The sequence below is a fragment of the Callospermophilus lateralis genome, chromosome 3, assembly GCF_048772815.1.
Source record: "Callospermophilus lateralis isolate mCalLat2 chromosome 3, mCalLat2.hap1, whole genome shotgun sequence".
In the NCBI taxonomy this organism is placed as follows: Eukaryota; Metazoa; Chordata; class Mammalia; order Rodentia; family Sciuridae; genus Callospermophilus; species Callospermophilus lateralis.
The window spans coordinates 13,880,406-13,941,353 of NC_135307.1; the positions used below are offsets into that span (position 1 = coordinate 13,880,406).

The window sequence follows — 60,948 nt, forward strand, 5'->3', positions numbered from 1 at the left end:
GGCTAGCTTCCACCCTCCAGGCAGTTTGAGCTAGTGACATGCCATGGGTCCCAGCCTTGTCTTGTTGTCCTTAAGCCAAGTGGCTTACCTCCTGTGCCTTCCAGCCTCTGGGAAATAGGCTAAGGCCGGCCTGGGAGATTATTTGCAGGGAATTAGCGCAGGGGAGAGCAGGATTAGGGCAACCTTCCAGCCTGAGGCTCGGCAGCTACCATCTGCAAAGAATGGGTGCCACCTTTAGCCCGGAAGGAGCGCTTGCTGCTTCAGGTAAACTTTTGAGCCCAGGTACTCACTCACCTTGCCTCTCTCTCCCATCCTAGGTCCTCTCACGAGTGCGGTGATAACCAGTGTGCACCAGTTCTGCAGTGAAAGGCTGCTATCTCCGGGAAGGAGACCTACATGGGTCCCTTTACTGATGCTCATCTGGGACCCTTTCTAGGCCTCTCTTTCCTCATGTGGAAAATGAGAGCGTTGGACCAAATTACCTGCCAGGCCCGCCGTTCTCATGCATGTCCTATGCTGGGAGTGGACTGAGGGAACCTCAGCTTGCTGGCTTTGTGCTCAGTCACTCAGGCTGGCCCCCTCCCTCTCTGACTCCTCTTTAGCTTTCTTCAAGGTTGTCTTCACCCTCGGGCAGGCTGTCCCCTGAGAAGTGGCAAAAAGGCCAATGATCACCATTCCCAGGGTTAGGTCCAGTGGAAGCAGGGTGCTTTTCCACCATTGCACTAAAGAGAGTCTGAGCTGGGGCTGGGGTAGCTCAGTGGTGGAGCAGCTGCCTAGCATGACGAGGCCCTGGGTTCAGTCCCCAATACGGAGAGGGAGTGGCAAAGAGAGAGTCTGGTCTAGAATGAGGACTCTGTGGCTTGGCCTGAGCCAGGTTCTCAACCCTGTACCAATCACTGTGGCTCTTCCTTGTGTCACACATGCAGCCCTTGAGCTGAGGCTGTCGCCCTTCCCCTTCTGAGCTGGGAAGGGATAGTTCTTCCAGAGGAAACCAGGTGTTATTTTCAGCAGAAGAGGGGATGATGCTGGGTAGGCAAAGGCTGCCAAGTTCATTCACATTCACCATTCTCCATAGTCAGGTGAAGCACAGAGGCTCCGTCCTGAGTCCCACAAGGGAGCTGCTTCCAGAACTGATTCCATCACTTCCACAGGGATGGACAGAAACTCACTGACATGCCCTAAGGTGAATCCAGGGTCCGTCTGCTCTCCAGCTTTAAACTCGCGTCCGTTGTCCAAAATCCCAGCTTATCTCCCATTCCTAGCTAACCTCCCACCACCTCGCCTGTCAAGAACACCTTTCATTTAGAAAGAATATGCTCCCAGTACAAGGTAAACAATGGTCCAGCCTCTTCCTCACCTTACTTTCTTCTTTAGATTTGCCGAGAGGCAGTGAAAAAACCATAGGCCTAGCGTCCATCTCTCTCCTAGATTACCCTTGTTGTACCCCTTGTTGTACCACTGTAGGGTGTCACGTTTTTAATAACCAGTAGGAGGCGCTCACTGGTCCTCCCTGTTTCCCTCTTTCTCTCCAACACCCTGCTCTTGGGCATCCACCTACCTGACTGCTATTTCCATGCTTTTAAGCATATAACTAGTCAGTGTTAGTTATATGCTTTTCTTTTTCCTCCCCCAGAGTGACCAGCCTAGCTTGCTGCACACAGTTTTCAAGAAGTGTTTCTGACTGGTTGCTTGAGGGTTAACTTTCAGTCAGAGTAGGCACGATGGATGAAAGGTATTACTCATTTCTGTTTCTAAACTTTCTGATCACAGATTGTTCCAGAAGCTACAGATTGTTCGGGGTGGATGGGAACAATTCCATAAGCATTATTACATAGTATATGAATCTGTCTTAGGGTTATTTTGTTAATCAAAGCATCATTTGGTTGCTTTGTGGTATATGCTTTTAAAAATAATTTCCTCAAATGGTGTCCTTTCTTAGTTCCTCACTACAAAAGAGTTCCTCTTTTGCATTCCCACATTCTTTCTGAAGATAGATAGCTATAAATGAATTAATGTATTTTGTTTCTCTCAAATTTTTATGCGTCTTCTTTGGATTCTACCCCCTTCTTCAGGCTGAGAATAGGGAGTTAGATTATCCAGAGCATTAAAGATTTATCACCTCTACCACTCTTTGTAGAATTTCTCTTATTTCTAGGGAATGTCCCATTTGCTTGGGTTATTTTGCGAAACAAAGAGTTTAAAGGGGAATTAATGTTTTCTGAAGCCCTGCATGACTTAAAAAAAAACTGTAGGGTGTCACATTTTTAATAACTCCAACTAATTTCCCTTTTTAAGATTAGATGTTGGTTGAAGTCTTTAGATTTACCACCATTGAAAACTACCAATAAAACCAATTTATTATGACCCAAATGTGGTTTCAGTATGAAAACACCTCCAGGGCACAGTCATTTGTTCAAGAAAAATTTCAGTTCAGATTTGAGGTGGCCTAGTGTAAATCTATCCAACAAAGGCATGTCATGCTAAAATAATGTGAGCCACTTTCCCTACGCTGATAGCAGTGAGCTCAATGAATGTCGTGTTTGTTTTCTACCCACTGAGTGGTGACGGTGCTGAGGGAGGCAGGGCTCAGTGGATGACAGGATGACCGCTATTGGACCCTGTGAGGATTCATAGCCAGGTCTTATATTTATTATCTATTCCCCACGGTGTCTTGGATCTAAAAAATAGAATGGCATACCCTTCAGCAGCACATGGTTGACTTGGACAATGGAATCATAATGTAGAGAAGGACCTTGTGAATTCTCCAGCCTAACCTCCATTCCAGGTCCACTTTACAGATGAATCAACTGAGGCTCAGAGCTGATGGACTCAGCCAAGATCCCTTAGAAAGTGCAGCATCAAAGCTTCCAAATCTCCAGTGTTCTTTCTGCATGTACCTGTCTGTTCTCCCTCATCAGGCTTGTCATCTGTTTGGGTGGCCTCGCAGGACAAGGCCCCAAATGCTGCTGCCAAACCAAGCATCCATGTTCTTCAAGCATCTCACCTGGAAGCCTACTTAACATCAGAACTCGTCCTGACTTTTAAAAGGAGAAGAAATTACATATTGGAAATGAGATGCGCATGGATTAGATGTCCTCAAAGAAAGGGGTCCACTCATTGACAGGGTAAGCAGCGGAGACCAACGCGGGCTCAGGGCAGTGACCCTTGGCGGGGCAGTGCCTCCCTGCAGCCCCCTCTGCTGCCTGCTCTCCCCTGCCCCTCCCCTCTCCCCATCACTTCCGTCTCTCTCCAACTCCACTGCACACCGGCAGGTAAGATTTTCATGATTTCAAGATTTTCATTTTCATCCCTGTCAGATTAATCAGAAAGGTTTCCTCTTGGATTCACGGAGGCAAAAGAAAAGAATCATGAAAACCATAAACTGAACACTTGAAAAAGCTCATATTTAACTCAGGTCCAGGTTAGAATCTTCCCTCAGCCATTTGCACGTCCAGTTTTTAAAATGGCCCTAAATACTACTCTGCCGCTTACTGTCATTTTAATATAACCCAAACATCTTTCCAGATCACTATGCAGTATCAACCTATCCATCTCAATTATTTTTTAAAATAAGGGTTAAATATTCTGCAGTGTGGATCTACTGTATTCCACGCAACCTCTGCCCTGTTTGTGGGTGGCCAGAGGTAATCAGGTTTGCTATTGTAGTAACCACAGGCCTCACCCCATGTCTGCGAGGAAATGAGTCCCAATGTCAGGTTCCCTATTTCCCTTAGCTTCACAGTCAGACAGAGAATGAAGTCCAGGTTAACAACTCCAAAGACCTCCTGTTAATCATTTTGTGCATCTCTCCTCACTGAGTTCTTGATTTCTGAATTTGCATTTGATACTAGTTCTTCCTCTCCTTTATTTCCAAGGTAAAGATTCCAAAACGTTAAATCTCTCTAAAGCAGCTCTACCAGCCACAGGGGGGAAAAAAGGCCCCAAAACTGGGACAGGTGAGCGGTGTCATGCTGTGAAAGCATTTGGAACAGAGGAAATATCATGTGGCTCTGGATTAAACCCCAGCTTTAACTAAGATGACCATTGTTTGATTTTGAAGTGGTGGCAAGGAAAGCAAAGCCCAGGAAATAAAGAGATCCCAGAGTTTCAATCCATGGGCAGAGAGACACGAGGGTTTCCTTTTCTGCAGGGCAGGGAACACGCTTGTCTTCTTTTACGAACGTCCTCACACCCTGCCTCTCATCCACACCACGGACGTCTTCCTTTTCCTGAGTCACCTGCTGCTGTCCTTTGGGACAGGTCCACAGTCCCAGTCACTCCTTTGAATCTATTCTAATCAAGTGTGCATTTGGGGATATTTAGAAATCCGGATTTGTGTCCTGGCTGTGGTTCTTAATTAGTAATGATAAACGCCCAGAGAAAGCCTGAGTCCTCTCCTCGCCATCATAACATGGGGACCACTCGTTGGATCTGGCCTGAGCTGCTGGGAGCATCAAGTCAAAGTCACGTATGAGAAGGGGGTGAAACACGCTAGAGTTCACCCATAGCCCTCTTCATTCTAGGCCAGCCACTAAATGGAAACCCTGGGCCTCACATATTGACTGGTGGACAACGCGCCCTATCATGATGGCTTACAAATTTGCTTCTTGCCCTTCGTCGAAGTACAAAGAATTGCCAAAAGGAGTTCATCCTCTCGGAGCCAGAAGCACCGGTGCTTCCTGGGATGGCTGCTTGAGGCCCACGGGTGGCTCTGGACTTTCCCCAGTTGTCCCGCTTTTCCCCACTGTGAAAGGCCTTTAATAATTACTAGGAAAAAGGGAAATGAGGAGAGGGACAGTTGGAACAATTTTTCTAAAAAATTTGTTCTGGCTCTTCCAGGAGGGCCAGGGTCAAATATGGGCTCCCAAGTTTTGAGAGACCTTTTAAAAAATTTCTTTTTATAGCAGCCAGAGAAGAAAAAGCAACTGTAGGTAATTCACACATAAGATGCTGGCACTGGAAGTCAATTCTGAGAACAGTGATGTCTCGAGAGAAGTGGTGCCAAGATTACCAATGGTCTCATTTACTTCTTTTTTTTCTTTTTTAGTGTGGTGCTGGGGAAGGACCCCAGGGCCTCCTGCATGCTAGGCGGGTGTTCCAGCCCTGAGCTCCAGCACCATGTAGTTGTGAAATGTTGAAGTCTTACCTCTTCCTCCCCAAACAGAGAGGTCACTACACTCTGAGCACAGTCAGGCCACTATTAGGAAGGAAGGAACTCTGCACCTTATGTGATGACCAGCTTCTTGGAGGCTTTTCATTATCCTTAGCTCACTTCTTTGAAAGGTCCTCTCTTTCCAAAACAAATTTTTAAAAATTAAGAGCTACCCCAGTGCAAACCTAAATATCCTTAGTTCCCATTCACTATGGCTTCCAGGACCTTGAACAAGCTTCTTTCTCTCTTCTGGCTCTAAGTCGGTTAATAGTATTCTTTAAAAAGTGATACAGAGGCTGAGGATGCTTGCAATTTTTTGCTAGTATTAAAATCACCATGAGACCTGACATTACAAATGTTAGCATTTCAGATGACAGAGAAAAAAAATGGAAACCGTCCAACAACTGCAAAGAGCTGAATAATGACGTTTGGACATATTTGTAAGCATTAAAAGATGTTTATAAACAAGTGAAGTTTTTCTTTAAGGACAAATACAAATTGTATCCACATCAAGGATAACATTTCATTAAAAAGAGATGGATGCCAGGTTGGGGTTGTGGCTCAGTGGCTGAGCGCTTGCCTGGTATGTGTGAGCCACCGGATTCAATTCTCAGCACTGTATATAAATAAAATAAAATAAAGGTCCATCCACAACTAAAAAAATATTTTTAAAAAAAGTTGGATGAAGGCCAAAATGATAATTAGGATAGGGTTTTTTTTTTCTGTTTGTGTTTTCCTATGCCTTGTAAATTTTCTATAATGTGAATTTATTATTTATTGGGAGGGGGAAGGAAAAAAGGGAAGAGAATGTCTTCTGAGTAGGCTCTGAGTGGAGTCTTACCAAAAATAAAGCAAGACCACCACCATCCTTATTTTAAGGTCTATTAGTAATTGCAGAGCACTACTAGTGCATTAATAATGGGGCCCTATGTTTATCACCATTTTTGGTAGCCATTTCAACTTTAGTCCAGTAAAATGCTTCTTTTTAAAACCTAAAATTCTAACTTTCATCTCTCCATTATAGATTTGTGCCATTAATTCAGAAAGACAGGTGGCATTTCACATTCTTAGATTTAGCGTACCGTCCAAAGTTGTACAAGAGCTACTTCTTCCGGTGGCAGGTCATTTGCCAAATTTCTTAAACTGCCACATAATATCCTCAGCCAGGAAACACAAAAATATCAAGTAAAGCAAGATAGCCAGGTGTGGTGACCACACCTGTAATCCCAGCAGCCCAGGAGGCTGAAGCAGGAGGATTGCAAGTTCAAGGCCTGTCTCAGCAACTAAGTGAGGCCCTAAGCAACTTAGCAAGACCCTGCCACAAAATTTAAAAAGATAAAAAGGGCTACAGATGTGGCTCAGTAGTTAAAGTGCCCCTGGGTTTAATCCCCAGTACCAAAAAATAACAGATAAATGAAATGTCAAGTAAAGAAAGATGAAGACAGAACCCGCAAGTTCAGAATAGCATGTATCTGCCAATGAGCAGCATTTAAAATGGTTTTGAAAGGGTGGGAACTCAGCTGGTTGAATCCTAGTCCAACCCCCACCTGTCCTTCTTGTCCATAAAGATCTTGAGAAACTGTCAGATGGTTTTTTAGAACCCACATATAAGCAATTCTGGATGTTTGAATGTTTCAAGGTCCTCAAGCAGTCTGGATTTTCTTATTTTTGACCAAGAGGTGCCTGTTTGTTATTCTATGGAGAATAGCATAGAACCAGCACGAAATATGAGAAAAGATTCAGTATCTTTATATATATATATATATATAAGTTGTTGATAGACCTTTATTTTATTTATTTATATGCAGTGCTGAAAATCAAACCCAGTGCCTCACATATGACAGTCAAGTGCGCTACCATTGAGCCCCAGCCCCAAGATTCAGTATCTTAAGATTAACTGCATCATCACATTGACTAAACCAGAAAGGTTGCTGCGTTTGAGTTGTCAGAGAATGTCTCAGACCTGTGTTAGGTAGCGTGGCGTAAATTCCACTGTTATTTCAGGAGATGGTGATACAGAGGCAGTGACTTTAATTTCTGGAAGCTAAAAAGATAAATATCAGAGTGCTTTTCTGTAGATGGAATGGCATGGGAAAAGCACCAGTTCACCAGCAATCAGCTGCGTGACTTTGAAAAAGCCACCTAGACCTCTCAGAGCAATTGTACAAATGGGGGTGACAACCTAGCCGCCAGGATCATCGGGTCATATAATGAGGCAGTGTACGGGAGTGTGGCATTGAATCATGACCTTGTGTTGAGATGCTTACCCTGCAGCACGCACGCTAGAGCTGTGAGTGGTCCCCACGCCAGTCACTGACCCTGCTAATGGCGCAACTGCTGCCCCCATATGTTCGACATGCTACCAAATAAAGTGGCCCAAGCATGTGATGATGGCCTTGGCGTCTGAAGCCCCTCGCCCCAGAGCCTTCACGCTTAACTACAGCATCTCGAGTGGATATCTGTAGTTTCACCTTCCAGCTTCCATTCTTCATTTGGATAACAGCCCATCATGTCTTCTGGAGAGCTCTCCCTATCTGTGTCCAGCTGTGCCGAGGCTGGTGACTAACGCACCCGTTACTAGCCATTGAGATGGGCACCGAGTGAAACCCCAGGTGATGCTAGATTTTCCTCAGGACATTGTTTGTTGAGGGACCCAAATGGTAGCTGGTTCACTCTCAGTAGAGGGACTGTGGGGTCTGCTGCCTGGGTCCCTGGCGACACCTGGGGATACTGTCTCATCAAACAGCCATTTTCCCCCAGTGGCCAGGGAACAGTTTCTTTTGCTTGGAACTGAAGAGCCCTTACTACATGGAAGCCACTATACGTGGTAATGCCCATTGTGTGTGACCACAGCACGACCAGGCAGACTAGAAGGTGCAGCTTCCTCATCTCTGAGTGGGAGGACGAGTGTCCGTACTGCCAGTCGTGATGGTTGACACAGTGCTTGTGAAGTCCTTAGTTCAGCACTTGGTACACAGGAACTGCTCAGTGAGAGCCACCATTGCTTAGGAGCTTGGCTATTTTTATTTTATTTTTGAGGAAAAGGGCACCTGAGCATTTATTCCCATTAGGTGAACTAAATCTCCAAACTGGTAATAATCATGGTCATAGAATCCATTTTCCACAGGTAGAAATAAGCTCTAATAATTGCTATCCAGGTTGCCCACACTGGTTACATAATTGGACTCCATCCTGAGCTTCCTGAGGAATCATTTGTCCAGGGGCAGGATATTATTCCTCCCACTCCAAATGGTTAAAGACTGAAGAATAACTGACTGTTTAATAAAAGAACCTCACCACTCAATACAGTGAACTTGGTCCTGACACTCCTAAAACTTAAGAGTTAAGGGGGTGGATGATCCGAATGATGAACTGACAGCAGCTCTCTTGCAAGGACAGTTATAAAATAATGTGAACACATGATTTAAGATCTTTAACTGCTCCGTGTTCTCGCTGGGAGAGCATTTTGGGTTGAGATCACGGCTGTATCGCCTTCATTTTCATACTTCCTCCAGTAACCCCATCCACAGCAGTCATTATTCCGTCTGCTGCTTGCTTGAACCTTATGTGCAAGACTTAATTACAGAGTAGAAAGGAGGAAAACATTTTAACAAAATGACCAAAACAAAACTCGAGACTGCACAGTCCCAAAGTGGAAACCTTCAGAACCTGCACATAGCTGATCATTGCTAGAGCACCAGGTAAGATGGAATGCCTGTTTTGGCCCCAGCTGAGCCAAAGGTGCCAGCTTTAAAATACCCTCGATGGCCTTCAATTGGCAGGTGTTGCCATGGATCGGGGAAAGGGAGGAAGCAGTTCCTGAAGCAGTTGGGAGCAAAGGAGCCAGCCCATGGTCAGGAGATTGGTTAATCCCCGAGTGAAAAAATAAGCCAATACATTACGAACTCTGAGAGTCCGGTTTTTAAACACAGGGTAAAGGAGTTACAAATGTGGAAAGGGGGGAAACTAGACTAAACCCTGGGAAGTAAGAGTGGAACTGGAGATCGGAGGAACTGGTGGTTTGTAATATGTGCAGATGGATGGATGAGGAAACAAGCATACATGCATGTATTTCCCAGTCTGTCCGCTAAGAGCACCTAGTAGAAGTGATAGCACAGTGACATGGAACAAGGCCTAGCACCCAGACCCTGATTCTAAATGCCATTCTCCACTTAAATGAACCAGGACTCCTTGGTGAAACAGCTGTCCTAGCACTGGGTAGGAAAATGCAGATGAGCCAGGGACATCTTGTGGTGCCAGAAACATAAGGAAGTGCTCAAAGAACCATGAAGACATGTCCAAAGGACAGCAGAACCAGCTTGAAAGTGCTCCGCCAGTCAAAGCCAGGGCAACTGGAGCATCAAAATAGATCATAACACACAGAAACAAAACAGGAGTCCACACTCCATACTGATATAGAATAAATAAATGGGGAAGAAGATGAAGTTCTATCTTACAGTAGAATGTCACATGTCGAAGGAATGGTAGAACTGGGAAAATCACCATTGTGCAATAAGTGATTCAGATAAAAATCAGCAATGATGTTAAAGGCTTTGGTTTGGATATGAGGTGTCCTCCAAAACTCATGTGTGGGACAATGCAAGAATGTTTGGAGGTGAAATGATTAGATTAGGAACTGTATCCAAATGAGTGGATTACGTGGATTAACAAGGTGGTAACTAAGGTAGGTAGGGTGTGGCTGGAGGAAGTAATCATTGAAGGTGTGACTTTGGGGTTTATACTTTGTCCCTGGTGAGCAGAGCTCTCTGCTCTCATGTCACTGTGCCCTGAGCTGCTTTCTTATACTGTATCTTCTGCCATGCCCTATGGAGTCAGCCAACCAGAGAATGAACTTCTGAAATGTTAAGCCAAAATAAACTTTTCCTCCTCTAAATTGTTCTTGGCAGATATTTTAATTTTTTTTAAATTGTAAATGGATGCCATACTTTTATTTATTTATTTTTTATGTGGTGCTGAGGATCGAAACCAGTGCCTCACACATGCTAGGCAAGCACTCTACCACTGAGCCACAACCCCAGCCCCTCTTGTAAGATATTTTGGTCACAGCAATGAAAAGCTAATTAAAACATAAAACTAGATTGAATTTTGAGAAAGAACAGAATATTGCCACAGTCTCAGAGTAGCTCCTCACAAATACCTAGTCCTCGTTAATTAGTAAGTACTGCAGTAAGCATTTCACTGTAAATGTGTATATCAAAATCATGTTTTACATTTCAACTTAATACCCCCCACAAAAAAGGAAGAAGAAAAACATGGGGAAAATACTTATTAACTTCATAATGGAGAAACCAAACCTTGAAGATATCATAACCAGGGCCAGGCACGATGGTGCATGCCTATAATCCCGGCAGCTTAGGAGGCTGAGACAGGAGGATCGCGAGTTTAAAGTCAGCCTCAACAACTTAGCAAGGCACTAAGCAACTCAGCGAGACCCTGTTTCTAAATATAAAATAAGAAATAGGGCTGGGGATATGTGGCTCAGTGGTTGAGTTCAATTGCCAGTATCAAAAAAGAAAAAAAAAATTAAACCAGGGGGTGGAAATGTGACTCAGTGGTACAGCACTTGCCTAGTATGCATGAGGTCCTGGCTTTAATCCCCACTGTACACACACATACCCACATTCATAAATTCACCAAAAAATTGACTCTATGTGCCTCCTGATATAATGCAGAGAAGAACACAGCATCACTTCTCTGATATTCCTAACCAAAATTCAAAAACTGAATTGAATCATTAGAAAGCACCATACAAATCCAAAAGGAAGAACATCTATGGACTAACTGGTCTGCACTCTTCAAAAATGCCTATGTCATGCTGGGCAAAGTGGTGTATGCTTGTAATTCCAGTGTCTCCAGAGGCTGAGACAGGAGGATCCTGAAGTTCAAGGCCAATGTGGACAACTTGGCAAGAACTTGTCTTAAAATAAAAAGAACAGGGATTCAGCTTAGTGGTAAAATGCCTTCTGGGTTCTCTCCCCCAAAACAAGGAAAAACATCTAGGTCATATAAAAGTGCAAGCAGAGAAACCACTCCAGATTAAGGAAGACTAGAGAGAAAACATAACTAAATGCACACTTCACCCTGGATTGTATCCAGGTCAAAGAGGAGTTGTGACTTTTTTTTATAAATTGGTAACAAATGAATTGGGTTTATGGGTTAAACAGTAGAATTTCATCTGTTAGTTTCCTGGTTTTGATGAACGTACTGTGGTTATGCAGGACAATGTCCTTATTTTTAAAAACACTAAGTATTGAGGACTTATGTGATAACTGTAACATAGTATCCAATTATTCAAGAAATGATATGTAATAGAATAGTAAAAGTAAAATGGCAAAATATTAACAGAAGACCTAGGGAAGGATATTATTCTTGTAACTCTGCTGTAAGTTTAAAGATATTTCAAAATAAAAAGGTTTTTAAAAATCAGTATATATGTGGTCCTTCAGCTACTAGAAATTTATTACATCAGTTTTTATACTAATAGAAAAATCACTACTTAATGGTTTCATTATCTTAAAGTATTCAAAAGAATAGTTAAAATAAATGTGAAAGAAGCTTTCCTTAAGGAGTAATAATGTAGTTATAAAATTCTGCTTAAGAGTTAAAAATGCAATGTTCTAAATCTTCATTAAACATTCTTTCTCCAAAGGAAAAGAGAAACCACAGAAAAGAAATATTCAAAGGGGCTGGGGATGTTGTTCATGTTGTAGTGCGCTCGCCTGGCATGCGTGCAGCCCGGGTTCGATCCTCAGCACCACATACAAAAATGTTATGTCTGCCGAAAACTAAAAAAAATAAATTAAAAAAAAACCAACAAATATTTAAAAACCTTGAGAAGTTGCATTCTGCATGTTGAGAAGTTATTTCTCTTATACTCAAAGTATTTATACAATCTCAGGTCTTTGTGTTCTTTGATATTAATATAAAAATTCACCTATATCACAGCCTATGAGTAAAGTTGGAAAATACCTTTATAACTTTTGGTATATATTCCACTATGTTTAGTGAATTTGGTATTAATTTTTAATATAAAAAACTGCTTGAGCCAGGTGTGTTAGCATATGCCTGTTAATCCTAGCTACTCTGAAGGCTGAGGCAGGAGAATGGAATGATCAAGGCCACCCTAAGCAATATAGCAAAACCCTGTTTCATTCACCTAGCTTGTGAGAGGCTCTGGGTTCAATCCCCAATACCATCTCCCCTGCAAAAAAAAAAAAAAAAAGTATAGCCTTAGAGGAAGGGTTTTCAATTTTTTTCCCCCCATCATTTAGAATCAAGTGATAATGCTCAATTGGGCCAAGACCACAGTGTATTTCTAAAACAATTTACAACATTTCTAATAAGCCTGGGAAATAAACTGGAAGTAAAGCAACAATTTCAAAAACATTAAAAACAAGGGTGGTGGCAGCACCCTTGGAACAGATTCCCATAATTTTATCTGAAGGACTTCACTAGTTTTGAATGTCCACTTAGTAGTTCCTTTTTTAAAAAACATAATTGTCAAGAAAAAATACCTGACAAATTGGATATTAAACACTGACACAAACTTAGCCTCAGAAAGTGATTAAGTCCCTGTAAATCCTCTGCATATTCTATACTTATATAGTTATAAAATTCTGCTTAATAATCAACAATGCAATGTTCTAAATCTTCATTAAACATTCATTCTCCAAAGGTTGGGGGGGGACACAGACAAAAGATATTAAAAACCTTGAGAAGTTGAATTCTCCACAATTGAGAAGTTATTTCTCTTATACTGAAAGTATTTATACAATCACTCAGCATTAAAAATTTGAGTAGGGGCTGAGCCTAAGGCTAGCATGCATGAAGCCCTGGGTTCGATCCTCAGCACCACATAAAGTAAAATATTGTGTCCACCTACAACTAATAAATATATTAAAAAAAAAATTGAGTAGGGGGCCGAGATGTGGCTCAGTGGTACAGCACTTACCAAAGTATGTGTGTAGCCCTGGGTTAAACTCTTATTAGCTCCTTTAGAATCATATTTGGACTTCTAGAATAAAAATGAAAGGGACCAAGTAATGAATTTTGAAAAGCTCCACCAAAAGGCGAAGCCATGTGTGCACATGTGTGGGGAAGATCAGAAGCAAGAAAAATGAGATGCCACTTGTTCCAGCAATCTTCTGGTTTTTAAATTAATTTTGGTAGTTTTGGGCATCTTCCCACAAACACAACTGAAATGGTTAAAGAAAGAAAAAAAATGAAAAAGGAGGGCAAATCTTATCTTGGAACCTGCCCAAGTGGGCAGATCTGAATGTTCCTTCTCTAGATCCCGGTGCGTCTTCACGTGTTCATTTTATAGTTACCACTAAAACAATCTGTGACAATCACTGCCTATGAACCACTATTTACATCCTTTGACTTAAGTAATCATCAGTTCATTGATATTTTTGTAAAGGACAATAACTTGTGATAAAACTGTAGAAGCTTACAACCAAAGAGAAGTGCAGAATGTGACATTTACTCTTTCTGCCTGTTACTGGCCATGATACAGAATGGAAATCAATCTCCTCCTCAGCATCCTAGTGTCCTAAATAATAGTTGCCATTCTTAGAGCACATGAACTGAACATGTCACTCCTAAGAAAAGTGAATATACACTAGTGGACTGAACAAGCAATTCGGCAGCATAGAAGGTGACCGAATTCTGTAAGGCTGGGTCCCGGTCCCAGCTCTCTTTAACCAGCTATGTGGATCTCAAATTCTTTTCGCTTCACAGGCTCATTCATTCAACACTAAAATAAGTGGGTTGAACTAGATGTGTTCTGCAGTCCCTTTTAGCCATTGCATTCAAGGTTTTAAATTGTAAACCTCAACTGCTGTTTTTCCCTATTAAAAATGAGTGGGCTTTTTTGGCAGAAATTGATTAAACTAATACTCTCATGGAAATACAAGGAACCTAGCACAGACAAAACAAACTTGAAAAAGAACAAGGTGGAGAATTCACACTTCCTGAATTCAAAACAGTGTGGTGTTGGCATACAGGTAGATACATAGATTACTGACATAGAATTGGGAGTCTATTAACATTTATGGGCAATTAATGTTCAAAAAGGATGGCAAAACACTTCAATGGGCAAAGTTTTTCAACAAAAGATGCCAGGCCAACTGGATCTCTACATGCAAAAAAATAAAATTAGGGCCCTGGCAGAAGGCGGTGACCTTCAGCTGTCTGCTGCTGGTCCTGCCCCTAGCCATGCAGCTCTTCAGGATACAGGTGTCCCCACAGGGTAGGTGGTTACACACACTGCACAGCAGCTGGGTAACAGGTGCACTGCTGGGGACTGAGCACTGCCGGGGAATGCATGATGGGCTGCTGGGCTCTGGAAACAGGCAGCCAGAGAGCACCGCCAGGGCCAGAGCAGGGGGGAGGAAGGGCAGGGCGGTCCTCTCCCCGCACCCACTGCACTCTGCTCAGCTCTGGCGGCTCAGTCCTCCTGGAAACAGCCTTGCAGCCATCCAGGGCTTGCCTTCAAGTGCAGCCCAAGGGGCAGCTCTCTACTATTCACTTACTTCCCGAGTCTGTAACCACCAGTTCTTTGGGTCAGATTTTTTAATGTAATATGAAATCATAAATTTTGATTTAAAAAATGATATTAGATCCCCCACCTCACACCTTAAACAAAAATCAATTCAAAATGGGTGAAAGAACTAACTTCAAAAACCAAAACTCTTAGAAAAAATAGGTCTCTATCTTTGGATGAGGCAATGGTTTCTAAGAAATGACACGCAGAGCACAGGAACCAAATATCGTACAAGGAACCAAAGGGAAAAAATTGGACTGCACCCAAATTATAAACTGTGTGTGCTTTAAAGTATCTACCAAGGGAAGAAAAGCCAAAGAATGAAATAAAGTAATTACAAAACTTATCATAACTCAACAAAAAGATAAACCAATTTAAAAATGGACAAAGAATTTGAACAGTCATTATTGCAAAGATGACATACAGGTAGCCAATAAGCACAGAGATGCTCAACACCATTATTCCTTAGGGAAATGCAAATCAAAACTTCAAAAACTAGGCTGGCTAAAATAAAAAGATGGGGAATAATAAAGATTGGCAGGGATGCAGAGAAAACGCCATCCTCAAGCACATGTAGGCGGGACATGAAACAGTGTGGTCATTTTGGAGAGTACTCTGGCAGTTTCTCAAATGGTTAGAGTTGTCATATGATCCGGCCATTCTATTCTTAAGTATATAACTCAAAATTACTGAAAATCTATGCTCATACAAAAAAACATACATGGGTGTTCAAAAGAGCATTCCTCATAACAGCCCCAAATTGGGAACAACTCAAAATGTTCAGCAACTGGTAATAAACAATGTGTACAGTATACGATAGAATATAATTCAGCCCTAAAAAGGATACTGATACATGCTGCATTGATGAAACCTGAAAACATCATGCTAAGTGAAAGAAGTCAGACACAAAAGGCCACGTGTCACATGATTCCATTTTTATGAAATGTCCAGAAGAGATAAATCCACAGATATAGAATGGTTACTGATTAACAATGTGTTAGGGAGAAGGGAAAATGGGCATAACTGCTAATGGGTAAGGGGTTTCTTTCTGGAATGATGAAATATTCTGGAATTACAGAGTAGTAGTGGTTGCACAACTCTAAATACACCAAAAACAAATGAAATATACACTTTAAAAGAATGAGTATTTTATAGTATGTAAATTGTACCTCAATTTTTTAAAAAAAGGTAATAAGCCTTCCTTACATAATTGATTCCCTCCACTTCTGTTTCAGGTCTCTTACTGGTTCATGAAAACAGAAATAATTGGAATGATACCTGACATGTACAATCCCACTGCAATACAAGAAAATTTCTTAACAAAAATATGTGTAGATATCTGATAGTCCACATGTTATTTTTTTATTCTAAACAATAAAAATCTGAGTTTCTCTGAGTTCATGATTTATATCATCGTTTCTAAAACTTCTATTTTTCCTAAGTAACTGAGACTAAAAGTCTTCATTTTAGTAATACTGTCATCCAGAAATGGGCAGAAGTATTACTCTTCCAATGACACTATAAAGCACAGCCACCTTAAAGCACTACTGTAAAATTTAATTCCTGTTCATAAAACCATAGAAGGGCTGGGCAAGAAATAATCTTTTCAATATTAGTATTATGATGTAATATGCATAACCAGATGCTTTAAACCATGAAACAACTGCAGACTTTCTTTCCCAAGGAATATAAATAGAACTATAGACTTTATATGGTAAGAGACAAAAAAAATGTTTAAAAGATTTTTTTTTGAAGTGCTAAAAAGAAAAGAAAATATACTCTTTATCACCATCTGAAACACTGGTTTGTACATCTGCTCTTCAGTATCAGAAGGCTCTAAACCTGTCTTTCCTTTTTTTTTTTTTTTGGAGGTACTGGGGATTGAACTCAGGATCTGAGTCATGCTAGGCAAGCATCTACCACTGAGCTACATCCTCATGTCTTTTTAAAAATGTTTATTTTGAGACAGGGTGCACTAAGTTGTCCAGGCTGGCCTCAAACTTGTGATCCTTCTGCCTCAGACTTCCAAACAGCTGGGATCACAGGTGAGTGCCATTAGCATGATAATCCACAGTAAAGTTTTGGAAGCATTTGAAACAAATATCAATTCTGATATCACTGGGTTGAATTATACATAGTTTCAGATAAGTTAAATGAAACTGATGCTCCTAAAAATGCTAAGTGTAAAGAAGAGGGTTTAGGTACTTAAGAAGAAATAAGTGTCAAGGTCTGCCATGATTAAGCTACTTTCTAAAAAATCATCAACGGATTACAGGAGGGCAACATGGTTTTCACTGCTTAAGTTCAGTGAAAATTGCATATATTCAACTTTTACTCTCAAACACATGTGGTTTACACTATATCGGGACAGCAAAGAATCTCTTATCCAATTTTAGTACTTTTGCAGTAATGTGTATAAAATCCAACCACAATTTAGGTAATCTTAGGAGAGAGCAAACCTAAGAGATTAAAACATTTACATCTTTTAATTAAATTGTACTATTATCTTATAAAAATGTGAGGTTTAACTTTGTTTTCTTAAAAATAGAGCACTAACCAGTTTCAAATACAGCAGTAACCTAGGTGACAGCTAAGATGTGTCTAACCTGTATGCAGAACTCTTTAAGACGATAACACATCCAGGAGTTCCTTTAAATGACATACATTTAAATGATGCTATCATGATTCAAACTGAACAACAGAATCTTGATAAAACAAGAAATGGGAGAAATGAAAAAATAATTTCTGAACAAAATGTGTACTACATCACACGAAAGTGAGTCACTGGGCAATATAGGCATGAAGCAGATATGCTCCATGCAAAAACAGATTGCATATTAGAATTCAAGAGTCATAGCACACATGCTGTTTTTGTTTTTTAAATCCCTAAGCTCAAAAAACTGTTTTATCAATTTTGCTTCTCTTTTGTAACACATCTTTTTTAAATAACTCTCACTTTTCATTCCAGAAAATATAAGAAACAGTTTGCAAGACTGCCTGCAAACCATGTTTCTCTAAGGCCATAAACTGGTTTGCTAAGTTGTATTGTATTCAAGTAAAAAGTCCTTCTAAAATAAGGGGTCTGTAAAAGAAACCAATTACCTCCAATTCTCAGGCCTGTACACTTGTTAGGACCTCTAACACAGTGAAAGCCAAAGGTAGGGAGCTCATTTGGACATTAGCAAAATGGTCTCTATCTCCTTTTTTTTTTTTTTTTTTTAGCACTGGGGATTGAACCCAGAGTCTTAAGCATGCTAGGTAAACGCTCTACCATTGAGCTACACTCTTAGCCCACTATTTACACATTTTAAAAATGTAATACATGTTCAGTTTTTCTGGCAGATTTCTTTCATATGTTACAAAACAAAACAGCAAAAGCTTAAAATAAGATAAGAATCCTTTTTCTTAGAAAGGTCAAGCAGATACTTCTTGACATCCTGTCTTTTACACAATAGCATACTGTTCATATAAAAGGTCTCTTATCCTATAAAAATCTTGACAAAGGCAGCCTTCTAATCCGATGCGTCCAGTTTCCGTCTAGAAATCAAGTTTAAAAAAAAAAAAGAAAAAGCTCTTTAGTACATTTTCTGATCATTAATATGCAGACATAATAACCAAACTATATTAAATAGATTACTTTATGATTGGTCTGGAAATGGGTTGCTGTTAATCACAGAATATGGATATAATATTCAAATAGTGAATTTAAGACACAAAAATGTCAGAGGATTCAAATAATATAAATTAACCATAAAATTATCATTTTTATAAGCCTCAAGCTCATCATTATAAATATAAATTACTGATCTTTCGTTTTATGAAATTACTAATAAAGTATTTCATAATTCAAAGTGACAAAAACATCAGACGCATCTTGTTCGATTCGGTCCTTATTAAAAGCATACTTACTCTACGAACTGCTACTTGATTGTTGCAAACAAGTACACCTCCTACAAATTCAGCTTGAATCCCCTCCCGTAAAAGAACTTGCTTGAAGTCTGATAGTCTTGGTTCATTCATAAAAACTGACTGATGTCCAGGAACCTTGGATGAGGTGAAAGGGAAAAGAATAACTTCAAGTAAAATACCAAACACAAGGTTGTACTTACTGTATAAAAACTCTACATGATCTCTAAAATATTTTCCAGTATTCCCTGAAGTCCTTCAACAGATTGTTTCAAGACTGTAAATCACATTCCAAATTTGTTATTCTGAATTTTGCTTCATTATTTAACATTACAAAGCCCTTCACATCTTCTGATGTTTCACAATTTTATTAGTCATGCCTCCTAATAAAGGAGAAGTGTGATGTTATACTCTTCACTCACACACTTGCCCAGAGAGGGTCAACTAGAGGCCAAGAAGCAGTAATGAACCAAAAAATTCCTTTTTCACATCTTAGTTTCCTTTATTTTTAGTGTGGAAGATAATTCTTCCTAAATCCCATTTCCACTTTCCCTCCTCCCTCAGAGTGAATGCAATGGATGCCACGGGTTCAGAATCAGAATGTCAAGTGGATCTTGACTAATGCTTCAATTCCTTGAAATTATTCTGAAAAACACTAGCTTTAGCACAGAGAGAAAAAAAAGATTCTCTTCATTCCTCCTCCTAATTTCAAGAGTAGTACTAGAAGGGACTCCAATGACAGGCTATTTCTCTGGTCTCAGCCCTATAGCAGGGCTGCAGACTTCACCTGACAAGCCATGTGGGACTCTTACAGTTTTTAATACTGTTCTAAGTTTCATTACCTAAAATCTTTGCTAATGAACTAAATACCTCCTCCTGAGAACATGTAAATACTAGCCTAGAATTATAATCAAACCTAATAAAAGATTTCTAACTGTACCAAAACCAAAAGTGAATTAAAATGAACTGAAAATGCACAAAAATGGAATGCAAGAGAATGACATTCTCAGGTGATCCCCACAATCAAACTTGACATTTAAAAATCCATACTGAAGGCTGGGGATATAGCGCAGTTGGTAGTGTTTGCCTCGCTTGCACAAGGCCCTGGGTTCAATCCCCAGCATCACAGAAGAAAAAAAAAAAAAAAAAAAAAAAAACACCACACACTCACATCATGAAACAGAAGATTTGCTAACGGTTTCCTTTAAATTGTTACTAGCCATAGAGTGCTGACACACATACAGAAACACGCCTTGATTCATCTTTTTTAAGAACTCCAAAATTAGCCTATATAAGGTATACTTTAAATAGTTAAAAACATACAAGGAAAATTAGGAGAAGGAAAAATTAAGGAAGCGACAGAAAAGGCATGGGCTCTTACCTCATGTGGTGGCAAAGGCTCCAAGGTGGGGATGATCTCACTTTCTTCACCCGTTTCTTTCTCATCATCTCCAAACAGACTTTTCATGGCCTTTTGCTGAGCTATTACACTGGCATCGGAAGGAGCATCCACCTGCATCTCTGAGTCTTCACCATCATCCTTTAGTTCTCCTTCTTCTAAAATAACTCCTGTGTCTACTTTGGAAACTCTCATGTCTAAGACACCATCTATCCATGCTAATTCAGCATCTTTTGCCTTACAAAACTGAAGGGAGCTGACAAGTGAATCTTTTAATCTCACCTGAATATGCAAGTGGGAGGGGGGGAAATAACACCCAGAGTATAAATTAACAAATAAAATATAACTGCTTAGTGTCATTTTCTAACTCTAAATATATGCTTAAAATCTGAAAATCTTTCATTCATCTGATCTTCACAATGAATGACCTATAAAAACCTAATTTTTTGGAAGATCATCAGGGTTCTTATCTACTTTCCAAACTGCAGGTTTTCTTAATCCTGACTACACATCAGAATTACATGGCAATCTGTTTGTTTTCAATATTAACACCAGGGCCTCACCTCCAGTGGTACTAATATAACTAGTGAGATTGAGACTAGATCACTTAGATGGCTCTCATATGATTCCAAGGCTGAGAACCACTGAGCGGTCTCCCGCCTGGTGCTTGGTGTACTTTAGTTATGAGCTGTTTGTGCTTTCCTGAACATACCATGCAGTTTCACACCTCCATGTTCTTGGAATGCTGCTTCCTCTTGCTCTGCTCAGAATAACTTTTCTGCCTGGGAAGTTCTAACCCTTATTTTCTTCCCCCTGATACAGACCTCACCCCTACTTTAAACTGTCACTTTGTCCCACAACCAGATTAAAGTTCATCTCTCCTCTATATTAATCCTGTTTTCTATGCCTGACTCCATTTCTCCATTTGTTTCAATTAGAAGAACCCTGATATCTGTGGGGTTTGTTTTGTTTTTTTTACTTTTCATTCTTGAACACTCATCATTCTCTTTATTTCTATACTTTTATAAATACTGTTCCCTCTGCGTAGAACACTCTTTGCTCCTCTTTCCTACTCCATCTGTCCCAACAACCCAGCTGCATCCTAGCAGATGTTCAGATTAGTTATTTTCCAGGAAACCTTTCCTACACCTCCAAATATGGGTGGGGTCCTCCTCTTTCCATTCTCATGGCATTCTGCACTTCCGCTAGTGGAGATATAAGTGTGTGTGAAACACTACTGACTTGTAAACCCACAGACTATAGGATCTGCTAAGGCAGGAGCCACATAGACCTCAGCCCCCTCCCCTGGTACTCCAAATGTATCTGTCCTAATATGCAACAAAAGTACTTATTTCTAAGAGGCTCAACTGTCAGCATATTTACCTGGTAGATGTGTGTTTCACTGGTGGCATCGACTGTTTCGTGTAGCTTTGGCATGTACACTTTAATATCCTTCCCACCAAACGCACGGCAGCACTCTGCCAGATCTTGACTGGCCTCTGGTGGGCCATGGACAATGATCAACTGTCGTGGTTTCATCTGATTAATGATTTTCTTAATGGAATCCCCATCTGAGCGTCCTTCATAGTCTATATAAGTAACCCTGGCTCTGTAATTAAACATGATTATTCAAGCTTACTTTTCCGATAAAAACTAGGCTTTCTAAAATGAATTTCATCATTAGTAAAGAAACATACAATATATAAAATGATGATTTGAGAAATACATGTTATATTGTTAATAGCATTAGTTACATCTTGGCTATACAAAGTATATACAAAAGATATCCCTGCAACAAATAAACCAATTTGCTCACTGAAGACTCAAAAAAAAAAATTTCCAAAATAATCACTTATTGATATTATTAACATATACTAAGTAAAAGGGAAAAAAGGCTTACCTACTTCAGATCATATTAAATTTTCTAGACATTAGCACATTGGAGATGTTTGAGTCAAGGAATACATTTTGTGAAATGAGCTGTTACTAAGAAAAATTAAATTTTGAGCTGTATTCCTTTCTTCCACCTGTTTTTGCACTTACTAAAAGGCTAGAAAAAATGTTTCTCCAAGTAAATGTAAAATTTCCTGTTCAATTCATCCCCTTCCAGCCACTAAATCAATTATTTTGGTATTCAAATATTGTTAATGAAGAGAAAATACCACCATTCTTCACAAGTCTTTTCATTGAAAAATAAATTATTATTACCATTTTTCTGGCACTGGTTATTGTGCATGCAAGTCAGTGCTCTACCACTGATATTAAAATTTTAAAGCATAAACTTACCAGAGGACATTTGGAAATTTCATTTTTGAAACAAGGTAAAAAGACTTACTTTATTTCAATAGACTCTGTTGTAGAAATACACTTGGTAGGAACATCAGATAAATCTTGATCCATGGGTTCATCTCCATTTGTCAAGCCAGATTCTAATTTGCTTTTTTCTTCTTCAGTAGCTTGAAGTTCTGGCACTAAGAAATCCTCTGGTCTAAATAATAAGTCTCTAATTAGAAGTAGTAAAAAGCAAGCTAATATTATATAATACATATAACTAACTAGTAGGTGGCATAATTTTTAGACTCCTCACATTATTTTAAGATTTAAATATGCATTTGATCCAAAGCCAGGACAATTTCATAATATCAATTATCAGATGACTATATATGTTATGTTTCTCCTAACACTAAAAAATGCTCTTTAAGCACATCACATGGACTAGTGAAAGGCCTCTGACAGGTCTTTAGAAGACCTCAGTGGCTATTCCAAGTGCTGTCATAAGCTGGTCCTGCATTTTTTTTTTTAAAAAACACTTTATTTTTTAGTTTTGGGTGGACACAATACCTTTATTTTATTTTCATGTGGTGCTAGGGATCGAACCCAGTGCCTCGCACATGGTAGGCAAGCATGGTAGAGCCACAACCCAGCCCTCATACATTCTTATCAATCATTACTTTTGGCCAATGTTTGTGGTTTCCTTCATCAAATCCCAATACCTATAAATCTCAGAACTCCTTTAACATACTTAAGACCCCCAGTTACTTCCTTTCTGCCCAAAGAAAGCAGAAGACTATTTGCACAACACTGAAAAGGTTGGCATACAAAATTGTTAGCTCCCTCATAACCTTCATCTTAATTTCAATGTATTATTAACACATTGCTCTTTCCATTTTTACTTCCAATATCAGAATCCTAACCAAAAGTAAAACCAAAATCATCTTTTAACATTCTCTCTAACCTCCTATAACGTCTATGCTTTACTCCCAAATCCATTCCCACTCCTCTCTGAGAATCCAGATCTCCTCGCAAAACCCAGGTAGTCCGTATCTCCAACAACAATCTAAAGAGTAACAACAGCAGTAGCAACCACTTAAAGCACATTTATTATGAGCCAAATTCTATACTAAGTGCCTGAGAAACACAACCTTATGCTGGGGAGTATAGCCTGAGTCTAATCCTCAGCATCCAAAATAAAACCACCACCAACAAAAAGCAACCTCGTTTAATTCCTATCACCTTTTTTCAGATAAGGACGTTGAAGCTGAAGAGCACAGTCCATATGTTAAACACACAGGCCACTCATCAAGTGGAATAGTAAGCAAACTCGCTAGAGTGAAGTTATGTTTCCTCATTATTTTAGACAGCCAAGTAGAAATGGTATTTTCCCAATTATACCCAAGAATGACCTAAGTCATTCTACATGCAGAAGACAGCATTATGGAAGAAAGAAAGAAAGAACAAGAAATACAGAGAAACAAAGCCAAGTGGAGGTGCATGCCGGTGGTCCCAGCTACTGGAGAGGCTGAGGCAGGAAGCCTGCTTGAGCCCAGTATTTTGACACAAGCGAGGGCAACAGAGGGAAACCTGGTCTCAAAAATCAGGGAGGGTTGGGGGGGCCCTAAGCAATTTAGTGAGATCCTGTCTCAAAATACAAAATGAAAAGGGCAGGGATGGGGCTGGGGATGTGGCTCAAGTGGTAGCGTGCTCACATGGCATGTGTGAGGAGCTGGGTTCAATCCTCAGCACCACATAAAAATAAAATAAAGATGCTGTGTCCACCGAAAACTAAAAAAAAAATTTTAAATATTAAAAAAAAAAAAAAAAAAGAGCAGGGGATGTGGATCTGTGGTAGAGCACCTCAGGGTTCAATCTCTGGTGTGTGTGTGTGTGTGTGTGTGAGAGAGAGAGAGAGAGAGAGAGAGAATAGAAAAGTAGGAAAAAAATAGATTGTGAAAGACACTGTGATTATGTTGAGGCACCTGACATCAAGGAGGGAAACAACAGAAACTGCACCCTGAGGATTTCTAAACAGGTTAGTGGTATATTCAAATCTGCAAACAGAACATAATTTCAGTAGTTTTTCTAGTAGTGGGTGTAGATTTCCCATGGTTCACCTCATATTCCTCTTGTAACTAAATCCATTTCCTAAACTACAATTATCACTGCAAGTCCTTTTTATCCTATGTCCTTCACCCAAGCATGGCCATTACTTCTCTTCTTAAGTGGGGGAAAGTCTAGGTCACCTTTTTAAACTTTCCCTACAACTAAGTAATAAAACTATCACTTCTCCCTTAATATTAATTCTCCAATGTTCCTCAACATTTCTATGTTTCAAACTATAAATCTACATCCTTTAAGCCAAGATGCTCAGAACTTAAAGTACATGGTGACCAAAAAGACTAAATCACTGTGTTTAATTAAACACTGGATCCTTAAACAAATAAGGTTTTGTTGTGCTCACATACTTGATGATCTCTCCATACTCGTCCCATTTAATCCTTTCTTCTGGGGCAGGAAACATGGGATAAGATTTCTTTGCCTGTTTGAAGAAGCTTCCTTTTCTACTACCTTCACCTTTCATCATCAGGTCGTGCTTTGTCTTATGAGCCGACGGCTGGTCAATATCTTCCTCCACATCACTCTCATCGCTGGAATCAATATCTGCCCTAGGAGGAATTTGGAATAGATCAAGGTCACAAACATCCAAACAGATTTTGAGTTAATATTTATAAAATAGTCACTGAATTAACATTCAATATTATTAATTCAATATTATTAATTCAATATTAATTTGAGTGATATCATAAGAATACTTAATATGATTGGATCAATATTTTGTAAAACATTAACTGCCAGTTCATAAATATGTTTAATATTAACACCAAAAGGATTTGTTACTTTAACCATTTGAAAGATGTAACAAAAGTAATGAAGTCCTAAGAAAGTTGAAATATTTTCAACTGAATGTTTAAGTCTTAGAAATACATTTCACATTACATACATAAAATTGTACTATTTATGAAAATAACTCACTCTTTTGATTGTTCAAGTTTTTTAGCAGCTTCCTTCTTTAGCTTCTCTTTTTCCAAGTATTCTTCAAGTTCTTTCCCTTCAAGCTTCACACGTTTCCTCAACTAATGAAAAACAACAGACAAAATATCAGTATTGGGGATTAAGGCAGTGGGGTGTGAGATACATCATAGTTCTAAACTGATTCGTCATCTTTAAACTTTTCTCTGAAATTAAACAAATTTCCATTAATGTAATTATAAATCCTATTTAGATTAGTACCAAAATTGAGTTGCTTTACATCTAAGGTGGGTTTAATTGAAACCGGTTAAAAAGCAGCAGGCAATCTGAAAAAGAAAATACAGGTTAAGTATTTTTATGATTTGGAGTAGATGAGGCAAATAAAACCCTTATATGACATAAAGCTCAAAAGACAGAACTGGGCATGGTTGTGCACACCTGTTATGCCATCTGCTCAGGAGGCTAAGACAGGATTGTGAGTTCAAAGCCAGCCTCAACAACTTAGCAAAGCCTTAAGCAACTTAGCAAGACTGCATCTCAAAATAAAAAATAAAAAAAGGCTGGGGATGTCAATCAGTGGTTAAGTGCCCCTGGGCTCAATTCCTGGTACCAAAAAATTAAAAATACACCAACAACAAAAAAAAACCCTTTAAGTCTCACCAAATTAAAAGAAACAGAAAAAACAGTGGCATATCAGAAGCTACTTTTTCCTAAGAGCTCTTTCAAATCAAGAAAAAGGGGGCTGGGTGGTGGCTCAGTGGTAGAGTGCTTGCCTGGCATGTGTGAGGCACTGGGTTCAATTCTCAGCACCACATATAAATAAATGTTCATCGACAAGTAAATATATTAAAAAAAGAAAAAGGTAACACATCATAAAGGACAAATATATATAAAGCAAATCCAGTAAAAACATTGAAAACTGAGGAATCTGGGCATACTATTTTTGTGACTTTCCTGTTAAGTTTGAAATTAGTTCAAAATACAAAGGAAAAAAAAGTTAAACCAAATTCAGGGACTTCTAATATAAGTGAATTACATGTTTACATAGGTATCCCACATCTGTCTAGTAATTTACCTGAAAACAAGTTTCATTACAGTGTCTTTTTTTCATTACAGTTAGTAACTCACATAGATACTTTATTCATAAATAAGTTTATTTTGTTTTTGTGGTGCTAGGGATTGAACCTAAGGCCTTGTGTATGCAAGGCAAGCACTCTACCAACTGATCTACATCCCTAACCCCCATAAATAAATTTTAATAAAACCTTTACCTTCATGATTTATTATGCCACTGCTATCATAAACTTTGGTCTCCATCTGTCATTTATAAAAATTTTTTTAAAAATGCATGTGGGGGGCTGGGTTTCAATCCTGAGCACCACATAAAAATAAACAGTTTTTGTCCATCTACAACTAAAAAGAAAAAAAAAAGGGAATGATATACTTTCTCTGAATCCTTAGGGTTCATAGAAAATGGGGTTAGGGATGTAGCTCAAAGGTAGAGCACTTGCTCAGCATGCACAAAGCCTTGGGTTCAATCATCAGCACCATTAAAAACTAACACTACTGGGGCAGGGATTGTGGCTCAGTGGTAGAGCACTTGCCTAGCAGTGAGGCACTGGGTTCTATCCCCAGCACCACATAAAAATAAAACTAATAAAATAAGGTATTGTGTCCATTTACAATTAAAAAATTATTTTAAAAAAATCTTAAAAAAACTAACACTACTGTAATGTACACTTAAACATGGTTAAGATAGCAAATTATATGCATTTTTTACCACCACCACATAAAAGATGGCTTTGGTTACCTTTTATTTTTATTATTATTTTATTTATTATTAAGGGAATGAAAAAGTAAAAATAGAAAAACTAGTTCAGAAACTACTGCAGAGTCTAGGCAAGACACTTAGCATTGGGGTAGGATGTCAGCGGAAGAGAAAGAGAAAAGTAGATAATACAGGATACGTCGGGCTGTCAGGTCAATGTAACTTGCTGAACTAGGTGTGGATGTTGAGAGAAAAGTAACAAAAAAAATAAGTTGAATGATCCGTGCATTAATAACCTGTACAGGACACTGGTTACCCCCAGGGATAGGGAGAGACAGAGTCAGGAAGTAGGCGTATGTGAGGCTGATTCTATATCTTGAACTAGGTGCAGGCTAGACAAGTGTGTTCAATATGTGAAAAATATCACACACTATACTTATGATATGCACATTTCAGTATATATTATTATACTTCAGTGAGCATTTTTAATTTTCTAGATTTTTGGCTCAAGTATAAGGGGAAGCTTTCCCATGAGGAAGACAGAGAAGAGCAGGTCAGGAGGAGGGGGGAAAGGTAAGTGTAAAAATTGTTTGGGATGTGATCAAGTAGAGGGAAAAAAAGATGAATAATGGAGAGAGAAGAGATAACTGCATATCCCTAAGAAGGTGAGCAGGGAAAGAATCCTCAACACAAGCATTACTTTTTAAATACTAAAAAATTTGTCATATCCTATTTCAGTTGCTTCGGATCTCATGAGGACACATTGGAATGTCATTTTCTTCAAAGTTTTAATATTCTTTTATTAATTCCTCAAATGGCATATCAGGCCTAATTAAATTTCTAGTAATTAAAATTTTTAAATTTGGTATTTTATATCTCATTAAACTGCTTTAAGTACTTCTGAGTTTTTAATTTTTTATTTCTAAGCTATTAAGTAACCTAAGACAGTATTTTACTTTGATATACTTTCTCTGAATCCTTTGCTCAACAATTCTGTATTTACAGTCAATACATATCAGATATTCTTTACTAATATTACAGTTTTCTTATAAATAGGTTATATAAGGCAAAGATACAACTTAGCTTTTAAAAACCAAATGATCTTTTAAATGGTTGCTATGAAGACAAAATGAAAAGTAATCATCTAAAACTTTACACAACCCTGGCACTTATTAACCAAACCATCCAATATCGATGACTATAAACAGTAGAGTCAATGATACTAGTTTTGGGAAAATGACTGATCTGATGGATTGGTTATCAAGCCAAATCATCTTTTAGCATCTTGGTCATTCTGCTAATTGTCTGCTAAGGCAGCAGGTCTGGATGCAGGAACAGGTTAGTATATTTAGTGACAATGAGATACAGGAATTCCTGTCTGACTACTTCTACTTCTCTGCTACTTTTCAGACAAGATCATGTGCTATGAATAAGAGTGTATTATAGGATATTTAAGGAATTAGAGGCATAAAAATGTCCTTACTAGAGAGAGAGAAAACGAATATCCTATAGAATGTAGAGTGCTAGTACTAGGTGCCCTTTTGAGATGTGAAGTTATGAAAATATAGAGAAACCTGTCCACACGGTCACATTTAACTCCAGTGAAAAAGCTGCTTGAATGCAGGTACAGACTAAGCAAATAATTTAGTGCCAAGGCTTTGCCAGGTGAGTAAAATAAACAGAAGAATGTTAAAAGATTTAAAGGTGTTTACTAAATGATTAATCATGGTTCAATGACTCTAAATAAGAATGCTGGACAGTGAGATTCACGAACTGAAAGTCTCAGTGGAACCAAAGAGCTCTTGGCATGGGAGTAGAAGGGAAAGTCAGCTGTAAGATCAGAGTAGGGGAGCTGAGGTAGAGAGCAGGAGAGGGGAATGGACAGGCAGGGCAGAGTGGAGGAAAGCTCACTGAGAAGAAAGGCATAAGGAATTGAGAGGACTAAAGAACTGGACAGAGCAGCCATGTGGATGCCAAGACAACAAGAAAGGAGTCCTGAATACAAGTGGGCAAGCAGGCCATGAACTAGGATCTAAAATCACAGATGAGTGACAGAGAACAACCACAAGATTAAGAAATGTCAGAAACAAAGAGGGATTCGTATATATATCATCAGGTCTGATGGCATAAGCTGCAAAGAAAAGAAAAATGGCTTGAAAAATGGCTTAAAAATTGTAGCACAGAACAAGGAGGAGACTTACCCAGCACAAGAAGAAATGAGAAAAGGAAAAGCCTATCTATTTAAGAGGCCTACAGAAAAGAACACTATGCGAAGCAGACAGATTTCAATTAGGGAAAGCAAAGACAAGGAACTTTTCAGAGAAAGAAGATACTGTGTATATGTATTCCCTCCCAGTATGATTCTAGAAGGTACCCTGCAGGAGTTTAAGATTGAGAAGAGGCTTGTAAGTTTGTGCTGTAAAAGGCTCTCTAACTCAGCCTTAAAAAAGAATGAAATTATGGCATTTGCCAGTAAATGGATGGAGCTGGAGGATATTATGCTAAGTGAAATAAGCCCATCCCAAAAACCAAAGGCCAAATGTTTTCTCTGATATGCTAATTCACAATAAGGAAAGGGGGGCTAGGGAAGAATAGAGTTATGACCAGTGGGATTCTACATCATGTATAACCAGAAGAATGAGAAATTATCCTCCATCTATGTATGATGATGTAACAAAGTACATTCTACTGTCATGTATAATTAAAAAAGTAAAAATAACAAAACAAAAAACAAAAAAAGGCTCTCTACTGTTATTCTTTTTTTATTTTTGTTTTTCTTCTCTACTGCTGTTCTTAAAAAAATTCCAAAACAATTTCAAGTTTTGCTTTTGGTCCCTGATTTTTATACATTATGCATAAAATACCCCCAAACAGTTATAAGATACAGTGTTTGCTCACCTCTATTTCTGTAATTTTTTCAGAAGGATTATCAATTAGGAAACGTGCCAAAGTCCCAGGAGTAGTTCTATAAGTCAGAATGATTGAGTTTTTAGGGTCCTGACACCACTGAATAAAGAGATCCCTTGAAAATCCACATTCCAGGTCAGGTTGGCTGGCAAGTACAACTTTGGGGCTAGGCACACGAGCCAAGTCAGAAAGACCGTGGCATAAAGAGAGATGGCGAAACTGAAATGGATTATTTCTTTTGTCTTCAAAACATCTCATCAATTTATCACTCATCCATTCTACCTAATATAGAAAAAAAGATGACAATTATTAGAAAATACTGTAACTTCAATGTATTCTAAAACAGTCAAGGAATTCAAGTTCTATCTTGTTTCAAGTCTTTTTACCCCACAGTAGCTTAAGTCTATACCATTTGATAAGCAAATTGTGTTCCCCATTAGATCCTCGCACCCCTAAAAATTTCATCCTTAAAAATCAAATTCTGTACTGTTTCATTATAAGTGATTTAAATCTTTTAGAGAAGGCAGTGTATATGTTCTAAATAAATAACTTACCCTACAGACTGCTATTTCAAGAGAAACACCTATTCAAAAGAAAGAGCAATGAATTCTAATATTTATATCCTATTAAGTAGGATATATATTTATCCCCATTTTACAGACTGGTAGAACAAGAGTTAGAAAAGAAGCAACCTGCTTAATCTGTAAAATGAAGGCAAACACTACTTCATAGGGTGCATGTAGATTAAATTACACATACATATAAAGTACCCATAGCCAGTAAACAGTTAATACTTAGCTATTATTATTAACCACCCCTTCAGAAAAATGAAATACAAAAGGCAATTAAGACACTAAAGTCCATAAGCCCAATCACTGTAGCAAAGTTCTTTATTATGGACAATAACAAACCTGGGACTTAGAAAACTCCACCACATTATAACTGACATTATTTAGGAGTGCCAAGGAGTAAACACCCAATCCTGCATCTTTAGTTCTCCAGATCTGATCAAGAAGTTGAGCAAGTTCCAAAACTCTGCCTGCAGTGTCCACTGCTATTAATACATTTCCATCACCTCGAAGTGTTTCCAGGACATTTGCTAGAAAACAGGAATGTAAAATCTTTGTAGTTCAAAATTAATACTTTGCTATAAAATTAAAGACAACTCTGTCTCCCCTTTTTTTATGACAAATACTATAATTTATACATAAGCAATTACTAGGTCAGGTACAAAGTGAAAGAATTTTGTTTAAGTCAGCATAATCATTTTTTTTTTTTTTTTGCAGTTGTATCTGGACAGCTTGCCTTTATTTTACTTGTTTATTTTTATGCAGTGCTAAGGATCAAATCTAGTGCCCCACACATGCTAGGCAAGCACTCTGCTACTGAGCTATAGCCTCAACCCCAGCACATCCACTTTTGATTCTGTTAAATATATCTTCATAAGATTAAAAAACAATACCATTAACTCTCAATTTTTTAAGTCATTGAAAAATTATAAATCAGTAGTTCCTAACATTTTCATGTCAAGTCCACATAGAAAATGGTACTTGTAACACTGGGAAAATTCAATGACTAGGTCAAATGCAACCAGCTTGGGGCTTCCAGGTCATCCTGGACTTACCACCTGTCTAGCCCAATGAAGTTTGTTAAGATTAATTACCAAATTTATATGTACATTCAAACACATGCACATAATTTTATACATCTGTGTGTATATATGTGTGTGTATATATATGTATACATATAAAATATATATTTTGTATACATGTAGAATAAAAAAATAGATCATATTCTCATATTCTCTTCCAACAAAAGCATTTTTATAAATAGATTTCTTTGCTCTGGTAAAAGTCTTACAAATACTTGGTAAAAGCAAACTCTAGCAAATAAACAAAAGCAAGAGCTTTCTAAAAATCAGTGAATTACAGAAATGCAATATACTATTTATACTTAAAAGAAATTTTTTTTGTAATTATAGATGGACAGAATGCCTTTATTTGTTTATTTTTATGTGGTGCTGAGGATCAAACCCAATGCCTAACACATGCTAGGCAATTGCTCTACCACAGAGCTACAGCCCCAGCCCTAAATTAAGGTAGTGGTTATTAACATATGTATTTAATATATATGTAAATATTGTATTAACATAGTGAAATCTAATTTTCCCATTGAAATCTCATACAACTTATAAAAAAAAAAAAAAAAAAAAATGAAGTGAAGCAGCTCAAACCAAAGCAGAAGTGAACCATAATGGCTCAGAGGCTCTTAAAGACCAAGATGACTAATTATAATTAAAACACCCAACACCAAACCAGAGGACTATTTGTACTCTCATATCTTCTAGTTTTCTTTTAGAGTGTGTTTTTCTATTAAATATGTATGAGGTCTTTATATACCAGTAGCGCCCAGGAAAGTTAACTAGCCATTCGTTGAATGGCAGGGAGAAGACAATTCACATCCATTCCACAAAAGCATTTTCTTATACAAAATACTGAGGTGGCCATATATTTCTTCAAAAAAGTAGTAGTTAGCCAATCTCTTTTGACTAAGTTAAACACAATTCACTGTGATTCATGCTACCATGCACTCACACAGCTCTTTAAAGGGGACAGGGGATAATACATACTCAGAAGTTGTTCATCTCTCTGTTTTCTTCTAGGCTGCACATATGTAGCATTAAATGAATCTGTGATAAGTAGAGAGGGTCTGCTTAGCATTTCCAGGGAACATCCATTTAAGTGGCTATAACAAAGTTTAAGAAGAATATTTTATATCATTTCAAATAAACAATAATAGCTTCTCTTAAAAAAACAAGCAATTGCTTTTAAAAGCATTTTTTATTTCCCTGGTTAATATATTTGCTGGTTAATTTTTTGAAATCTGATAAATTCAAAATGTATAAAGAAAAAAAAAATTTCCAGAGTACCATCATTCAAGATTACTGATATACTATTAGGTTCATCCTTCTAAGCATATAAATTTCTCTATGCATTTTTTAGAATTTTTTATTCTGAGACAGGGTCTCATTAAGTTGCCCAGGCTGGCCTCAAATTTGTGATCCTCCTGTTTCAGTCTCCCAAGTTGCTAGGATTACAGGAACAACCCACCATGCCCAGTTTATGTGTACATTTTAAAAAGTGGCTATCCATGTATGCTTCTACATTCAGTTCTATATCCTGCTTTTTTTCCCATTAAAATTCTTTCCTAAATCTAATTTTTAACAATTGTGAAAACTTTCTATCAAGTCTATACTACGTTTATTTGATCATTTCCTTTTATTGATATTTAGGTCTCTTTTTGCCATTATATCTTTCAAAGAACATCTTTACAAAAAGCTTCAGTTGCATTCTGATTGTTTTTTAAGGACACATTCCCAGAAATGTATTTATTAGAATATACAAGTATTACTAAATACTAGAACACTATATATATAAATATTATATTATACATATATCATATATAAAATATATAATATTTATCTTTTTAAGTTATTCTAATTTGTTATACATACAACAGAATGCATTTTGATTCACAGTACACATATGGAGCACAATTTTTCATTTCTCTAGTTGTACACAAAGTAGAGTCATACCATGTGTCTTCATATATATTATGTAATGTAATTATATATTTATATATAAATATAGTATCTGTGTGTGTGTACATAAACACACCACCACACACACACAACTACATTTACTAGAATATACAAGTATTCCAGAAAACTTCCTTTTCCAGGAAGGTTTACCAGAAAGACTGACTAACTCATGAACTCACCATTATTACTTCCTTTTCTATTTAATTCTAAGGCATTTGAAATTTATTTTGTCATATTATAAAAGACACAAATTAATTATTTTTTTTTTAAAGAGAGAGAGAGAGAGAGAGAGAGAGGGAGAATATTTTAATATTTATTTTTTAGTTTTTTGGCGGACACAACATCTTTGTTTGCATGTGGTGCTAAGGATCGAACCCGGGCCGCACGCATGCCGGCGAGTGCGCTACCGCTTGAGCCACATCCCCAGCCCCAAAATTAATTCTTTTCCAATATCGTTAAGATCATTTACCATTTACTCAAACATCCACACTGTCTTCATTAATCTATGATTACAAGAGTCTAAACTCAATCTATTAGTTTTAAATATTTCTTAATATAAAGACCTTGAGGCTACTTGTAATATAAAATAGCGATGAACAATGTGTAGATATGGCAAAAGAAACCTGTATGAAACCAAACATCAAAAATGTTAAAATAATGCTGTACCAAATGAAATATGTAAAATTATAATTATTGTGTCCTCCTTTAAAGGGAATCTGACATTATTTGAGCTGATAAATTCAGCAAAATAGCAAGAAACAAAATGAACATACAAAAATCAATACTTTTTCTATACACCAATATAATGAACACTCTGAGAAACAAAGCAGAAAAACAATTCCATTCACAGTAATTAAAAAAAACAACCCAGGAATAAAAATAACCACGCAGATAAAAGATCTATATACAATGAAAAGTATAAAACACTAAGAAAGAAATTGAACACATTAGATGAAGAATAGACCTCCCATGCTCATGGAGTGGAAGGATTAATACTGTTAAAATGGCCATACTATTGAAAGTAATCTATAGATTCAAGGTAATCCCTATCGAAATATCAAAGACATTGTTCATAGAACTAGAAAAAAGGACTCTAAAATTCATATGGAACTACAAAAGAACCTTAAGAGTCAAAGCAATCCTGAGCAAAAAGAGCAATGCTGGAGGCATCACAATACCTGATTTCAAAACATACTATTGAACCATAGTAACAAACAGCATGGAAAAATGTGGAAAAAACAAATAAACAAATAGTATGGTATTTGCATCAAAATAGACATGTTGGTCAAAAGAATAAACTAGAGGACCCAGAAATAAAGGCACTCATCTACAGGCAATTGATTCTCAACAAAGGTGCTAAAAACGTATGTTGGAAAAAGACAGCCTCTTCAACAAATGCTCCTAATAAAACTCAGACAACCATAGGTAGAAGACTGAACCATGCTTCCCATCTCTCACCCTGTACAAAAATCAACTAAAAAATGGATCAAAGACCATAATGTAAGATCTAAAACTTCTAGAAGAAAACATGGGAGAAATACTTCAAGACTTGGCATAGACAACAATTTTCTGAACAGGATTCCAATAGCTCAGGAAACAAAAGCAAGAACAAACAGGATTATTCAAATTTAAAAAGCTTCTGCACAGCAAAGGAACCAATCAACAGTGAAGAAATGGCCTTCAGAATAGGAGAAAAAATTGGCCAGCTATTTATCTGATGCAGGATTAATATCCAGAATAAAAAAAAAAAACTAAAAAAAAAATTAACAATGAAAGAACAAGTAATCCAATTAAAAAATGGGCAAACAACCTGATTAGACACTTCTCAAAAGAAATATGAGCCACGCCTGATAGTGCTCACCTGTAATCTCAGTGACTTGAAAGGTTGAGGCAAGTGGATCACAAATTCTAGGCCAGCCTTAGCACCTTAGTGAGACCCTGTCTTAAAATAAACAATAAAAAGGACTGCGTATATAGCTAAGTGGTAAAGCAACCCTGGGTTCAAACCCTAGTACAAGGAAAAAAAAAAAAAAAGTAGTATATGAATGGCCAATAAAGATATGGGGGAAAAATATCTTTAGCCATCAGGGAAATGCAAATCAAAACTACATTGAGGACTGGGGATATGGTTCAGTGGTAGACCAGGCATGCACAAGGCCCCAGATTCAAGCCCCAGCACTACAAAAAAAAATAAATAAAATAAAAAAAAAAGCACTATATTGAGATTTATTTCACCCCAGCCAGAATGACCACTGTCAAAAGAACAAAAACTAACAAATGCTGGCTAGAGGTAGAGACAAAGGAACCTGTATACACTTGGTGGGAATGTAAATTAGTACAGCCACTAAGGAAAACAATATACAGGTTCCTCAAAAAACTAAAAATAGAACTACCATATGATCTAGTTATACCACTCCCAGGTACTGATCTAAGGAAAATAAAGTGAGCACACAAAAGATACACCTGCATATCTATGTTTATTGTGGCACTATTCTCAACAGCCAAGATATGGAATCAGCCTAGGTTCCCATCAACAGATGAATAGATAAAGAAAACATGGCATACCCAATAGAGTATTATTCAGCCATAAAGAAGAATGAAATCATGTAATTTGCAGGAAAATGGATAGAACTATAACATAATGTTAAGTGAAATAAGTTAAACATAATGACAAGTATCATGTGTTTTCTCTCAATATCTGTAGCCATCAGGGAAATGCAAATCAAGAGAAAAAAGACCCTGAAAGTAGAAGAACTATTAGGGAAAGAGGAGGGGATTATTGGGGATCAGGATGAGATGACAGTAGAAAAGAGGGTAGACATGATCAAAGCACAATATATAGCCAGGTATGGTGGCACACACCTGTAATACCACAGCTCAGGAGGCTGAGGCAGGAGGATGGAGAGTTCAAATCAGCTTCAGCAATAGCGAGGTGCTAAGCAACTCAGTGAGACCCTGTCTCTAAATAAAATACAAAATAGGGCTGGGGATGTGGTTCAGTGGCCAAGTACCTCTGAGTTCAATCCCTGGTACCCCGCACCAAAAAAAAAAAAAAGGCACATATATGGCTGGGTGCAGCGGCACTCTCCTGTAATCCAAGCAACTGGAAGGCTGAACAGGAGCACTGCAAGTTTGACGCCACCCTGGATAACTCAACAAGACCCATCTCAAAATAAAAATTTTCTAAAAAAGTCTGGGAATGTAGCTCAGTGGTAAAGCACCCCTGAGTTCAATGCCCAGTAACCCGCCCCCCACACAACACAATATTTGCATATATGGAAATATCAGAGTGAAAACCATAAATCTGTATATGTGCTAATAATATAATAAAAAATAGTTATATGTAATAACTGACTTAACAACCCTCCCACAAAGACTGTTAAGTAGTAAACCAAGAGCATAAAATCTAATTTAATGTACAAAAATTCACTTCCTCTGCAACACATGCAGGGAGACACCTATTTTATACAGTGCATACACAAATAAAATCACTTTTATGTCCTGTACCAAACTTTCCCCTTACAAAGCAGGTAATAACAAAAACATTCACTATTTGGTGCTTTTAAGTTACTCTATATTTCTGGTTGGAGAGAAGAAAAAAAAAACCAAAACATTGCTTCTAATTTTCTCTTCAAATAAAATAATACCAATTGCAATTTCTTTATCTTTCGTCTTGATATACCTACATCTCCCTCTTGTGGTTGAAGTCAACTGCATAAACAATTTCTTCTTCTCCATCTTTGACTATTTTCCATATTGTTCCACCTATCATGTGACCAGCTGGCAAAGGTGTGATAGACAAGCCATGTCCTTTACCTATGTCAACAAGATAATGACAACAAGCTTTGTAATGTTTTGAACAACCAATAAAAAAGAAAAAAAAAAAAAAGATAATGACAACATTCAGATTGGTTTCACAACCTAAAGAAAGGTTGTATTTTAGAAATAAAAATGCAAATAGTGAAAAATAAGTCTGGTGGGCTGGGATTGTAGCCCAGTGGTAAAGCATTTGCCTAGTACGTGTGAGGCACTGGGTTCAATTTTTAGCACCACATATAAATAAATAAAATAAAGGTCCATCAACAACTTAAAAAAAAAAAAAAAAAAGTAAATCTGACTCTCCTATCCCCATTTCCTTAATGAAGACAAACACTTGTCACTTTATGATGTATTTTTTTATATTTTAAATTTTTTTTTAGTTGTAGTTGGACACAATACCTTTATTTTATGTGGTGCGGAGGACTGAACCCAGCTCCTTGCAGGCAAGAGCTCTACCACTGAGCCACAGCCACAGCCCCTTATTATGTATTTTGGTGGAGATATTTATACTGATAAACAGAAGGTCAGAGATTATACTTTAAAGTCAGCGCACTATTAAATTATTTAATAGGAACAGATAAGATTCAATTAATTAACTTATTTTTTGTGGTGCTGGGGACTCAGGATCTTACACATACTAGGCAAGTGCTTAACCACTACAGAACATTCACAGTCGTAAATTTTAATATTTATATCATACAAACAATTATCAAGCGTTTCCATTTTTGCTAACCTTCAAACAGAAAATAAAAATATAAATCTCATTAGGGAAAAGAATTTATCCTATGGAAAAACTAAATACAAGCAAAACTATTAATACAATTCTTAGTTTCTTGTTAAATCCCAACAGTTCATTAGTATACCATTTTTTCCAACGCTGGCATGATCTCTGGAGTTCATTTCAAAGAAAATCTCTAAAACATCTGTTTATATCATCAATATAGACTTAATATGACATTCTGACCTAATTAAAAAATTAGCTTTTTATATCCCAATTCTAGAATTCAGTCATTACTAAATAATATAAAAATTACTTTTTATATCCCAATTCTAGAATTCAGTCATTACTTCATTTCCTTTAATTTCTACATTTGTACATCTGAGCTACTCAATCAAACCATAAGCGCCAAGGAGGAGGATCTGGACACATTACTTTTATTCATTTTACACTGTCAACACCAAAATAAGCCTTTCCCAAGCTAAATATAAAAAGGTCTGAGCTATTAAAATTATTAGTTTTTAGTTTGGCATACTTTTAAAATCAGGAAGTCAGAGATCCATGTCAAGGCAGAAAATGCTAACAATTTGTCTTCAGACCACAGCACCCATAAATTTTTTTTTAATGTTTATTTTTTAGTTTTAGATGGACACAATATCTTTATTTTTTACATTTATGTGGTGCTGAGGATCGAACCCAGTGCCTCATGCATGCTAGGCGAGCATTCCACCACTGAGCCACAACCCCAGCACCTACTCATAAATTTTATTATGAATTCTCAGTATTTTTCAGAGGATTAAACTGCATGATGGGGCTGGAGATGTGGCTCAAGCGGTGGCGCGCTCTCCTGGCATGCATGCGGCCCGGGTTCGATCCTCAGCACCACATACAGACAAAGATGTTGTGTCTGCCAAATACTGAAAAATAAATATTAAAAATTCTCTCTCAAAAAAAAAAATAAATTAAAAAAAAATAAATAAACTGCATGAGTCTGGGTTGAGGATATAGCTCAATGGGAGAGCACTTGCCTAACGCACGTAAGGCCCTGGGTTTGATCCCCAGCACCAAAAGACAAAATCCAAAACAAAACAAAATCTCTATTAGTACAACTATTTACTACAGATAATATTTTTTACCTTTCAAATTTACAATCTGAGAGAATTTCAGCTGCTGTATTTTATCAAAGGCCGCATCCACATCATCTAACGTAAAGAGTGTAAAATCTTCTGTATTGTGTCGAGACTAAAAGAATAACACAAACAAAAGGTTAAAAATGATCACTGATGAGAATATAAAATTTTTTTCTTAATTGTTCAAATTACCTGATAAAGATCATACATGAACATCTGTCCCATTTTATAAACAGGAATGGTTGCATAGATGGCACAATTGAGCCCCAACTTTCCCACAGCGTACGGGAGGGCACCCAGATGGAGAGGATCCGGGTGAGACAGCAGCACTGCATCGATCTGGTGAACATGCCTGGGAGAACACAACCAACAGTGACCACTTTTTGTTCTTGTATTTAAAGGCAAAGGTAGAATAGTCAAAACTATTCACCCATTCTGGACTGAAGACAATACTGGGGAACAAAGAGCAAAATGAAGAGCTACAATTACGACACCTGTGAGTTTCAATCATAACTAACCACGCTCTACACAGATAACAAAATCATGTCATAAGCTGCATCTAAACATGATGTCTAGACACATTTACAAAAGAAAAAAAGGAGACACCACAAATAAGGTGATCTTAAAGGGCTATCTTCTACGTTACCATTTTAAATGCAATAACAGCTTTGAATTTCAAAAATTGGTAAGGAGAGGATATTTAAATAGTCGCAGATTTACGGATTTTTTTTTTTTTTAAAGAGAGAGTGAGAGAGGGAGGAAGAGAGGGAGAGAGGGAGAGAGGGAGAGAGGGAGAGAGAGGGAGAGAGAGAGAGAGGGAGAGAGAGAGAGAGGGAAGTTTATTATTTATTTTTTAGTTATTGGCAGACACAACCTCTTTGTTTGTATGTGGTGCTGAGGATCGAACCCAGGTCGCACGCATGCCAGGCGAGCGCGCTACCGCTTGAGCCACATCCCCAGCCCCAGATTTACGGATTTTGTCTCAGCTTTGTAGGATGGTGACCAACAGCACATTCATTACAGTAAATACCAATTAATCAATGAAGCATACATTCTCACTGACAAAGGAAATTAACAAGTGATTTGGGGTTTTTTTCCCTTCACTTTAAGTTTTTAAAAATGTTTAAGTCTCCTTTCTTTCAACAATTAGCACAATTCTGCAAAAGTAGCCGAACTTATTTTATTTGTTTGTTTATTTTTGGTAGATTAGGATCCTTTTGTAACTCGAAGCTATTATTCTGAGAACTACGGCACAATGTTAGGCATCACGAGATGCAGGAAGTGAGCTATCGAAATGCAACTGCAATGCAACTTCAGGACTTCCATGTGGAAGGTAGAATAGTCAAAATTTTTAACAAACTCTTCCTTTTTCTAGAACTTAAGGAACAAAATTTCTACTGCAATCTACTAGCCAAGTAACAACTAACTTAAAATTTTGATGAATTTTAATAAACAAAGCTTATAAGTCAATTGAAGTTAAAACAGTAACTATTTAGGGCCAGGGCTATGGCTCAGCAGTAGCACACTTGTCTGGCATGAGTGAGGCACTGGGTTCGATCCTCAGCATCACATAAAAATAAAGGTATTGTGTCCATCTACAACTAAAAAAAAGATTTCCAAATGGTCACTATTTAGCTTTTTTGGCTTAAATAAAATTCTTTTACTCTGAACTAAACTAGTGAAAAGACAGCAACCCTCTATAACATTAAAATGGTATTATAAAAGCATAGAAATAAGAAGCTGATTTTTTAAAGTTTATTTAATAAAAGTCTTGAAATATGAAATGTAACTTACTTCCTCAGGGAATCTATAATATCCATAGAAAAGTGCTCATCCCAGCCACAGTCCAATAGAAATCTAAACTCATCAACCTGGAGAAGATAGCAAAGAGCAGACTCCTCTTGGACCCCAGAGAGGGTAGTTAATTTGATAATAGATGTCATCTTTTTGTTTGAGTAACAGTAACCTAAAAAGGTCCCTTCAAAAGAAAAATATAATTAAACAAAAGCACATTCTAACATATAATAGACAAATTATTTCAAATTTGTAAGTGCACAGAAATTCCATAAAGGTGGAAAGCAAATATTTTTTAAGACCCACTTTTGTTATTATCAAGCTCAACAATGCAAGCATAATCCTACACTCTTGTTTACAGTCTTTCAGTGTTTCCCCAACATGATGAAATGAAAAGGAGATTTTGGAATCAGACAGATCCAGATTTGAAGGTACTCCTATGTGATTTGGAGCAAGTTAATTAACCTTTCCTCAATTATACATTAATTATATAATATTTATGTAAAAAGGATATTGGAGATTTCAAATAATAATTACCTAGAACAGAGACTACCACATCTAAGTTCCTTCTAAATGAAACCATTTACTGAAATAATGAACTCATTCCTCAAGGTCAATCTGTTCCCCCTTTACCTTGCTCTATGATGACATTGATTACATTGCACCACAGTGACTGGTTAACATGTCTTTCTCTCCTATTAGCCCAGAGGTCCTTAAATAAATAGACCCCTTCAAGAATCTGATAAAAAGCTATGGACCCGCCTTTTCCCTCCACAATCCTCAAAACACTAAGAAACCCCCAAAATACATATATGCATAGAAATTCACATACTTTACAGAGTTAAATGTTAACAACCCTTGCTCAGGCACATAGTAACTAAAAAACAGAGGTTGTATCTTATATTTGCAATTCCTAAAACAAACTAAGGTTAATTGATGGTCTACCTTCCACAACCAGCTCACTGGAATTAATCCCACCACATCTGCTATTCTTGTTTACCTGAGTTACAGCAAAAACTCAATGACCCCTAGGTTGTCCATTATCACTGATGCTTTTATCTCCTAGTTGGACCCAATCCCCTACTTCCTCTCAAGTCCTTTGGTATACTCTCTGAAACTATGCTTACACCCACCTGTAACTTCAACCTCCTTTTTGATTATCTTCACAGAAACCTGGCTATTCCCTAATGATGCAGTTTCTTCCACAGCCTTCTCAAGGGCTTTATTTTTAGATCTCTCCATACTCCGTCTCAAAAGCAAGAAGTGTGTTCCCTGCTCCTCAATGCAACTTCCAAATTATGTCTTCTCCTTCCCCTTTCAAATACTCCAGTCCTGAAGAAGCTCACACCAGCAGCTAGTTCACTATTAGCCTCCATAGCTCCTCCTCAGCATCGGTATCTACTAACCCGACCTGATTCACTGAGGACTTTAGCTCCTGGCTCAGTCTTTCTCTCAGTAACTTCAACACTGACCTCTCAGTTCCTTGACTTTCTTGATCCCCATAACCTCTATTTCATTTAAGCCACCCACCCTTGACCTTATTACCAACTGTGCCTACACCCCTTTTGCCTTCAAGCATCTCACTACCGCTGCAAAAAAATCCTTTGAGCTCCACTCTAATTCACTGATCATTCTTCACGATCCACAATTTCCTTGTATCTCAACCCAGGTCCTCACCTTCAGTTCATGACCCATTGTGATTACTTTGCAAATGTTCTCAAATATCTTGCTCTTCTAGTGTTCTTCTTTGTATTCATCCCCAACCTTGATTAACTCCTACATTCACTTTGTCTACTCCAGCAGCTGAATTTTGGGGGGAGGATCACACAAATGTGCTATATGCTTTTTAAATTCACAGCCAAAGATCTCAAACAGATTTAAGTACTCCTGTCATTCCTACTCTTCTTCATAGGTTGACTTTCCATCTCAGATTATTTCACTCCTCTTTCGCTCAACCATAAACCTGTTCTATTCCTCCCTACTCTCAGGTGATAATCTCACTTTCTCGAATCTACATCTATCAATCTGTCTGCACACACACTGTGGTCTCCTGCTATACATAACAAATTGCCCTGTCTCCATCCAAAGTCATCCCTCTTGTACCTGATCTCATCCTCATTGGCCTTCTAACTCTGCTTTTTTTTAGTCATTTCCTCTTTCCCTACATGTATCACTGACGTGCTATTCCCATGAGCATACGAAGACACTCTAGAATTTCCCAATTTATAAAACTCCTCTCAACCCTACTATTACTACGGCATCTCATTTTTCAGAGCAAAATTTCTCAGAATATTCATGTACAAACATGTCTCCACTTCACCTCCTATTCACACTACCAAATCTGAGAAGCCAGAGGTTTATGCACCAGCTCAGGTTGTGTGGAGGTTTATGGATGGCCTTTATCCTCTGATACAGTTTGGTACTAACCACTACATTTCTCAAATTTCCTTTTACCCGTTGTGACCAAGATTTCTAAATAGACTGTACATTTTCCTTGCCCCCAATTTATCCTGCAACATTCTTTGACCACCTTGAGGTCCTTCTCTACTCCTGTTACATTCTACAACATCATTCTCTCTCAAATTACTTAGTGCTGTCTATAATTGCTCTTTATTTACTTGCTTTTTGTCTGTCCTTTTCTCTCCTCCTGATCCCAATACTAGAATGTGAACTCCTTGAGGTTAGAGAACTTATTAATCAATATTCCAGTGTCTCCATGTCATATTTAGTGGTGGTCAGTGTTTCTTATATGAATGAATGGACATAGCTAAGATTAAATGAGCTTAGTGCTCTTACCACACCATTAAGAGTTGCCTATTTACATGTTTATCCTTACTTGAGAGAGCTTAGTGTAGGACTATACTTGATCTATTCAGTACATTAGCACATGCCCTGCACATAGTAGTTGTTTAATAAATTACTGATAAAATTTGAAATAAATTGACCTAGTGTAGGAAAAAGTAGTTAAGACATGAGAAGTATAAAGATATCAATTCTCTATTTGGTGAAAAATGTTTTATAATTTTGGAAAGGACTTAGAAAATTCTCCCTGGCAAAAAGTTTCTTATACCACAATAATATTAATGGTCTAAGAGAAACTTTCTTCTCAAATCTACCTTCACTCCAACTTTCATTTAGATTATGAAGTCAAAATACAAAGTTATCTCGCAGATACAAATTAATGAGTTCTTGCTAAAATTTTGCAGAGATCCTGATTTCAACAGATGAAAAGACTTTTGTTATAAATATTCATAATAAAGTATATCCTTTATGTGTGTGGTGCTAAGGATTGAACCCAGGGCCTCATGCATGCTAGGTAAGTATTCTACTACTGAGCTATATTTCCAAGCCTCTTTTATTTGAGACATTAACTGAATTGCCCATGCTGGCACTGAACTTGCCTTTCTGTTGCCTCAGCCTCCTGAATGGCTAGGATTACAGGTACATACCAGTAAACCTGGATATTAAGCTGTATCTTTATCAGACATAAAGTACTTACTGATTTTTCAGTTGTATATATGATGAAACACCATGAATTCAGAGGAAGAGTTCCTTATAAATCTACAAAATAAATAAAGAATCTCATAAATGTGGTATGATTTACTTATGTTTATAATTATAGCACTTTAACTTGTATATCTTCCCCTAATACACATAAGCAGAGGCAAGTTGTATAATATATATGTTTCATTTTTTAAAGAGAAACATAATCTTAGGAATTTGTATAAATTTCTAAACTTATACATAAATGAATAGGGATAATAAAAGCAATAAAAATAAGTAATAATGAGACATGTTGGTAACAATCAGGGGCTTAAGTATAAAGCTTAAGAAATAAAATTTTAAAATTTCTAAATAGTTTCTATAATTGAGAGTCACAGAAGAGGTGGGATCTATGATTATTCATTAAGGAGCTGTGGAAACGAGGTAGAAAGAAGGTATTCAAAACAGGGATAATGAGCAAAGGTACAAAACAAAAACAGTATCAGTGAAAAACCTAACCTGGCATACTTTCATATAATCAAAAAATTAAAGGAAAAAATAAGTTCTAATAAACAGAGAGAAGCCAGATAATGAAGGGCCCTGGAAACCCTGGAGCTAGTTCTCAGGAAAAAGAGAAACATTTTAAGATTCATTAACAAGTTGAAAAATGTTAATTCTGTAGTTTAGGAAAATTAGTTGGTAGGTATGATTGAATAGATAACAGCAGGGAGATGAAGAGAGAGAATTTAGCAGACTACTTCCTCCTCTCTGCTGGTTCTGTTTTGGGACTAAATTTCTTCAGCCCCAAATAAATTTTGAATTGAAATATTAATACTAGGTAACCAAGGTTTGAAAATGGTTCTTCCTTTTACTTTCCCTTGGACTGCTACCAATTCCAAATTACTTCTCCCTCAGAATGCCTTGCACACATATCATTCCCTTTCTGTTCCTACTGCCAGTACTTAAATGTGAGCCTTATTACCTTATATGAGTTTCTCCATTTCTCTGCCTCCAGCTTTTCTTTCCTTCCTCTCAATTTAAACAATGCTGCCAGATTAGCCTCAGAAACAACCCTATACACATTACCCCCCTTGCTCAGAAATGTTTGTTGGTTTCTTACTGTCTGAGAAAAAAAAGCAAAATAACCTGAATGCTTTAACTGGCAATGCAGGGTCCTAGGAAGCTGCCTGGACATCACCGCTCACCACATCTCTCAAGGTCCAGCTCAAATGCCACCTTCTGATCAATTCCCCCCCCATAAATTTAAACCAGACTAGTTGTCAACAGAAATATAACACATGCCACAGATGTCCCTTTAATTTTTTTCACACTAAAAAGTATAAACAGGTAAAATATTTTATTTAACCCAGTAAGCCCAAAATACTATCATTTCAATATGTAACCATTTTTTAAAAATTAAGATTCTTTACATTGTTTTTTTATACTAAGTCTTCAAAATCCAGGCGTACTTTCTATTTTCAGCACACCTCAATTCAAACTAACCACTGGCCAGTGCTCAATACCTCAAGTGACCAGTTGCTACTGTAAAAGTGCAGGTCTAGACTCTCAAAATCAACACCTTCAACTGTGGAGCACTGTGTTTTGCCACTCCTGCAGACCAGGCTGACACCACCCTGTTTTTATGTACATGTCTCACACTGGACTTTAATATTACCACTGACCATATAGTCTCCCAGACTGAAAACTAAGGTCTTATCAGCTAATTAGTGGCCAGGAGTTAAATCCTAATTGGCATTTACTTAGTCTGACATCCTTTACTGTCCGGCCTCAGTAGAGACACTCATTGTCTTATCTGAATGACTGAAATTTCCTCTCATCTAGTTTTCCTGTTCCAAGTGGATCTTCCACACAGTTTTCAATGAACCCATTTTAAGAAACAAATATCCCCCTGCCCACCTCTTTCTCTAAGGATCTACTGGCTTCCTGCTAACTACTGGATAAAACCTGAACCCCTTGGCTAGAAATCAGGATCATTTGCAAGCTGCTTTCAACCTACTTCTTGCTTCATCAACCACCCTGCACTGCCTCTCAAGCACCATTTATTTTCCCACTCTCCCTAACTATGCCCGGATTTAAGTTTTCAGCTGTGTTTTAGATCCAGGAGCGAATGTGTCCTCCTGAGTTTAGCAAATTCCTTTTGATTCTTCATGGCCCAGCTCAAACATTTGCTTTTATAAACCTTCTTCATGGTCCCCAGATAAAGTTGATTATTTTTTACTAAGCAGAAAGGAGGCACAAAGAATATTTGTTAGCTGTCAAATGTACAGAAGAAGGGTAAAGTGGTATCTTTTTATCTCCACTATCAAGCACAGTGTGCTCACAGCACAGTCCACTGAATCATTACAATTCCTCCAGGGCACTGATTTTGACCAACACTAACTCATCTCAAATATATATATATATCACAGTTACTCCCTCTCTCCATAATGATCATGCAAATTGATGACAACCGAGAAGTAGGCAAAATCCAAGGAAAAAGGAAGGGGTCTGGGTTAGCCTCGGAACTCACTGCGTGAGGCTGGGGTGGCATCTCTTCCTAGTCATTCAAGGAAAGCAGCCCTTCATGACAGGGTCAAGGGGGTTGGTTGTAAAATAAAAAATTCGGGGATGCGCAATGATGGCTCAGGCGGGCCAGATTTGCCAGGGACTAAGCTAGCCTGAACTGTTTTCTGAACAGCACGTTAAAGAGTTCAAAGGTAAGAAAGAATGAGGTCTTGGCAAAGTGCAGGTAGTGGAAGCGCTCGAGGACCACGGTGGGAGGCTGCAGAGGGCCGAGACAATTCTAATTAAGCACGGTACAAACATCTGAAAGGTCTTTGGAGATGGGGAGCTAAAAGGACGCCTACTATGCCTAGTGCTTAGCAGCCTCGAGGTCTCTGAGCCCGAGAAGACGGCAAGACCCCGGGTGGGGAGGCCGAGGGCGCGGCGGCCACGAGGAGAAGGAGCCAAAGCCCGGCGTGGGATTAACTCGTCCAGCGCCAGGAGACCGAGCGCACAGCGGGGACCGCGGAAAGGAGGGAGTGAACCGCACGCACGGCCGCAAACGACCGCAGAGTCTTCGACCCACGGAAAAGTCACTTGTCTGTCCCTTCACTTCTGCTGGGGGCCACCAGGGCAGTGGCAGCCGGCACCGCGGAGCACGTCCTCGGGAGAGACCGGGTGGGAGTCGGAGCCGGGCTCTGCCTAAGGCCGAGGACGCCCCCTCCCCCCATGCAATGGCTCACTCCGTCCTCCCGCTCCCACTTGCCTCGCGGGCCTCCCCCAACGCCGTCCACTGCCCTTCCCAACCCCTGCTCGAAGCCAGGTTCCGGAAGGAGGAAAGCTGATGCTGGGTCAGCAGTAGCCGTGACGACCGGCCGGCAGGAGACCCTCCGTGGCGGCCGCCATCTTGGCCCCGCGGCTAGGGGCCCTGGCGGGGAAGAGCCGGGACGATACCATCTGCGGGGTGGGGGTGGGGGGACCAAGCCGTGGGACGGCGAAGGCGACAACGCCTACACGTCTCCTCGCCTTGGGCAGCACTTTGATTCAGAAAGTATTGGTAATGTTTAAAAGCTTAAAGGAGGAGAAAAGTGAAACATTAGCAGAAAGAAAAGGCAGGGTTTGCCTCCGCCACCCCCTCTCCTCCGTGCGGGCGCGGCAAGTGGCAGGTCCCGAGGTCGCCGCTTCCGTCCGCGCCGGTGGCGGTGCTCGCTGCTTCTGTCCTTGATCTTTGGTGTCGTTTGTTGGCGCCAGGGCCGCAGGTGGGTCTGGGGACCCCGGGCGGCCGCGGCGCCGCGGGTCGGGTTGTGCAGGCTGGGCGGGTTCTGGGAAAGCCCTCGCCCGTGTGTGCACGTGGAGGGGTGGCCAGGGCCTCCGGGCTGCCGAGCCAAGGAGAGGGAGAGGAAAGGGGAACAAATAGGGCTGTCTTTGGGTGGACGACTGGGTTCACGTTTCCCACCAGCCAGTTTTTGGAAGGGGTACCTTGAGGCTGTCATAGCTGGGAAACGTCTTTAGAGATGACCAATGGCCGCCCCCAGGCTGGACTGCAGAGGAGACCAGCTGGATCCCATGCCCAGCCAGAAGCAAGGAAGGGCTGCTGGTCCTGGAGCACCTCACGTTTGTCCAAGTCGCAAGGATCCACTTCCTCCCTAATCTCATTCCCTTCTAAACATCAAACCTTCTTGAGCTGACCATTCCACAAAATTTGCACTTACCCGTTTACTTTTGAAATGCGTGATGAATTGTGCTTGGTTTCCCGGGTATGTATATCATACACAAATGGTCGACCTCCAGGAGTTCTGTAACTCCTTGCATCTACTCCGTTTTGCATAGGTTAATCGATACTTGTATAAAGTGCTGTGGGAACCAATAAAATAATAATAGAATATTAATAAATAATAGAATGCTAATCTTTTAAGTGTTTAATTATCCACGTTTCCAACGTGAATTTGGAACGACTCTAAAAAAGATACACGCCAGTTTTCTTTTTAGAAGTTGGGGAGAAAATTGGGTTGAAGAAAAATTAATATTAGGAAAGATAAATTGAGGTTAACATATGTTTACCTCTCAGATTGCCTGGGTTCTGTACTAATCCCACCTCTACCCCTATTTGCACATATGACCTTAGGCAAGTTACTTCACCAAGATTGGCCCTAGATTTCCTCATCTGAAAAATATGTGCCAACTGCATTGGAAACGTTATATTATTGAATACCTGTGCAGTACTATTGTGAAGATTATGTGAGTTGGTGGTTACAAAAAGGAGTAAAAGTTATACCTGTCAGTGCTCTAAGATTCAGCTCTTGCTAGGGGTGGTCCAAAAAATTTGGATCATCTTCGTGGGCAAAGATACATGACGGGCTGGAAGCCTAGCCCAGAGGTAGAGCCCATGCTTACACAAGGTCTGGTTCATTCCCTAGGAATCCCTCAACCTCTCCCAATAAAGAAAGAAAAAGATACATGACTACTTAAATCCACAAGGTAAAACCCAATTCATTTTTCAGGAATATCACAGCTACTCTTGGTTTTGAAGTAAAAGCAAAACTTTTTTTTATGGGTCCTCATATAAGAGGACACTGGTGGGCTGGGAGATATAGCTCAGTTGGTAGAGTGCTTGCCTTATATGCACAAGGCCCTTGGTTCAATCCCCAGCATCATATAAAAAGACACTGGTAATACGTATAGTATAGTACTCCTATGGGCACCATGGGGATGTGTCCCTAAAGCAGTTGGTCCTTTTTCTTCCTGCAAAACCTAGGCTTGCCTCAGTGAATCATGCCCTAGTCCTTACTGCCCTTTGCCTCTCAAATAAAGCTCTCAAAGAACCCAGTTACCCATCTGCTCTCTCCCTCCTACCCATCTCAGGGGAAATCATTCTAGCTTACTTTTTTTCTTGTGCTGAGGACGGAACCTAGGACCTCTTGTATGTTAGGCAAATGCTCCACCACCGAACTACCTCCCCAATCCTGTAGCTCTCTTGTATCCATAAATCTTTATCCTTCCTAGTCATCCATTTGTTGGAAAACATATAGGACAAATGATATACAGTGAACTACTCCCAATGTCCACTGAATATAGGTTGTACAATTGTAACATGAAGTGCCTTAGCACTAAAGATTTGTCATTTACCTCTTAAGGATGTTCCTTGTGGTTGTTGAGTTCAACTCTGGAAATCCATCAATCCCACTCTCTTGGTTCTGGAGTCTGGAGAGCTGTTTCCAGCTAAGAGCCACAGAGACCTGTCTCATCTCCTGCTCAGGGTAGAGGCAGACCAAACCAAACCTTAGCTTCTGGCCCTTGTTAAGAGAATGCTAGCAGTAATGCTTATACCCTGCAGGTGGCCATGGGCTTATATAAGACTGTCTAGAGCTAAAAATCAGCAAGTACTTGTTGGTTAAATACAAAATGATAACTAACAGCTGTGATAGGGTAGATTTGACACCTCTTAAGAAAATTTAAGGAGTCTAATAAGGACGGGTAGAAGAATAGGTGACCACTGAATTTGCTGAACATGCATGAACACAAAGACAAATTGTCTAGTGTTTTGCAGCTTAGTACTTTTAAAGTTACAGATAGGGCTGGGGTTGTAGCTCAGTGGTAGAGCACTAGACTAGCATGTGTGACGCACTGGGTTTAATCCTTAGCACCACATTAAAATAAAGGTATTATGTTCATCTACAACTAAAACAAAAGTTTTTTTAATAAAGTTACAACTAGGCATGGCACATGCCTGTAATCCCAGTGCCTCAGGAGGCTGAGACAAGAGGATCACAAGTTCAAAGCCAGCCTCAAGAAAATCGAGGCACTAAGCAACTCAGACCCTGGCTCTAAATAGAATACAGAAAAGGGCTGGTGATATGGCTCAGTGGTCAGCTGATTGCCTCTGAGTTCAAACCCCGGTACCAAAAAAGGAAAATTATCTTATTTAAGGTCCTCATTATTATTTCCATACTTTACTGGCTCAAGTTTATAAAGCAAGTAAACAGTTAACTTGGCGCTTGATTGGTATCACAAAAAGTACTTTAAGATCTAAATGTAAGAAATGTTATTTAATAAAAACATGGTGCTAAGAAAACTATCATCTTATAGGAAATAAGTAAAATTGCTTGTCCCCACCTTCCTCCAAGAAGTATTTGCATCAAAATCAACTAAGGACTTCTTTCAACTACTTATCTCTCCAGCCTTGCCCTGGAGGTGAGGCCAGGGAGTCCCTGTTCTGAAAATGGCTCCCCAGATGATTCTGATGTGCACTCAAGGTTGAGAACTCCAGCTGTAGGCAGTAGACTAATCCTTAATTGATAACTGAATTGTAATCATGCATGTAAATATCTCGTGGGGGCTGGGGATGTGGCTCAAGTGGCGGCGTGCTCGCCTGCCATGCATGCAGCCCGGGTTCAATCCTCAGCACCACATGCAAACAAAGATGTCGTGTCCACCGAGAACTAAAAAATAAATATTAAAAAATTCTCTCTCTCTCTCTCTCTTTAAAAAAAAAAATCTCATTGTGTATTTGCATCGTTTTCTTTTTTTAATAATGTTTTTTAGTTCTAGATGAACATAATACCTTTATTTGATTTTTATGTGGTGCTGAGGGTTGAACCCAGTGCCTCAGGTACTAGGCAAGTGCTCTACCACTGAGCTACAACCTCAACCCTCCATCAAAATTTTCTACCTCAGTAGTCTTTAGACTGGAACCTGCTGTGGGTAGCATTACTTGTTACTTATGAAGTACAGTATATATAGTAACTGTGCAGATTTTAAACTGCATTGCCATGACTACATCCAGTGACTTTGGATAATGGGTGTTTAAAACGTGAGAAATAGGGTTGGGGATATAGCTCAGTTGGTAGAGGGCCTGTTTGCACTAAGGCTCTGGGTTCAACCTCCAGAACCACCAAAAAAAAGAAAAAAACTAAAGTGTGAGAAATAAAGAAATAGAATTATGTAAATATGCAGATCAATGTCAGAAGGAGAGGTAGGAATTGAGTCTGCATTAAGCCTAGCACATACTGAACTAATTACTATTATTTACAGTAATATATTGCCCTCTCTACTAGGGTGTTGTCATGTCTTTGCTATTGTGTGATTTATTCATGTGCATGTGGATGTACTTTTATTTCATCTGTTTGCACAAATTTTTAAAGAAAATTGGCAATTCAGTTATGTTTTCATTAATGCATGTGTTGTTTCTTCACCTGGTGACTATGGTTCTATTCCTCCTCCTCTTTCAAAAGCACTTAGATCTTAAGAGCTCTTAAGTATCATAAATACCAGTTCAGGGTGCCAGGCACGGTGGTGCCTGCCTGTAATCCCTACCGCTCAAGAGGCTGAGGCAGGAGGATCCGGAGTTCAAAGCCACCCCAGCAATTTATGGAGACCTTAAGCAGCTCAGTGAGACCCTGTCTCTAATAAAATATAAAAAAGGGCTGGGGATGTGGCTCTCTGGTGAAGCCTGCCTGCACTCAATCCCTGGTACCAAAATAAATAAATTCAGGGAGGGGATGTTAGAGGAGGCAGAGCTTTAGAATAAACCTGAATTTGAATTCCAGCCCTGGGCTTAATAGTTATTTTATTTGAGCTATTTTCTTATCTGTAAAATGAGAAAAATGATAGTTATTTCACCTTAAACATAGAAAATAAATAGTAGCTCTACTACCTAGTAGTCATCCCATAAATGTGTGTTCCTGTCTCCTTTTACATTCTTTTTAATAGTTGATAGATCTTATTTATTTATTTATTTATGGTGCTGAGAATCGAACCCCGTGCCTCACAAATGCCAGGCAAGTGTTCTACTGCTGAGCCACAACCCCAGGCCCTCCTTTTACATTTTGTAGTTTTTTAATTGAGCTTTCAAATTTGTGACATTGTAATTTTTTAAAAAATTTCTCATAGGATTAATTTTCAGTAATTATAACAACATAAACAATTTCACTTCTGGCACGATAGCATTATTAAAATTGTGTTTGCATTATAAGAAATTCTAAAGCAATTTTACATGTATAAAACTTCTGAATTAGGGGCTGGAGTTGTGGCTCATCGGTAGAGCACTTGCCTAGCATGTGCTAGGCCCTGGGTTTGCTCGTCAGCACCACATAAAAATAAAATAAAGAAATAGACTTCAGTGTAGTGTAATTTTTATACTGATCATTTTTTCCAATCTTCATCAAGTTGATTTTAATTACTGTACTATATTCTGGTGACAAGTAAATATACAAAGGCTTTTAAACCTATTTTTTACATTTTCATACCTGTTTTACTTTCAATACCTATCTCTTAACATCCACAGCTGTCTTCCTCTTTCATATGCAATTTATTTTTTATTTTTTTTAATTAATTTTTATTGTTGGTTGTTTCATATGCAATTTAAAAGACATTTCAAAGGCAATTTTATGCTTCTGTTAATATATTTTTCTTTTTAGCAGTCATGGTGAACTTACTTCAGATTGTGCGTGACCACTGGGTTCATGTACTCGTTCCTATGGGATTTGTTGTTGGATGTTATCTAGACAGAAAGAATGATGAAAAACTGTCTACCTTCCGTAACAAGAGTATGTTGTATAGAAGGTCAGTTCACGCATTGTTTTAAACCAGCTATTGACCCACTTTGGAGAATATTCTTAATATGAAATGTGTCAAAGATAAACAAAAGGGGTCATTTTTCTTCCCTGGGTAATTATATGCAGGAGATACTCTGTTCTAGTCTTGCTTGTTATTTAATTCTTGGATAAAATTGTGTGATTAACTCTAGAATGTAGGCAGTCTCTAGTTTATGAACAGCCTATTTCAAATCTTTGTCACACTTTTCAAAATTCAACTGCAATCATTCAACCACCATGTCTGAAGTTCTCAGGTAGTGTTGCTGAAAATAACAATACCCCACTCTTACCATATGTGTGTGTATGTGTGTGTGTGTGTGTGTGTGTGTGTGTGTGTGTGTGTGTGTATATATATATATATATATATATATATATATTTTTTTTTTTTTTTTTTTTTTTGGGTACTGGGGGATTGAACTAAGGGGCACTTGACCACTGAGCCACATCCCCAGCCCTATTTTGTATTTTATTTAGAGACAGGGTCTCAATGAATTGCTTAGCGCCTTGCTTTTGCTGAGGCTGGCCTTTTAGTATAGAAACACAGGTGGGTTTGGTTTGGTTTGGTTTTTAGCTGGGGGTTAAACCCAGGACTTTGTGCACTTAGGCAAGCACCCCTACCACTGAGATATATCCCCAATGCAGAAACAAAATTTTAAACTAACCAATCAGAGCCTACCTGTATGCAGCTTTCACATATATTATTGTATACTATGTTACTTAAGACATGCTATAGCCAAAATAAATATAGTAAGAGTAGAGCGAAGAGTGGTGGTACACGCCTGTAATCCCAGCAGCTTGGGAGGCTGAGACAGGAGGATTACAAGTTCAAAGCCAGCCTCATCAAAAGCAAGGCGATAAGCAATTCAATAAGACCCTATCTCTAAATAAAATACAAAATAGGGTGGGGATGTGGTTCAGTGGTCAAGTGCCCCTTAGATCAATCCCCAGTACAAAAAAATATATATATATACATACACACACACACACACACACACACACACACACACACACACACACACATATGGTAAGAGTGAGATAGTGCTATTTTCAGCAACACTACCTGAGAACTTCAGATATGGTGGTTGAATGATTGCAGTTGGCAGCTGCCTGATTCCCTTGTGTGTTTAGAAATGGCTCCTCTGGCAGTGGAGGGGTATAGTTAGCAAAACTGTCTATTTTCCAGTGAGTATACATCTGTCTGAATTAGAAGGAGCTTAATGGGCAAGAGGATTGAGTTGCATCCACAGTCATTATGGAAAGGTGGGTCACAAGTCAGGGATTTTAAAAAAGATAAAAATAAGCCAGAAAGCGTCGAGTAAACATTAAATGAACTGATTAGGAAGACAAAAGCTGGGATACAAATTATAGCTTTAAAGAAATTATAATTCTTTACTCCAGAAAAATGCTACAAGTTTAAAATCATGAAAGAATAGAATGAATATGATGAATCTAATGTAAAATGTTTAAAATGGTTCAGTTTAGTAAAATGTAAAATATTCTGATCTGCTCATGAAAATTTTATTTACAGTATTTCCTTTCCTTCCTTATTTCTTCCAATATAGGGAATTGAGGCCCAATGAAGAAGTTACCTGGAAGTAAAGACTGTGGCTGAATCATAGAATATTCACATTTTAAAAGTTATGGTACAAATAAAACCATGTTTATTATTTAATTAGAAGAATTCAAAGTGTAATTCTTTTGATAACTTTTTTTTTCGGGGGTGAGAGAAGTACCAGGAATTGAACCCAGAGATGCTTTACCACTGAGCACATCCCCATCCCTTTTTATTTTTTGAGACAGATTCTTACTAAGTTACTCAGGGCCTCACTAAGTTGCTGAGGCTGGCTTTGAACTTGGGGTCCTCCTGCCTCACCCTCCTGAACCACTGGGATTATAGGCATTTGCCTCCATGCCCAGCTTCTTTTTATACCTTTTATTGAGGTAATCTTCAAGTGTCCTGCACACTCAGCTTAAAAAATGTTTATTGACTACCTGATTATATATGTAGGTATTAAATTTGTATTTAGCGTTTAATTTTGTTTCTTATTTTGGACCGTAGTATCATTAAATCATATCCTTTTTTGGCAGGGGGGTGGATACCAGGGATTGAACTCAGAGGCACTCAGCCATTGAGCCACATCCCCAGCCCTATTTTGTATTTTATTTTATTTAGAGACAGGGTCTCACTGAGTTACTTAGCACCTTGCCATTGCCGAGGCTGGCTTTGAACTCCTGATCCTCCTGTCTCAGCCTCCTGAGCCACTGTGATTACAGGCGTGCACCACCGTGCCTGGCTCCAATTCTTTTTCAGAAAAAAAATTTTTTCAAGAAATCTATGCTATGTTTGGATATATTCCAAAGTATCCCCCAATAATTCATGTGTTAAAACTTATTCCCCATTGTGAAATATTAAGACTGGACTGTAGTGTATGGAGGTAGGGCCTGGGTGGTGGTTAGGGTTAGTGTCCTCAGGTGGAGTTCATGATAGAATTGCTTGTGACTATATGAAGAAGGAGAGAGCCCAGCCACTGCACACAGAGAGAGCATGCTCCCTAATTCCCACTTTGTGGTTCCCTGGCCCACCTCAGCACTATTAACAAGAAGGTGGTACAAGGTCAAGATATAACCCTTGACCTCAGACCCCTAGAGCCATGAGCCAAAATAGACCCTCTCTTTCTAAAGTTGCCCAACCTCAGGTTTTTTTGTTACAGTAATGCAAAGTAGGCACACAGTGTGCATCAAAGGCACTTTAAAAGGAGGATGCTAGGATTTTATTTGACAAAAATCACACAGATGAAAATTTTAGTGGGCTGGGGATGTGGCTCAAGCAGTAACGCGCTCGCCTGGCATGCATGCGGCCCGGGTTCGATCCTCAGCACCACGTACAAAGATGTGTCTGCTGAAAAACTAAAAAATAAATATTTTTTTAAAAAGAAAATTTTAGTGACCTTGGGGTTAATATACAGAGCATGAACTATTTTCTAAAATTACCAAACTACCTTTAATAAAATTTAGCTCTTTGGGGGGCTGGGGATATAGCTCAGTGGTAGAGTGCTTGCCTCACATGCACATTGCCATGGGTTTAATCCCTAGCACCACACACACAGAAAAGCTCCTCAAACAATACTGTTAGGGCTGAAGATATAGCTCAGAAGTAAATCCTATTCCAGACATTTCATATAAATGAATCATAATATGTGGCCTTTTGTGTCTGGTTTCATTGAGCATGTTTGTTCTTTTTTAATTCTTTTTTTTTTTTTGTACTGGGGATTGAACCCAGGGTCACACTACTACTGAGTTAAATCCCCCAGCTCTTCTTTGATACAGTCTCACAAAGTTACCCAGACTGGCTTCAAACCTGTAATCCTCCAGCCTCAGCCTCTGGAGTTGCTGGGATACAGGTGTGTGCCACCACACCCAGGTGTTTCAAGGTTCATCCATGTAGCATGTGTCAGTGCTTCATTCCTTTTTTATGGCCAAATATTCTTTTTATGGATGGACCACATTGTGTTTGTCCATTAACTAAATGATGGGACACTTGGGTTGTTTGTATCTCCTGTCAACCATTTGCATACCTGAATGAATAAATGAATGAATGACCACTGTTAAGGAAATGAAACTGCAGTCACAGACTGGGAGAAAATACTCACAAAATATATACAAGGAACTTATTTGGGATGTGTAAAGAATCTTATGACAAAATGAGCTAATGATTTTAAGACTGTATACACACAAAAAAAAATGATCTGAGAATGGTAAGCTCATTCAAAGATGCTCATCAGTGTTCTCTACGAAAATGTAAATTAACAGCACAATGATATTCCACTACACACCTATCAAATGGTTAAAATTAGCTGGGCGCAGTGTCAGTAGGATCACAAGTTCAAAGCCAGTTTCAGCAACAGCAAGGCACTAATCAACTCAGTGAGACCCTGTCTCTAAATAAAATACAAATGGGCTGGAGATGTGGCTCAGTGGTTGAGTGCCCCTGAGTTCAATCCCCAGTACCAAATAATAATAATAATAATTAAAATTAGAAGGACTGACCTTACCAATTGTTGGCAAGGATGTAGCCAGGGCAAGTCACATACTGCTAGCAGAAATGTAAAATGTAATGGAGTACTATTCACAAATAGAGGAATAATCTAATGATACATACAACATGGATGAATTTCAAGTTATTTGTGGTGAATGAAAGAAGTTGGACAAAAAAAAGAACATAGCATTATATGATTTCTATTTATATAAAATGTTATAAACTTCAATGTATTGTAACAAAGCAGATCAGTGGTTGTCTGGGAGATTGAGGTTCAGAAAGGTGTTAGAAGAATTAAAGAGGTGCACAAGGAAACTTTTGGATATGTTATATTGAAGTTTCACAGGTATATACATAGGTATCTGTAATATTTAGTGTGTGTATGTCAAGTTGATTATTCCATATACATACCCACACTTAATATTCTTCAACAAACATTAAACCACATAAGCACAGAGAGGTGCCTTTTTAATTTTTATTTATTTTTTAGAACTCAAAGTGAAACCTAACATATCAATTTTTTTTTTTTTTTTTTTTTTTGTTCCAGGGAATGAACTCAGGGGCACTCAGCCACTGAGCCACATCCCTAGCACTTTTTAAAATTTTATTTAGAGACAGGGTCTCACTAAGTTGCTTGGCGCCTTGCCATTGCTGAGGCTGGCTTTGAACTCCTGATCCTCCTGTCTCAGGCTTCTGAGCCACTGGGATTATAGGCATACAGCACCATGTCCAGCTCAACTAATTTTTATCTATTTTTGGTGCTGGGGATCAGACCCAGGGTCTTACTCTGCTAAGTAAGTGATCTACCACTGAGTTACACCCCAGCCCTAAAATTTTAAATGTGCAATATAGTACCATTAACTATAAGCACAAGGTTGTAAAGCAGATGTCTAGAATTTATCTTGTATAACTGAAACTTTACACCATTGATCAGCAACTTCCCACTTTACCTTCTTCCATTCCCAGTGCCTGGTAACCACCATTCCAGCTGATTCTATGAGTCTAACTATTTTAGATACTTCATACAAGTGGAATCGTGCAGTATCTGTCCTTCTGTGACTGGCTTATTTCACTTACAATAATGTCTTCACGTTCACTTATATTGTTGTGTATAACAGGTTTGCCTTCTTTTTACCAGCTGAATTATATTCCATTGTATGTGTAGCCACATTGTCCTTACCTTACATTCATCCATCAGTGAATATGTAGGTTGTTTCCACATTTTGGCTAAAGTGAATATAAGTAACAATGAACATATGAACATGGGCTTTCTATAGCTCTTCAAGATCCTGATTTCTGGGGCTGGGGCTGGGGCTCAGTGGTAGAGCTAGAGCGCTTGCCTTGAATGTGTGAGGTACTGGCTTTGATCCTCAGCACCACATAAAAATAAATAAACAAAATAGAGGTATTGTGTTCATCTACAAATATATAATATTAAAAGATTCTGATTTTAGTTCTTTTGGGTAAATATTCATAAGTGGGATTTTTGGAGTGGTAGATGGATAGAATGCCTTTATTTTATTTGCTTAATCATGTGGTAGTTTTAAGTTCTTGAGTATTTAAAAAAAATAATAATGATTCTAACAGGTGTGAGGTGATATTAGATTGTGGTTCACTTTGTAGACTTTAAACATGTACCAAGAGAGTATAACCATTATATGTCAATAAAACTGTAAAGACTCACCCCATCCTCCAAAAAAACCCACGTAACCTTGAGCTGGGGGCCTAGCTTCATGGTAGAGTACTTGCCTAGCACATGCAATGTCCTGAATTTGATCCCCAACACCAGAGAACAAAATATAAAAACATACTGCAGAAATAACTAGTTATGGTACTAATTACTGGGATGATTCTAAAAAGAACATGAGAGAAATAAAATATCTCTTGAAAATGTTCCTCTGCCTTCAGTATATGAAAGTGAATTAATTAATAACCCTTTAAAAATAAGCAATTAAATATGTATTAGGAGCCAGGCATGGTGGCACACACCTGTAATTCCAGCCACTCAGAAGGCTGAGGCAGGAGGATTGCAAGTTCAAAGCCAGCCTCAACAACTTAGAGAGGCCCTAAGCAACTGAGTGAGACCCTGTTGCTAAATAAAATACAAAAAAGGGCTGGGGATTTGTCTCAGTGGTTAAGCACCCTGAGTTCAATCCTTGGTACAAAAAAAAAAAAATGTATTCGGGTAATAATATCTTTAGAAAGGGAAAACTAATAAATAGCACAGTGTGGAACATTAGGTTGTATTTCTTTGTTTTTTCTTTGATTTGTTTCTAGCATATATATCGTATTGCCAGCACTGATAGCACTAAATCTTTGGTTTTTGAAAGATGTATGGTGTTAACACAATGCTGTTGTGTATGTTTCTTGTGAAGCATAAAATGTTAATGTTAAGATTTGTATAATTAAATTTGCATAAATTACATTCTCTCTTGATATTTTTTTAAAATATATATTGTCAAATCCAACTACCTCTTCTTGGAAACCAAAATTTATCTGTTTTAGGGAAGACTGGTTCAGGAGAAATAAGATTATAACGGAACAATATTCCCTAACTTCTAGTGACTCTTGTCAGAACTCAGAACACTTAAATTGACAGATGTTATTATTTTTTAAATGCCAAACATTTGAAATTCTGTCAAATTGTTAGTTTTGGGTAACAGAATCAACACCAGTTTGAATTTAAACAGTAAGACGATGGAAACATCTTCTGCAATCTCACTTGACATAAAATTTCAATGAAGTATATTCAGAAATGTTGAGTTGTCCAAGGTGACACAGGACATCTATTTGGCCTATTTTGGCTCAGTAACATCTCTCTCCTGCTGAATTATTGTGATTTGTGTGTGTGTGTGTGTGTGTGTGTAACCAAAAATTCATGCATTTATTCACTGTTCTGCACCAATCTTCTTTACATAATGAGCTAGATTTCTTTGGCTCTCAAAAGCTGATAGTTTATGAGCATACCAAATCTTATTAGTAGTATGGTGTAGTGGGTATTTTAACACAGGCAGTATGAGGTACAAAGGACTTTTCTTCAGTGTACTCTCCAGAAGTAAAGGGAAGAAGTTGGTATGATTGATTGGAGCAGAGGTCCTTCAGGAAGATACAATGGAACAGATGGTTGTCCCAGACCACATTTTTTTTTCCGGCGGCAACAGGAAGGTAGTGGGAAACCACTGAAGAATTTTAATGAAAAAAAGAAAAAAAAAAGTTTATGTAATTATGTAAGAATACCAACCAATGTAAGTTCTATGAAAGTGAGACT

General features: G+C 38.3%; 2 protein-coding genes across 7 annotated transcripts; one reads left to right on the plus strand and one right to left on the minus strand.

Moving 5' to 3' along the window:
* Window positions 1-15,637: 15,637 nt before the first annotated feature.
* Cpsf2 (cleavage and polyadenylation specific factor 2) lies at window positions 15,638-47,967 on the minus strand. 3 transcript variants are annotated; one of them, XM_076849736.2, is made up of 16 exons: window positions 47,859-47,967; window positions 44,566-44,627; window positions 41,067-41,250; window positions 39,465-39,624; window positions 39,279-39,384; window positions 37,292-37,421; window positions 32,634-32,749; window positions 30,916-31,103; window positions 29,996-30,286; window positions 25,333-25,433; window positions 24,765-24,965; window positions 22,358-22,510; window positions 21,406-21,631; window positions 20,005-20,304; window positions 18,627-18,761; window positions 15,638-18,254 (listed from the first exon to the last, which is right to left on the minus strand). In XM_076849736.2, exons 3-16 carry the CDS (start codon window positions 41,213-41,215, stop codon window positions 18,162-18,164), a joined length of 2,349 nt encoding a protein of 782 aa, XP_076705851.1. In that variant the 5' UTR covers window positions 41,216-41,250; window positions 44,566-44,627; window positions 47,859-47,967; the 3' UTR covers window positions 15,638-18,161. The 3 variants fall into 3 exon arrangements, with proteins under 3 accessions (XP_076705851.1, XP_076705850.1, XP_076705852.1); XM_076849735.2 differs by having other exon boundaries at window positions 47,818-47,967; XM_076849737.2 differs by lacking the exon at window positions 47,859-47,967 and adding an exon at window positions 47,417-47,496.
* A 235-nt stretch (window positions 47,968-48,202) lies between these two features.
* Window positions 48,203-55,316, plus strand: Ndufb1 (NADH:ubiquinone oxidoreductase subunit B1). Of its 4 annotated transcripts, none has more exons than XM_076848014.2 (4): window positions 48,206-48,310; window positions 49,469-49,529; window positions 53,468-53,612; window positions 55,207-55,316. In XM_076848014.2, the coding sequence occupies exons 3-4, from the start codon at window positions 53,473-53,475 to the stop codon at window positions 55,241-55,243; spliced, it is 177 nt and encodes a 58-aa protein (XP_076704129.1). In that variant the 5' UTR covers window positions 48,206-48,310; window positions 49,469-49,529; window positions 53,468-53,472; the 3' UTR covers window positions 55,244-55,316. The 4 variants fall into 4 exon arrangements, with proteins under 4 accessions (XP_076704127.1, XP_076704128.1, XP_076704129.1 ...); XM_076848015.2 differs by having other exon boundaries at window positions 53,471-53,612; XM_076848012.2 differs by lacking the exon at window positions 49,469-49,529 and having other exon boundaries at window positions 48,203-48,310.
* Window positions 55,317-60,948: the final 5,632 nt, after the last annotated feature.

Bases quoted from the DNA above. Each gene is read 5' to 3' on its own strand.
- Cpsf2 (XM_076849736.2), bottom strand. From the start codon at position 41,215: ATGACATCTATTATCAAATTAACTACCCTCTCTGGGGTCCAAGAGGAG. The intron at 20,305-21,405 runs GTAAATATGCTG...TTGCATATTCAG, and splicing joins GTGAAACACACATCTACCAG to GTGAGATTAAAAGATTCACT. The intron at 18,762-20,004 runs GTAAGAGCCCAT...ACCTCATCCAAG, and splicing joins AGCCTTTGCCACCACATGAG to GTTCCTGGACATCAGTCAGT.
- Ndufb1 (XM_076848012.2), top strand. From the start codon at position 53,473: ATGGTGAACTTACTTCAGATTGTGCGTGACCACTGGGTTCATGTACTC. The intron at 53,613-55,206 runs GTCAGTTCACGC...CTTCCAATATAG, and splicing joins AAGAGTATGTTGTATAGAAG to GGAATTGAGGCCCAATGAAG.